The sequence below is a fragment of the Gossypium hirsutum genome, chromosome A12 (genome assembly GCF_007990345.1).
Source record: "Gossypium hirsutum isolate 1008001.06 chromosome A12, Gossypium_hirsutum_v2.1, whole genome shotgun sequence".
NCBI lineage: Eukaryota > Viridiplantae > Streptophyta > Magnoliopsida > Malvales > Malvaceae > Gossypium > Gossypium hirsutum.
The window spans coordinates 103,330,716-103,402,804 of record NC_053435.1 but is presented as its reverse complement, the minus strand read 5'-3'; the positions used below and the strand labels follow the sequence as shown (position 1 = coordinate 103,402,804).

At 32.2% G+C, this 72,089-nt stretch overlaps 5 protein-coding genes and 2 long non-coding RNA genes across 9 annotated transcripts; 1 reads left to right on the top strand and 6 right to left on the bottom strand.

The window, feature by feature from the left end:
• The first annotated feature begins 2,758 nt into the window (after positions 1-2,758).
• Positions 2,759-4,821, top strand: LOC107886058 (homeobox-leucine zipper protein HAT4). The gene is made up of 4 exons (XM_016809863.2): positions 2,759-3,210; positions 3,520-3,830; positions 3,958-4,037; positions 4,127-4,821. The coding sequence occupies exons 1-4, from the start codon at positions 3,036-3,038 to the stop codon at positions 4,464-4,466; spliced, it is 906 nt and encodes a 301-aa protein (XP_016665352.2). The 5' UTR covers positions 2,759-3,035; the 3' UTR covers positions 4,467-4,821.
• On the bottom strand, positions 2,950-3,622 carry LOC121211125 (uncharacterized). Its single transcript, XR_005906493.1, has 2 exons — positions 3,486-3,622; positions 2,950-3,385 (listed from the first exon to the last, which is right to left on the bottom strand). It is a non-coding gene; the product is annotated as an uncharacterized lncRNA (long non-coding RNA).
• A 33,303-nt stretch (positions 4,822-38,124) lies between the features above and the next one.
• On the bottom strand, positions 38,125-39,100 carry LOC107886057 (uncharacterized). Its single transcript, XR_001680632.2, has 2 exons — positions 38,712-39,100; positions 38,125-38,419 (listed from the first exon to the last, which is right to left on the bottom strand). It is a non-coding gene; the product is annotated as an uncharacterized lncRNA (long non-coding RNA).
• A 4,783-nt stretch (positions 39,101-43,883) lies between these two features.
• Positions 43,884-46,172, bottom strand: LOC107886056 (zinc finger CCCH domain-containing protein 18). Its single transcript, XM_016809861.2, has one exon. It carries the CDS (start codon positions 45,518-45,520, stop codon positions 44,144-44,146), a length of 1,377 nt encoding a protein of 458 aa, XP_016665350.1. The 5' UTR covers positions 45,521-46,172; the 3' UTR covers positions 43,884-44,143.
• A 1,942-nt stretch (positions 46,173-48,114) lies between these two features.
• LOC107886055 (palmitoyl-protein thioesterase 1) lies at positions 48,115-52,046 on the bottom strand. 2 transcript variants are annotated; one of them, XM_016809859.2, is made up of 12 exons: positions 51,662-52,046; positions 51,490-51,574; positions 51,354-51,405; positions 51,219-51,239; positions 51,065-51,118; positions 50,629-50,679; positions 50,427-50,489; positions 49,514-49,597; positions 49,344-49,382; positions 49,013-49,135; positions 48,775-48,867; positions 48,115-48,701 (listed from the first exon to the last, which is right to left on the bottom strand). In XM_016809859.2, the coding sequence occupies exons 1-12, from the start codon at positions 51,753-51,755 to the stop codon at positions 48,363-48,365; spliced, it is 1,098 nt and encodes a 365-aa protein (XP_016665348.2). In that variant the 5' UTR covers positions 51,756-52,046; the 3' UTR covers positions 48,115-48,362. The 2 variants fall into 2 exon arrangements, with proteins under 2 accessions (XP_016665348.2, XP_016665349.2); XM_016809860.2 differs by having other exon boundaries at positions 49,514-49,579; positions 51,662-52,026.
• A 1,368-nt stretch (positions 52,047-53,414) lies between these two features.
• Positions 53,415-55,918, bottom strand: LOC107886054 (deSI-like protein At4g17486). Of its 2 annotated transcripts, none has more exons than XM_016809857.2 (5): positions 55,652-55,918; positions 55,107-55,292; positions 54,545-54,832; positions 54,134-54,220; positions 53,415-53,885 (listed from the first exon to the last, which is right to left on the bottom strand). In XM_016809857.2, exons 2-5 carry the CDS (start codon positions 55,258-55,260, stop codon positions 53,725-53,727), a joined length of 690 nt encoding a protein of 229 aa, XP_016665346.1. In that variant the 5' UTR covers positions 55,261-55,292; positions 55,652-55,918; the 3' UTR covers positions 53,415-53,724. The 2 variants fall into 2 exon arrangements, with proteins under 2 accessions (XP_016665346.1, XP_016665347.1); XM_016809858.2 differs by having other exon boundaries at positions 54,134-54,214; positions 55,652-55,914.
• A 1,117-nt stretch (positions 55,919-57,035) lies between these two features.
• Positions 57,036-62,098, bottom strand: LOC107887566 (ATPase 11, plasma membrane-type). Its single transcript, XM_041083448.1, has 19 exons — positions 61,951-62,098; positions 61,577-61,696; positions 61,391-61,489; positions 61,038-61,310; positions 60,767-60,946; positions 60,353-60,679; positions 60,161-60,280; positions 59,942-60,064; positions 59,735-59,839; positions 59,504-59,648; positions 59,250-59,414; positions 58,931-59,169; positions 58,801-58,833; positions 58,630-58,711; positions 58,382-58,542; positions 58,058-58,270; positions 57,763-57,945; positions 57,495-57,673; positions 57,036-57,402 (listed from the first exon to the last, which is right to left on the bottom strand). The coding sequence occupies exons 1-19, from the start codon at positions 62,008-62,010 to the stop codon at positions 57,309-57,311; spliced, it is 2,901 nt and encodes a 966-aa protein (XP_040939382.1). The 5' UTR covers positions 62,011-62,098; the 3' UTR covers positions 57,036-57,308.
• Positions 62,099-72,089: the final 9,991 nt, after the last annotated feature.

Sequence of the window (72,089 nt, the reverse complement as noted above, 5' to 3'; positions counted from 1 at the left end):
ATCAACTGGTTAAATAGATTTTCTTTGATTGAACCGTTTTAAATTAAATTTTTTGTATATTTAAGTTTCACTATTATAAATATAATACACTCACGAATACAATACAAATATAAATATATGCTCAATTAATATAATGTAAAATTAAACTAATAAAAAAGCATAACAAATGAAAAATTAAGAAAAATTAAACGAAACTCGGTATATACACAATGATAAGATTTGAATTTAAATACTATAAAACATCGCTTTAACCAATAATCAAAGTCACCATTGACGAATTTGGTTTCATTTGATTATTTTTGTAATGAATTTTTCTGAGGTTTTTATTCTTAATAAATAAGAAAATACTAACAAAAAAAATGTGAAAAATGAAAGGAAAGTGGGACCAAATTCACGTGCCTATCACATTGTGGAATAAGCTTGGTAAGGGCAGAGGGCAAGACCAAAACAAAGTGGGGAAAAAGAGGGCCGTAAATCATTTTATGACTTAATTGTTATTTTTAAATTTTTTTAAAAAAAGGGATGGATAATGTCGGAGAGTGTACAGTAGAAGTATTATTGAAGAGGGTCCTAAGTAAATAGTAGACACGTGGGGACAGCTTTCACGCACTCTCGTGGGGGCACCCTCAATCATCACCCGACATGATGTCAAAGGACCCACCTTTTTTATTATTAGTTTTAATCTCTTTTATCACCCGTCCGATGCATTTGGATCCATCTGATTAAGGGTTTTGATTTATTGAATGCCATAGTTTCTCTACATTCCTTAAAAAACAATAGTTCTGAGTTCCGGGAAGGTCACGGATGTTTTTCCCATGTCTTCATTAATAATTCATTTTTTAAGGCAAATCTCTTTTTCATTCATGATTTAAAGCCTTACCTTACTTATTTTTGGTCCTTTTCCCATTTTCATTTTCATCCCACATTCTTCTTTCTCCATTTATACAACAATAATTTAAATATTTAATGATTTTTTAACCTCAATTGTAGCATAATTATAGGTAAAGGAATGATTTTGGGAATTCAAGGTGTAGGTGTAGGGGCCTAGTGCTAAGCTATTATAGTATGGACAATTATTATGTCTCTTAGTGAAACATGTACATGTAATAAATAAATAAGGAGATCATGTGGTTATTGTTGAAACCAAAGATAAAGGTGAAGGTTTTTTTTTTTTGAAAACGATATTTGACAATTGCCATTGATTACATAGACAACAATTGACCTCCTCCCTAAAAATCTGGTTAATTTGTCTTAAAATTATAAGTCAAAAAACAAATGATGACCCCATTTTACTAATTCAACCATGCCTAATGCCTTATCTTGTATAGTTTTTCGTTCTATTGAATATGGACCGTCTACCTTATTTTTCAACAACTTTCGCACAATATACTCATGAAAATTTATTTAATATAATTCACGGTTTATAAAATTTTAAAAAAAATCACACGTATTCTTTTAATTTTTATTTAATTTATAATTGTGTTTTAATTTTTAAATTCAATTAGTTATAATATGTGATTAAAAAGAGAGAGGATGAAATCGGAGCATCCTGATGATTAGACTAGTGTCTGGTTCCAATCATCACCATCTACTCATGATTTGATGGTTGTCCAAAGCATCAATGGCATCGATTCCCAATTATATACAGCACAAGATAACATGGCCCCACTATTGGGTTGATCATGATCGTTGATTAAGATAGGAAACGGGATCAAGGACGTTGGTTTAGAGGCAGGGAGGGCATGGAGAGTACGGTGTTCAGGTGGGTTATGACCCACTGGGTTTCAATGCAGAGTTATAACATTATTGCTATTGTCTCTGGTCCTTCTGGTTGGGATTCGGAAGACAAAACATGAGAGTATATCTCTGATTTTCCTTTTTTTTTTACATTTTTATATTTTTATTTCAAAAATAAATTTTAATATTTTAAAGAATTCAAATATTTTTATTTATACATTGTATATATTCAATAATAAATTTAAAATAAATTATGCAATAATCGCATTGTCTTTTTTTTCCCTAAAATTTCTAAAATTTACTATAGTCAAAGCTGTGAATGAATAATAATGCTATTGGAATCTTGCATGAAATGGAATCGAATATATTTTAGAAAATTATTCTATAACGAAAAAAAATATTTATCATTAAATTCCTTGCAAATTTCTGTTTCTCCTAATTAAGCTTAATAAACTGAATCAAGGTATATTTTGAGAATATAATTACAATTATACATTTACTAACGAAAATTAGGAATTTTTTTAAGTGTTACATTTAAGTGAATCAGGAGGTCAAATTCTCATATTAATTTTCCATTAATAACCTCCTTATCTGATGTCTTTTTAATTATTATTTTTAAAATTAATTGCAATTATAATATATTTAATATTAATGAATTTTACTTGTCTAAAGCATCGGAGAGAATCCAACAAAATCTTCAATCATTTATAGTTGGTGCATTAAATTTTATAATGTGACTCCAAAATATTCTGAAGCCTCAATATTTATTATTTAAAAAAATTTGAGTAAATTAGTTAATAATTTTTTAATCCAATGATAAAAATAGTATATTGTAAATACAAGAAATTAGATTCGACACAAGCACAATTATAAAAAAAAATTATGTACATAGCTTTTCTCTATGTATTAGATAATAATTTTAATTTAATAATTTAAAAAGATGAAAACATAAAATCTAAAATCTCATAATTGAAAAAGCTCAACCATTTACCACAGTAAAGGGATAAAAGTAATGAGGGAGAGAAAGAGTGGAGGTGGAAGACAAAGCAGCAGATTAAGGTATTATTTTGGGGAACAAAAGCCATGATTGAGATAATTGGCCTCCCGACAACCAGTCATGATTGAACTCTTACCATTCCTTCTCTTCTTTCTATATAATCTTCTATTTCCTTGCCCATCTTTCTTACATTACCTATCACTTTTCTCTCTCTCTTTCTCCTTTCTTCACACCCGACAATCTAAACTACATACAAGAAAAAAGTGTGTTTGGCAAAAGAGAAAAAAAAAAAAAATCAAAGATGGCGGAAAAAGAAGATCTGGGTTTGAGTCTGAGCTTGAGTTTCCCTCAGAATCACCACTCTTTACAGCGAAATCTTAGGCCTTCGCTTGTTCCTTCCTCTGCTAATTCTTGCTCTTCTCCTTCTACTTTAACCCTTAACAAACACTCATGGAATGATTCTTCTCCTCCTTCAGGTTTGTTTCTTCTCCTACTTTCTGTCTTTGCATGGGACATATATCACCTTTCAGATCTCTTCTTTTTTTCCCGAGAAACAAACGATGCTTCAGTATCATTTTCCCCTTATAAATGCTTTTGTATTGCTTTTTCAATGTTTGACGTAGCTTTTTTTGGCAATAGTTTTCACCTGCACTGTTCTCATTTCACATGCAAAAAAACAAAAGCCTCTAAATTTGCTACTTTTTTTTCTTATCTAGATCTCTTCCATGGAAAAAAAAGAACAATCTCTAACCTTTATTTATATGAAATGGTTTTTTTGCACGCAGATCATAACTTGGAATCATTCCGGGCGGAGATGGGGTCAATTTTTAGAGGAATCGACATGAACATATTGCCATCGACGGCAGATTGTGAAGAAGAAGCTGGGGTTTCATCTCCGAACAGCACGATATCGAGCGTGAGTGGAAAAAGGAGCGAAAGAGAAGGCAACGGAGACGAGCTTGAGATCGAAAAATCGTCATCTCGTGGAATCAGCGACGAAGAAGATGGCGACACTTCGAGAAAAAAGCTTAGACTTTCTAAAGATCAGTCTGCTATTCTCGAGGAAAACTTTAAAGAACACAACACTCTCAACCCCGTAAGTAAATTCAAATAGAAACTTTTCATATGAAAACTACTGTTTGGCTGCTAAGAAAAGTATACGAGAAGTTAAAAATGGAAAATTTAGTCTCTAATGGGTTGTTGAATTTTACTATCTTTTGCAGAAACAAAAGTTAGCATTGGCTAAGCAGCTGGGATTACGACCCAGACAAGTCGAAGTGTGGTTTCAAAACAGAAGGGCAAGGTAAGAGATTTCCTCCATTTTTGGGGGTAACTATGTAATTTCAGTTTTAAATTATGTACTAAATATGACTTTGAAAATTGTTTATGCAGGACCAAGCTGAAGCAAACGGAGGTTGACTGTGAGTTCCTTAAGAGATGCTGTGAGAATCTGACGGAGGAGAACCAACGGTTGCAGAAAGAAGTTCAGGAGCTGAGAGCGCTGAAACTTTCCTCCACCCAGTTCTACATGCAAATGACCCCACCCACTACCCTCACCATGTGCACATCATGTGAGAGGGTTGCGGTCCCACCCAACCCACCATCATCCACCACCGTTGATCCACGGTCCCATCATCAACTAGCCCAAACCCATCAGAGAGCTTTCCACATCAACCCTTGGGCTCCATCCGCCGCTCATAGACCGTTGGATGCTCTCCGTCCTCGATCGTAATTACAACCCATGAACAAGGGCATTCCTGTCAACGCAAAAGAAATCATGTGTGGAGTTTTAGTCTTTAGGGTCTAGAAGATATGGTGGTTAGAATGTGATTTTGGTGGGTCTTGATGTTTTGTATTATTGGACCCAAACCAAGCTTTTGACATATTTAACTAGTTTAATTTAATCTTTGGTGATGCTAATTACATCTTCCTCCTTCAATTTCAGTAGTGGGGTTGAAAGATCAAACCGTGTGTGTAAAGTAGAGTGCAAAATGTCTAGTTATTAAATTTTGACCAAAGCAATGCAAAAATCTTTTGTGTTACAGATTCCAATTTAAAGCTACAAGGAATCTGTTCTTTTTGTATTATTTTTTTTCCTTCGTAATTTAGAGCTTTGGGATTGTGTGGGGCCAATCAATTACGTATTTTATAATTATAAAACTTTGATCTATCATATTAGTATGATTATCATTATCAAACTTTTACTCGGATCGGTTTATTTTTCTTCCTATCTTTTGTCACGGATGTTGTTGTATTAGTGACAGGTTATATTCAATTCTTCCATGTTACATACATATGCCAGTAAATCTGTAGATTAAGCTATTCGCTTCTTTCATGTTGTATTGAATGCCCACTTTTAAGTGCACCCTTTTTACAAGTACACTAGATGTGACACAAATCCATTTGATGTTAAACGTGGACCTCTTTTGCAGTCACCCAATAACTTCAAAATTGAAAAGAAAACGGAAGCTATAGAGAAATGGTTTTGAAAATGTTAATATTGTATGGTTAGCTGTCAAATATTGGTGATACCGATTAAATATAATATAAAATCATTCTATTACATCAAATCACTTGGCAATTCTTATGTAAACATCTTAGATATTTCAATAATTTTTTTCATATCATTTATACATATTTTTTAACCTTAAACATTGAATCCAAATCTTAATCTTGAAGTCAAACCTTAAATTTGAACTAAGGTTCATTAAAGATTTGAGTCGAGTTTTAGGTTCAGGGTTTGAGATTAAGGTTAAAAAAATTACTAAAATTATGTATTAATGACATGAAAAAATTATTGAAATGTCATTAAATAATTGGAAATGGATACAAAATGACTTGACATCCCTGTTTCATACGATCTTTTCTCACTTTATATTGAAAGCTTTTAATAAACACCTATTTGACACGAGTTCAAATCACGTGATATCACCCTTGTAACAACTCGATTTTTTAGTGGTGTCGAAAATAGTGGTTTCGAGGCTACTAAATTCGGCGAGTAAGTTCGTACATATTATTATTTAATATTTACGAGTCAAATATGGTTTTAAAAAAATATTTTTGAATTAGTAATTTATGTTTTATAATGATTTTTTAGGTTCGAGTGGTAAGACCCTAGGTCAAGTGGTTTTAGAAAGTGAAGTATCTAGACCTTGTTTCTATAAACCGAGCCACAAATATTTTTATAAATATTTTTAGAGTGTCATTAAGGTGGTATTAAAGTTTCTTTGAAAAATTTTAACGTTTCAATAGATAATTAATTAAAAAAAGATTAAATTGAAAAATATGCAAAACTTGCTAATTATAATAATTAAGTGATTAAATTACTTGATTAATAAATAAGGAAGGACTTGAGTAATAAATATACCTAAATTAAAGTGATGATGCTACATATGAAGATAAAATAATAAAATAAAGTAATGGAGTGACAAAATGGTAATTTTGATGAAATTAAAACAATAATTTGAATTTTAAAGCTTTCTTTGCAATTCTAGGAGAGAGAGCTTTAAGCCGGTTTTTCATATTTTTGATTCATGTGAGTTCAATTCTTACCCGTTTCTTGTAATTTTTATGTTTTTGAGATTGTTACAGTTAGGTCCAACTAAACCGTACCTTCGTTTTTTATTTTATAAAAAAATTTGGAAGTTGAAATTGATAAATATTATATGTTTTTGAAATAACATGAATTTAGAGTTTTGATTGTGTTGTATGATGATTTTATAAAGTGATTTTGTTAAATATTGATTTTAGGATTAAATTGTAAAAATGTTAAAATATTAGGATTTGATAATGAATTTTGGGTTTATTAGGGACTCTATGAAGGCCTAAAATATTTGTATAGATTATTGATTGAGAAAATTAGTTAATTTGATAGATTAACTAATTAAGAGATTAAATTGCAAAAACTGTAAAAGTTTGGGGTAATTGCATAAATTCAAAAAATAAAGGGTATTAATTGTAAAATGAATTGGAAATGAGATATATGCTAATAAATGAGTAATTTTTATATTCTATATCAAGATCTCGTAGATACTCGTGAAAAAGGAAAAATATAGTGGAATAGTCCTTGAACTTCTGCAATTACTATAATTCAGTCCAGGTAAGCTCGTACGATTAAAATTTTCATTTGTATAAATTAATTATTGGTATTATATATATTATTGTTAGAAATAATTTATTGTTTTAATTATAATATTGAAATGGTTATTCGGTTTGAATTGAACACAAGATTTGAGTGCATTTGTGATTTGGTGTATGATGGTATTGGAGGGAGATATCGGGATTATTCCAATGTAAACCAAGGTTCAGCATTTTTTCGAATTCTCGTGTTTTCCTTTCTGTTTGGCATAATTGGATGGATCAGCTCTTACGAGCTTTTGTTTAGCTTTCGAGCTTCTATTGACTTATTTGGGAGAACCAGCTCTTATGAGCTTCTATTAACAATGTACTCTTATCCACAAGTCGTTTTTCGAATGGATAAATCTCAGTAAGGTGATTTATTTATAAAAATTGAAAGATATGTGATTTATTTTGTATTGATTTGAATACGAATGTATTTATCGATTGAAGTTGTAAATGATAGGAAATTGTCATGGATGATTATTAATACCTAAATTATTATTATAGTTAGTTCGGTAAGATTTTTATTTAACCCGTCGAACTTACTAAGCTTCAATAAGCTTATTTGTATTGTTTAATGTCTTTGTAGATTTTTCGGATGGTTAGGCAATCGAATCAATACTCAAGTCACACTATACAACTTATCTCGGTACGTAGTTTTTGAAACGTTAAATATGGTTTATATGACGTGTATAGGCTTTTGTACGGTCTTGATCAAAGTTTAATTTATGTAAATATTATAAATAATATTTTATTTATATAATTAACCTACATATTGGTAAGAGATTAAGGTATAATTGTGATGTTAGTATAAGTGAGATATGTATGTATGTATTTGATTATAGTGAACTTTGGCAACTTGGTTAGGTAAATTAGTTAGGTAAGTTTGAATATTTGGTGGACATAATTTTAAGTTGTCATTTGAGGTACCTATGGGTATATTAGTTGTATGTGGTAATAATACATGTTTAAGACTTGATTTTAGCTTATGTTGAATGCCTTGTTATGGCTTGTTGATGTATAAATTGTTGATGCTAGATTTGTGTCAATTTAGGTGAGAAATGTGGCTTAGAAAATTGCCTATTTTTGTCCACACTGGTAGAGATACGGGCACGTGTCTCAGCTGTGTCCCCTGTATCTTCTTAATGCAAGTCAGTATGCTCACACGGTTGTGTGACTTGACCATGTGACCCAAGTCAGAGAGTTACACAGGTACGGACACGGGCTAGACACGGCCGTGTGTCCCTATTTCGATTGCCCACAGTGCTTGAGACACAAACGTGTTTGTAATAGTCGACTTTCAATGATGTCGAAAATAGTGGTTTGAGACCACTAAATTCAGTAAATAAGTTCGAAATTTATTTATTTAATAATTACAAACCAAATGTTATTTTTGAGAGATTTTTTGAATTAGTAATTTTATGTTTTATAAAGATTTATTAAGTTAAGAAATTGAGGAAAAGAGGTATCGAGACCTCAATGTTATAAATCAAGCCACAAATATTTTTGTAAATATTTACGGAGTGTCAATAAGATAGTATTAAAATTTGGTCAGAAAATTTTGATGTTTGGGTGGTTAATTAAATAAAAAGGACGAAATTGAAAAAAGGTGTAAAACTTGCTAAAAGGATTAAATAGCTCAATTGTCAAATGAAGAATGACCTAAAGTGAAAATAAGCCTAAAGGAGATATTTTGGGCTACAATAGCTGAGAAAAATCGGGAAATGGGTGAAATAAGGGCAAAATTAGAAAATTACCAAAATTAACTAAATAAAAATGAGACCAAATTGGAATATCTAGAATTCTCTTCATTTTTTTCATTTTCTTCAGCTGAAAAACAGCCACAGAAGAGGATTAAATCTGGTTTTCATTCTCTAGTTTCATGTCAGTTTAATTCTTGCTTTCTCCTTAAAATTTCTAATATTTTGGACTTTTACAATTGGGTCCAACTTACTATGGCATTAGTTTTTGATTTCATGGCTAATTTTTAAAGTTTCTATGGATGAGTTCTGGAAGCATATGATGCATAAACATAGATTTGAAGCTTTAATTTTGATATATGATGATTTTATTAAGTAAAATTGGTGAAAATTGATTTTAGGACCTAATGGTGAAAAAGTTTAGAATTATAGTTTAGTGATAAAATTCTAATCTCTAAGATTATAAAGTAGTTTAAAGTAATAGAATAAAGTATTAATTGAGTAAATTAGCTCAATTGAGAGGTTAATTGAGCAGGGATGAAATTGTCACTTATTAAAAGCTTAGAGGCAAAATGGTAGTTAACATCTTACATAAAATAATTTTGGACAGCAGCAGTTGTATGAAGTTGAAAAATCACCAAAAATTGTATAAATCGAATTAGAGGATGACTAAAACATGAAATTAAAGCTTACTGAGTCTAGTTTCTTATAGAAGAAATGATGTTAGCATGGAATTGTAAATCATGAGATATAATAAATTTTGTCAGACAATGTTAGTATGATTTTGGGTTCCTCTGTTCTGACTTTGGAAAATCATAAAAAATTGAAGAAAAATAATTAGGGGCTTAAATTTATATGTTTAGAACCCTGAATGAGTCTATTTCCAAGAGAAATAAACATAAAGATCATTCGAACCCTGTACAAGGATATGATTAATTTTTAGTGTAGAAGGGTCAGAAATTTGAGATAGGAGAACGTGGGTGACTTTAAAGAATAAACTGTACTTATTGGCGAAACCAAAAATTTTAAAAATTTTATGGTAAGAAGATATATGCGTCTAGTTTCAGGGAAAATTAGCTAAACTTAATTTGGAGTTCTGTGGTTCAAGATAGAAATAATTTAGTGACTATGACATAAATGAACAACTAGAATATTCATATAAGTAAATAGTAAAAATTATAGATAATGTTACTTACAAGTGTGTTATTTATACTAAGGATGTGGATGGAGAAGAGGAGGAGGAAAAATATATGAACAACTTGTGTATAAATTGATAACAGGCTTGATTATAGTTGATAAACGTTGAATTAGAAATGATATAATGTTTTATTTGTATTTCTATAATTCGATCTTAATATTTAATTGTTGAAATTATTATCTAATATGTACAGTAAGTGCATTGAGATGATTATTTGAATTGGAGTGAACATTGGTTGAAAATGAAAAGTGAATTTAATTATTAATTGTTGTATTTTGATTAAATGTTATAGTAAATAATTTAGGTGAGAATTATTTGTATTGTGTTTTACAATTGAAATGGATTGATTTGGTATGTGATAAATTTACTGAAATTATATGGATATATGTGATTGATGTGGAAATTGAATATTGAATGTATGTTATATTGAAAATTAAATTGATTGGGAATGTGATGAAATAAATATGCATTTGTGATATTTGTGGAATTCGAATGCATGTTAATAAAAAGTAAATTGAATTGTATTGAATTATTAACTTATGTGATTAAATTGAAATGGGTATTGATTGAAAATTGAAAATTGATTAAAGCCCTATTAACAGTATCGAAATATAGTTGGCATGCCATAGGATTGGAAGTGTTTAGGGATATTTCAACCTTGAGTCGATGAAGCATTATAAGTGTCGTACTGTTACTTCGACTTTGAGTCGATGAGGCACCTTGTGTGTCATACTGCTACTGTTACATCGGCTTAATCCGATGAGGTACTGAGTACCGTATTGTTACTGTTTACTTCGGCAAAGCCGATGAGGCACTGAGTGTCGTACTGGTGTATTGGTTGGATTCGTGTATCCATCTATGTCTGAGTGATATTAATAGGGGTAAATAAAAGTACTGAATGACTGATTTCTATAATGATTGATTGTTACTGAATAATAAAGATCAATTGATTGTTACCGAAAAATACTGACTGTTATTGAAATGGATAAGTGCAGAATACTGATTGAGAAGTGAATAGTTGAATACTATTTATTGATATTGAACAGTGAAGTGAAGTATGACTGAGACATATGAATTATGTATCTCTGAACTAGATATGAATGGAAAATATTATTGTTCAAATGAAATGTGAAGTAAAGTGATAGTATTTAAGTAGTTAACAATATTGAGTTCACTTATATAAATTTGTTAGTCGAGATTGTGATCGACAAGAAAAGATAGCGAATTATATGACTAACAATATGTTGAAGACATGTGTTAGAGCTCGTGATCAATTTGAATGTTTAAGCTTTGCAAATTTATATTAAACATAGAGAAACGTTGTAACACCTCTGACTTACCTCTTACATTCTTATGCATATAACTTAACACTCATCATATTAAAATATTATCACAATTATACAATTTGCTTCAAGCAACTTAACATGCACATTCATAATACAATGACTTCATGATCATCTTATGCAAATTAGTGCACTTATACATGCATTCATAAATCTCGAGTAAAATTACTCATAGCATTCACTTAACTTCTCCAGTTATACATATAGCATCATACAAATGCCAATTTAACATGAACACTTATCTAAATATAATCTTTCCTTTCATCTTATCTCATCTTTCACATTTCCTGAACAATTCTTATTCACAATTTATTCATTATCACATAAACATCATGAACCATTATCACAATTTATTCATTATCACATAAACATCATGAACCATTATTCTTACATTTTATGAGCCTCAACTCATCATAAACATATTGTCTGTACTATCAAACTTAGCTCAGTTGGGGTGCGCATCTGTCTGAAAAAACATTTTATATCTGGGTCGGGAGTCGTCACACTATCATAGTTCAATATGGCATGTATAGCTAGACTCTTACTCATACTGAACATTCCGAAAACCGATTAAACCTTTGCCTTGATTCAAATAAATGAAACACCCCTTACCCGAGATGTAATGGCCCATTTTCAGTAAAAAAATCAGAATAGTGGTTTCGTGACCACGAATCCGATCTAGAAAGAAAAATTATTTTAATATTGTGGCATAGTCTATATTACGATAGGAATACTGCATGAAAATTTTGATAGGAAAATTTTATTGATTATATAGTTAAATTGTTAAAAAGAAAAAAAAATGCATTCTCGAGACTCCGTTCCGATAAATCGGATTCGTAAATATTTATTACAAATATTTACGAAGTTAGTTGTGTGTCTAATTAGGTTTTGATTAGGTGAATTTGACTTAATTAGAAGTAATTAGGAAAAAGGATTAGATTGAAATAAGTGTGAAAGTTTAATTATAGATTAAAGAAAATAAAAAGGACTAAATAGATAAATATGCCCTTATTATTAAATGAGTCGGTTTAATGTTGAAAGAAAAAAAAATCTAAGATATTTTTTATATAAAATATATATTATATATTATATTAACTTAATATTTAAGTATTAATATATAATATATTATATTATTATATATAATATAATATAATATAATATATAAAACATAAGAAAAGTAAAGAAACAGAATAGAAAAAAAGAAACAAACAGAATCGCAGGGACGAAATAGAGAAAAAGGGAGAAAGAAAAAAGAACAAAAGAAAATTTGAGATTTCAAGGGTTCAAATTCAATTTGGTAAGTCAATTTAATTCATTTTTTTGTAATTATTGAGTTTTTATGATCCTAGAACAAAATACTATTAAGTATATGTTGAAATTTTGAGAGTTATTAGATTTTTTTTATATATAGTTGTTGTTGAATTTATGGATAAATTAGAGATTGAACTTATGAAAAATTCAAATTAGAATTGAGAAAAAAGAGAGAGATTGAATTGTGAAATAGATTGCAATAAGGAGTAAATTATAAGAAGTTTGAAATTGGGGTTTATTAGTGAAAATTTGGGAGTTAAACTAAGTTATAAGTAGAATTTAAATAAAAATAAAGCATAGATTATAATAGAAATAGAAATATTTTTAGTTATGGAATAAATTGAAATGAAAGTTAATGTAAGAAATGATAAATTTATTATATCATACATGTTTATTTTTTTTAATAGCATAGGACGTATGCCATTCGAGCCAGAAAAGATGCTTCTGCTCCAGACGTCATTACTGGTACATTTTCTTTACTCGATACTGATGTTATCGCTTTGATTGATCCTGGTTCTACACATTCATACATATGTACAAAGTTGGCGTCTGTTAAAAATTTACCTGTTGAATACACTGGATTTGCGGTTAAAGTTTCAAATCCCCTGGGCCAACATGTTATAGTGGATAAAATTTGTAAAAATTGCCCACTGATGGTAAAGGGTTATTGTTTTCTAGTTGACTTAATGCTATTGCCTTTTGACGAATTTGATGTGATTTTGGGAATGGATTGGCTAACTCAACATGATGTAGTAGTGAATTGTAAACAGAAGTACATTGTAATAAAATGTCAGAATGGTGAATTGCTCCGGGTTGAATCTGATGAATTAAATAAGTTGCCTGATGTAATTTCAGTTATGACAGCATTGAGGTATGTCAGAAAGGGTGTAATGCATATCTTGCTTATGTATTGGACACTAAAGTATCTGAGTCAAAAGTTCAATCAGTGCCGATTGTATGTGAATTTCCTGATGTGTTTCCAGAAGAATTACTCGGGTTACCACCAGAAAGGAAGGTAGAATTTTCTATAGATTTAGTTCCAGGAACCACTCCAATCTCTATAGCACTTTATAGAATGGCTCCTACCGAGTTGAAAGAGTTGAAAGCACAGTTGCAAGAGCTTACTGATAGGGGTTTTGCTCGACCTAGTCATTCACCTTGGGGTGCTCCGGTTTTGTTTGTGAAAAAGAAAGACGGGTCTTTGAGACTATGTATCGATTACAGGCAGCTCAATAAAGTTACTGTGACAGCCCTAATTCGACCCTAGTCGGAATGTGGTTTCGGGACCACAAAACCGAGTCATAAAATTTAGTTAAAATTTTATTTGCATATCTTATATGTGTGATAGTACTTGTACAAAAATTTGATGTTTTAATTTTATATTAGGAATGTGAATTTTGCTTGAAAGGATCTAGTTGAAAGACTTGGAAAATTATGATAGGTAAATAAGTAAGGACCAAATAGTATTGAAGTGGGAAAGTGTTGTCCTTGCATGTCAAATTAGCCAAACTAAAGCATAGTGGCCGGCCATGCTATGGGTGGAAACATGTCTCCAACATGTTATGCTAGTGATGTATGTTAAGAAAAATAAAATAATGAGCATGGTGATTAAATAATGAAAGGAAGGGTGATGAAAAAAAAAATATGGTCTCATCCATACCCCCTTGTTGCCGTGAATTGAAGAAAGAAAACAAAAAAAAAAGTGTTCATTCTTGAACATCTTTGGCCGAATAGAGGAAAGAAAGGAAGGGGAAAAGCTTGAGAAAATCGGCTATGGTGGTTTGCTAGACTAAGGTATGTTTGATGTTGTCCTTGAGATGCATGCATGTTTTAGTAATTGACTTGAGTTCTAAATAGCCCATGTTTAAATCTTGAATCTTGTTGGTAACATGAGCAATCGGTCATGAGAAAGTGTTCAAGAAATGATTGTTGTTCATGTTATTTGGATGAGAAATGCTGAGTTTTGTTGTTTCATGTTAAAGTTAGGTGAATGATGATAGAGGAGTGTTTGAACTATAAAAAGAATCGGCTACCTTGTTATGAGCTAGGGCCGAATGTGAGTTTGGTTGTGTTTGAATATTACATGCTTGGTAGAATGGTGGATGAAGGTGCCGAATGTATGTTGGATTGATAGAGTCTCCAAATTGATTTTATGTGTGTATGCATGACCGAATATACGTGGTCACATGAGTAAGGAAATGAGTTATTTGATATGTTGTAAAAGTTAAGTACTAAATCGAAGGTTGCTAAAATTGCCATTTCTTTAGCCGAATATGTGTTTGATCAATGAAGGAATTGTTGAAGAATATAGGTGAACTTGGTGAGAGTATTCGGCTTAGTGTATAAATGATATAAAGATTTTAGGAAATTGTTTTGGTTAGGTATATGTATGATTAAGTATATTCGGCAATATACTTAAAGTGGGTACATGATATTACATTATAATTATTGAGCTTAAGTATATGGATATGTGTATATGTGGTCATATAATGACATTTTGGTTTGAAAATTTAATGATATGTGATTGCCGAATGTGATAAATAAATTCATGTTATTGGGTTAAATATTGAATACTCTTATTTGTATTATTTAAGCTCAAGAACCTAAAGGAGAGGCGTCCAACAAGGGGAAATCGAAGGTCATCGAGTAGCCGACTCGGAATTATTTTACCCAACATAAAGTAAGTCATTAAGCATATAGTTGGTATTAATTCAAATGGTTATAACGTCTATGTAATGATGCTGAATGGAATGAATAAATATATATATATGCATGTACGTATGTGATGATGAAAGTGTTGAATGAAAAGAAAAGAGGTGAGATGTATTGTGTTGTTGATCTCGGCACTAAATGTGCGGGTATAAACAAGTATGACCATGAGATTGGCGCTAAGAGTGCGGGTTTAAATTGTGCAGCACTAAGTGTGCGAATTGACTATGTAGCACTAAGTGTGCGAGTTTGATTATGTAGCACTAAGTGTGCGAGTTTGACTATGTAGCACTAAGTGTGCGAGTTTGACTATGTAGCACTAAGTGTGCGAGTTTGACTATGTAGCACTAAGTGTGCGAGTTTGACTATGTAGCACTAAGTGTGCGAGTTTGATTATGTAGCACTAGGTGTGCGAGCTGATTATATAGCACTGAGTGTGCGGACTTAATATGTTCTTGAATCATTATGGACACTAAGTGTGCGACACTATTGAGTCGATCACGGACAGCGGATCGGGTAAGTATCTTGAGCTCATGGCTAATAGGTGCTATGTCTATGTTTGGAGTTGAGCTTGGTAAGTTTGAACCCATGTGACGAATATACTTGAAGTCACGTACATAAGATTTATCGTGGAATGGGTGAAAGGCCGTTTAGTTGTATGATTGTAACGAAAATAAAATGATTTATGAAAATGCCTCGAATATCCTATTGATGTGTATATGGAATGTGAATGCATGATTTGGTATGAGATTGAACCGATAGGTCGGAGGAACTATGGTATGGTTCGGTATGGATGGAGTAACTAGCCTCGTTCCATTTTGTTTCCTCTTGTGATAATGTTATTAATGGATGGTAGTGTATTGCTTATGACTTACTGAGTTATAAACTCACTCGGTGTTTCCTTGTCACCCATACTAGGTTTCTTGGACTCGTCTCTTTTTGCGTGGTCGGGCCGTCATCGAAGTCATCACACCGGATAGCAAGTTTTGGTACATTCTTCTTAGTTGGCTTAGGAGAACATTTCGGCATGTATAGGCTATTATGTTGTGTTTGAACTTTGGTGTGTAATCTTTTAGCCATGCGAAAATGGCATAAATGTTCGGTTGGGTTTGGATTCATACGTTAGGTCGCAAATCTTGATAATTCGACCTTTTTATGCCATACGTCATGGTTGATTATTTTGGTGTTAAAATTCATGATATGGCGATAGTGTAGTAGAGGGAAGTTTGACAATGATTAGCCTTTGGCATGGTTAGTCATGATCATAATTTGTGATATGCATGATGAATTATTAGTTAGATCAAGGAGTAAACACGAAGTGGGCATAGTTGTTTCGTAACAGATGCTGGCAGCAGCAGTGACATGAGATTGAAAAATCACTAAAAATAGTAGGAGTGGAATTAATTGATGAATAAATTATGTAATCGAATTTCGATGAGTCTATTTTCATATAGAAGTAACGAAAAGATCATATGGACAGTATGTTAAGAGATAATCAGGTTCCCGTGGGACAGGGCCAGAACGGTTTCTGGATTCCCTGCTCCGACTTTGGAAATTCATTATAAATTAACCAGAGATAATTAGGAGTCATACCATATATGTATAGATTCCTCTCTGAGTCTAGTTTCTATAGAAACAAACGGCATCAGCATGGAAGTTCTGTACAGGGAGATATCCAGGTCGTAATGCGCAAAGGTCAGTGTAGTCGACCCCAGTAACATGGGAGATTATTACTAATAAACTGTACTAATTGGCCCGACCAAAAATTATAGAAAAAAATATGTAGATGGGAATATGAGTCTAGTTTCAGGAAAAATTCACGGAACTGGATTTCGAGCTCCAGAGCTCAAGATATGATTTTTAAAGCGACTAGTACGCAGACTGACAGCTTGTCTGGAAAAATTTTAATAAGTGGTTTGAAGTCTGTTAACACCTCGTGTTCGACTCCGGCGACGGTCTCGGGTTTGGGGTGTTACAGTTACAGTAAATAATAAGTATCCATTGCCTCGGATTGAAGACTTGTTTGATCAACTGAAGGGTGCCGCTGTATTTTCAAAGATTGATCTTCGATTGGGTTACTATCAGTTACGAGTAAAGGAGTCTGATGTATCGAAGACTGCTTTTAGAACCAGGTATGGGCACTATGAGTTCCTCGTGATGCCGTTTGGATTGACAAATGCACCTGCTGTATTCATGGACCTGATGAATAGAATATTCAGATCGTACTTAGACAGATTTGTGGTAGTACTTATTGATGATATTCTGATTTATTCTCGAGATGAAAATGAGCATGCAGATCATTTAAGAATTGTACTACAAACTTTGCGTGAAAAGCGGTGGTATGCTAAATTTAGTAAATGTGATTTTTGGTTTCGGGAAGTTGAGTTTCTTGGACATATTGTATCTGCTGAAGGCATCAGGGTAGACCCGAGTAAGATTTCAGCTATCGTCAATTGGAATCCGCCGAAGAATGTGTCTGAAGTTAGAAGTTTCCTGGGATTAGCTGGATATTATAGGAGATTTGTACAGGGATTTTTTACGATAGCTTCTCCGATGACACGTCTATTGCAGAAAGATGTAAAGTTCGAGTGGACTGAAGAATGCCAGCAGAGTTTTGACAGATTGAAAAATCTATTGACGAAAGCACCTGTTTTAGTACTGCCTGAACTGGGTAAGGAATTTATTATTTATAGTGATGCTTCATTAAATGGTTTGGGTTGTATTTTAATGCAAGAAGGTAAAGTAATAGCCTATGCTTCAAGACAACTAAAACCACATGAAAAGAATTACCCGGTACATGATCTTGAATTAGCAGCCATTGTGTTTGCATTGAAAATATGGCGTCATTACTTGTATGGTGAAAAATGTCATATCTATACCGATCATAAAAGTTTAAAGTATTTGATGACACAGAAAGATTTGAATTTGCGACAGCGTAGGTGGCTTGAGTTGCTAAAGGATTATGATTTAGTTATTGACTATCATCCGAGTAAAGCTAATATAGTTGCTAATGCTTTGAGCCGAAAATCTCTATTTGCTTTACGAGCTATGAATACTCAGTTGTCATTGTCTGATGATGGTACACTTATAGCTGAACTGAAAGCTAAACCAATGTTTCTACAGGAAATTTGGGAAGCTCAAAAAAATGATAATGAATTACAAGCTAAACGGGTGCAGTGTGAATCGGGTACTGATTCGGAATTTTAGATCAGATCTGATGGTTGTTTACTATTGAGAGGCAGGGTATGTGTACCAAAGAATTCAGAGCTTACACAAAAGATTTTGCACGAAGCTCACAGTGGTATTATGTCTATACGGGAGTAATAAAATATATAATGATCTAAAAAAGATGTATTGGTGGCCGGGGATGAAACGTGATATTTCTGAGTTTGTATCGAGATGTTTGATATGTCAACAGGTTAAAGCTGAACATTAGGTACCTTCTGTAATTTTACCATTACTGAAAAAGTGTATTTTCGGGTCTCCGTTTCTGAAAAATGGATTCGTAAATATTTATTAAAAATATTTACGAAGTCAATTGAGTGGTTAATTAGACTTCAATTAAGTAAAATTAGCTTAATTAAGAGTAATTAGTGGAAAGGATTATATTGAATGAAGTGTGAAAGTTTAACTATAAATTAAAGAAAAGTTAAAGGGACCAAATAGGTAAATATACCAAGTCCCATAAATGAGGCGGCAAATGTGGATAAAAATCTTAGATTTTTTTCATGAATGTATTATTTAATAAGACTATATTATTATTTTATTATATTGTAATTTATATTAATGATATTATAATATTATTTTAACAATTGTATGGTAATTATAAATACATGTGTAAGAAATTAAATACATACACTTGTAATACAACTAAATAATTACTTAAAATATAAGAAATTGTTATTATATGATATTATTATTATATTATAGTATATTATATTATATATTATATTATATAAATAAGTAAAGAAACATAAGAAACAGAATGAAAGCAAATGAAACAGAGAAGAACAGGGGAGAAAGAAAGGGAAGAAAGAAAGAAAGGGAGAAAAGGGAAAATTAATGTTTTGAAGCTTTAAAGTTTAATTGGTAAGTTAATTTAGCCCTTTTTACTTAATTTTGATGTTTTAGAAGTTTTAGAACAAAGTTTTGATGAAATTAAGTTGATATTTTGATAGTTATTAGATTTTTAGATATTGTCCATGTTAAATAAAATGATGAATTAAGGGCTAAATTGATAGAAATTCAAGTTAAAAATGATACAAGGATTGAATTGTAAAGTGATTCATAAGTTTTATGCTTTAAGGACTAAATTGAAAGAATTTCGAAATTATGGTTTTATGATGAAAAATAGATAATTATGTCTAAGTTTGGTTAAAAATTGAGTAGAAATAAAGTATGAATTAAGATAGAAAAGTAAGTGAATTTAGTTAGAATTAAATTGAAATTAAAGTAAATCAACATTTTTTACTAAGACTATTTTGGACAGCAGCAGTAGTCTAAGTTTGGAAAATCACCAAAAATTGAAGAAAAAAAATTAGAGGCTTAAAGTTATATGTTTAGAATCCCTAATGAGTCTATTTTCATGAGAAATCAACGAGAATGTTATCTGAGTTCTGTACTGTGAGATAATTAATTTTTAGTGAAGAAGGGACGAAACTATCAGACAACAGAATAGGGGTGAATTTAAAGAATAAACTGTACTTAATGGCTAAACCAAAAATTCTGAAAATTTTATTGTAGGAAGATTTGTGAGTCTAGTTTCAGGAAAAAATAGCGGATCTTAATTTAGAATTCTGTAACTCAATATATGAATTAGTAATGTATTAATGATTATGAATTGTATTAATTTCGTAGTCAATGTGGTACCAGAAATCTCAGCTAAGAAAGGACAAGACAAAGTCAACGGGAGTTAGCTCGAAAATTACGGTTTGTATTTCTATAATCCGAACTTAGTCATTATTTATTAAATTTATATACATATGGAAATTGTTAGTGATTGAATTATGATGTTTTACAATTGAAATAGATTGATTTTAGTATGCGATGAATTTATTGAATTTATATTGATTGAAATTATTTTGATTGAAATTATATTGATTGAATTATATAATATATATGACTTATGTAGAAATTTTAATATTAAATGAATGTTATATTGAAAAATATATTGATTGGAAATATGAGGAAATTGATATGAATATATGAGATTGTGATAATTGAATATTTGGTATTGAAAATTGAATTGAATTGTATTGAATTATGAATTAATGTTCATAATTGAAATATATTTGTTAAATTGAATGAAATTGTATGAATTGTGAAAATGGGTAAATATGTGTAATTATCGGAATGAGATATTGATGAAAGAATTATTAAATTGAGAAAGTGAATGAAATACCCTATTAACTAGTCGGGCTGGGTCGGATATAGTTGGCATGCCATAGGATCTGGAAGTGTACGGGATTTGCCGACTTTATCGATCAGGCACTTTATGTGTCGTATTTCAGGCACCTAGTGTGTCGTATCAGGCACCTCGTGTGTCGTTTTAGGCACTTTATGTGTCGTATACTGATCAGGTACTATGTATCGTTTTAGGCACAATGTGCCGTACTGGTGTGTTTGGGTTGGAATCCGTGTATCCGTCAAAGTCCGGGTTTGTTAATAGGGGTAAATAAGTGAAAGATAAATCGAATAAATTTGATTGATCAAGCTATTGAAATGAAACGAGAAATTGAATTGAGAATAGAAAATTTAGATATGGAATTGAAAATATGAACCAAAGGTTCATGAAATGATTGGAGTTCGAATTGATGATATATGATGCTACTTGATGAATTGAAATGTGATTTGAGATATATGAATCGTATGTATATACTGAAAGCTATCAGGGATAATAAGTTGATATGATATAAATGAAATTGACCGTTATTGAAATGAATTAAAATGGAATATGATTGATAAGTGTATAGTTGAATATAGTTTAATGATATTGAATTGTGAATAAATTAAGGAAAGCTATACCGAATAGTAAGTGAAAGAATGGAGTAAATTATAATGGATTTAGTTAAGAATTGAACAATTGTGTTATTGTGTTTATTTATATGATTTGTATGAAATTTATATGGTAAGTAGTTGAAATTTATCTATGAATAAATAATTGCATAATTGTAATTGTCATTATGATGTTAAGTATTTGTTATATTATTAAATGTTCGGATTTTAGAAATACCACTGAGTATACCAGACTCAGCGTACGGTTTGTTTCCGTGCACAGGTTAAGTAAAGATAGTACGTTGAATCAACATCCCAGGACGATCCCGAATTCATTAAGGCAAAGTATGTTGAGTATTGATAGTGGCATGTACCCAGGATGTTTAAGGAGAGTCATTTAGGTTGTAGAAGTATTGATGAAATGAGTAAATTGTGGTTGGCAACCGTATGTAGTATGAATTTTGAAATTTACTGTTCATATTGGACCGCGAGGGCCCATTAAAGGGACGACATCTTAAAACTAGGATGTGTGTGAATATTTATGTAATACCCCTACCCGTATTCATTGCCGGAATAGGGTACGAGGCATTACCGGAGTTTACGAATTAATTTTTATTTTCAATTCGACATATTTTCATGATAGATTCATGCATTTATATAAGATAACATCATCACATATCTATAACCAGGTTTGTTAACCATACTAATGGCTAACTTTACATTCATTTCACGTTAACATTTACTTTGTTAGCTTATACATGCCATTGATTTCCAAAATAAAGTTTCTTTATATACCGAAATCTTGAGGTTGATAGTGTGATGTGTCTCCGACCAAAATCCGACCTCCGAGCTCTTAACACTACAAACAGGGAAAAATGAAATGGGGTAAGCACTTTGTGCTTAGTAAGCTCATGTAACAAGAATTATACTTACCTAAATTTTCAATACAATATAATAAACATTCATATATCCATTCAATGCATTATTACCCTAACATGCACAAACTCAACATTCAAGTTAGTACAATAATTTCCATGTATCAATAATATATATATACCATGATTGATGTACTCATCAATACCATGATTTTCATTCCCTTATTATTTTTCATATTTATCCCGTTGAATTTATCGAAATTTCGATGGATTTTCAGAGGTACACTTTTAGTGTACAATTCCGGGTCCGTCAATTCATATTCATGTGCGCACATTTCCATTTCAGAGAGCACACTCCCGCGGACCTCAACCTTGCAGCGGGATTACCAATCCAGGCTAAATCCACTGCAATATAAACTCATAGAGTATTGTCGGGATTACCAGTCCAGGCTAAATCCCCTGCAACGACAATTACTCTAATGAGCTTGGATCTAAATTACCAGTCCAGGCTAAATTCAGACCCTAATTCGGATTACCCGTCCGGGCTAAATCCATTTTACACATATTCTTCGGGAGGGCTATATCAGGATAGGATCACCCGTCCGGGCTAGATCCTTTTTACCGTCAATTCCGTTTCAGAGATCCATCGAATTTTCCTTTCATTCAACCGGGATTTCTTCCCATTTTATCAAATATATCAATGTTTCATTAATTTTCATACAATGAACATTCAAATCATATTCACATCAATAACATACAATCTCAAGCATTTAAGAATATAATTCAAGTTACACGAACTTACCTTGATACTTGTTTGTAAACAGTAAAAATCTATTAATCCCGAACTTTTTCCTTTCCTCAATCTAGCTTCGTATTTGAATCTTCTGGATTTAAATAAATAAATTTAATTATCAATTTAATACATTTCATGTTCATATGCAACATTCTCTATAATTCAACTATTATTTATAGTTCATTCAAAGCTGTCTACTTGACTCATAGTCACTAAATTATTTATAAATTGAGCTACGGAACTCCAAATTAAGATCCGTTAATTTTCCCTGAAACTAGACTCATATATATTTTTTACCATAAAATTTTCAGGATTTTTGGTTTAGCCAATCAGTACAGTTTATTCTTCAAAGTCACTCCTGTTCTGTTGTCTAACAGTTCTGACCCTTCTTCACTAAAAATAAATTATCTCTTTATACAGAATTCAAATGATGTTCTTGTTTGTTTCTATTAAAAATAGACTCATTCAGAATTATAGAAATATAAATTTAAGTCCCTAATTATTTTTATTCAATTTTTTTATAATTTTTCAAAGTCAGAACAGGGGAACCCGAATTCATTCTGACCTTGTCTCACAAAATTCATTATATCTCAAAATTTACAAATCCATTGCTTACAATATTTCTTCTATGAGAAACTAGACTCAATAAGCTTTAATTCCATATTTTGTTTATCTTCTAATTCGATTCCTAAAATTTTTGGTGATTTTTAAAAATTAGTCTACTGCTGCTGTCCAAACTGTTTTAGTGCAAGCTGTTTATTACCATTTTTCCCCTGAGCTTTTAATAAATGATAATTTCGTCCCTACTCAATTAGCCTCTCAATTGAGCTAATTTTTCTCAATTAACATTTTATTATATCACCTTAAACTAGTTTACAACCTTTAGGAATCATAATTTCAGCAATAGACTTTAATTCCAAACATTTTCACAATTAGGTCCCAAAATTCAATTTCCATTGAAATTGCCTAATAAAATCATCTCATAAACAAATTAAAGCTTTAATTTCATTCTATTGCACCATAAACTTACAGCACTCATCCATGGTGACTTTAAATTTCATCCATGAAATCAAAAACTAATGAATTTAATAGTAGGATCTAGTTGTAAAAGTATTAGAAACACAAAAATTACAAGAAAAAGGCAAGGATTAAGTCACTTGGTGCAAAAATTATGAAATACCAGCTTAGAGAACCCTCATATGGCGTTTTTAGCTGCTGAAATTGAAGAGAAATGAAGAGAAATCTAGATATTTCCTATTTAGTCCTAGTTTTATTTAGTTAATTTTGCAATATTCCAATTTTACCCTTAATTTATCAATTTTTCTGCTGATTTCATACCCTTGCCGTCCAGACCAAATAAATTTTGGGTCTAATTGCCTTTTATATCCTTTCTCATTAGACTAATAAGCTATTTAATCACTCTAGCAACTTTTAAACCTATTACAATTCAGTCCTTTTCATTTAATTGAGTACCCAAACATTAAAATTTCCTAACGAAATTTTAATACCACATTAATAACATTTCATAAATATTTATAAAATTATTTTTGACTCGGTTTTACGAGATAGAGGTCCCGATACCTTATTTTACCCAATTTCTTCAATAATTTCTTTTACTAACTAATCACTAAATTGATAAAATTTTCCTATCAATATTTTCATACGATTATCCTATCATATAAATTTTCAAGCAAAAATATTAAAATAAATTTCTCTTTAAATCGGATTTGTGGTTACGAAACCACTGTTCCGATAACATTGAATTTACGCCGTTACAACTCTCCCCCCATTTTAAGGATTTTCGTCCTCGAAAATCTTACCAGTAAAGAGGTTTGGGTATTATTTCCTCATTGCCTTTTCCGGTTTCCAAGTTGCTTCCTCAATCCCGTGCTTTTGCCATAATACCTTCACCAAATTTATCTTTTTATTTCTAAGCTCTTTTGTCTCTCGTGCCAATATATTGACCGGTTCTTCACTGTAAGTCATATCCGGTTGAATCTTTACTTCTGTCGGAGAAATAACATGTGAAGGATCTGATCGATATCATCGTAACATAGATACATGAAAAACATTATGGATTCTATCAAGTTCCGGTGGTAATGCCAATTGATAAGCGGCCGGTCCAATTCTTTCTATGATTTCATAGGGCCCGATAAATCTTGGACTCAATTTACCCTTTCGACCGAATCGAAGAACTTTCTTCCAAGGAGACACTTTCAGAAATACCTTGTCACCGACTTGAAATTTAATCTCTTTTCGCTTAAGGTCGGCATATGATTTTTGACGATCGGAAGCTGCTTTTAGACTATCTCGAATAACCTTTACTTTTTCTTCTGTTTCCCGGATCAAATCAACCCCATGTATCTTCCTTTCACTGAGCTCTGTCCAATATAACGGTGTTCTACATTTTCTACCATACAAAGCTTCATACGGAGCCATTTTAATACTAGACTGATAACTGTTATTGTAAGCAAATTCAATCAAAGGTAGATACCTCTCCCAATTACCTTCAAACTCTAGTATACAATATCGGAGCATATCTTCCAATACTTGAATTACACGCTCAGATTGACCATCTGTCTGAGGATGAAATGCAGTGCTGAAATACAACTGAGTACCCAAGGCTTCTTGCAATTTGTCCCAGAAACGAGACGTAAATCGGGGATCTCTATCTGATATAATGGAGACAGGTACTCCATGTAACCTGACAATCTCAGATATGTACAGTTCAGCTAGTTTATCTAAAGAATAATCCATACGTACTGGAATAAAGTGAGCTGACTTTGTCAATCGGTCAACAATCACCCAAATAACATCTTTTTTCCTCGGAGACAAAGGTAGCCCCGATACAAAATCCATAGTGATTCTTTCCCATTTCCATTCCGGTATAGTAATTGGCTGAAGTAACCCCGAAGGTACCTGATGTTTAGCTTTAACTTGTTGACATATTAAACACCTTGATACAAACTCAGATATATCACGTTTCATTCCCGACCACCAGTACATCTTTTTCAGATCATTATACACTTTATTACTCCCCGGATGTACAGACATAGTACTACTGTGGGCCTCGCGTAGAATCTTCTGTATGAGCTCTGAATTCTGAGGTACACATACCCTACCTCTGAATAATAAACAATCATCAGAACCAATCTGAAATTCAGAATCATTACCTGACTCACATTGTGCCCGTTTAACCTTTAACTTCTCATCATTCTTCTGAGCTTCAATTATTTGCTGTAAAAATGTCAGTTTAGCTCTCAATTCAGCTAGGATTGAACCATCATCAGTCAATGATAATCGAGTATTCATAGCTCGTAAAGCAAACAGAGATTTCCGGCTCAAAGCATCAGCTACAACATTAGCCTTACCCGGATGGTAATCAATAATCAAATCATAGTCCTTTATCAGTTCAAGCCACCTGCGCTGTCTCAAATTCAAATCTTTCTGTGTCATCAAATATTTCAAGCTTTTATGATCAGTATAAATATGACATTTCTCACCGTACAAGTAATGCCGCCATATCTTCAGCGCAAATACAATAAGAGCTAATTCAAGATCATGTACTGGGTAATTTCTTTCATGTGGTTTAAGTTGTCATGAAGCATAGGCTATTACTTTACCTTCTTGCATCAAAACACAACCTAAACCATTTAATGAGGCATCACTGTAAAAAACAAATTCCTTACCCGGTTCAGGCTGCACTAATACAGGTGCTTTCGTTAATAGGTCTTTCAATCGGTTGAAACTTTCTTGACATTCATCAGTCCACTCGAACTTTACATCTTTCTGCAATAATCGAGTCATTGGAGAAGCTATCATAGAGAATCCCTGTACAAATCTCCGATAATAACCAGCTAAACCCAAGAAACTTCTAACTTCAGATACATTCTTCGGTGGACTCCAATTGACAATAGCTGAGATTTTACTTGGATCTACCCTGATGCCTTCGGCAGATACAATGTGTCCAAGAAAACTCACTTCTAAAAGCCAAAATTCACATTTACTGAATTTAGCATACAACTGCTTCTCTCGTAGAATTTGCAACACAATTCTCAAATGTTCTGCATGTTCTTCTTCATCCCGAGAATAAACCAAAATATCATCAATGAATACTACTACAAATCTGTCTAAGTACGGTCTAAATATCCGGTTAATCAAATCCATGAATACTGCAGGTGCATTAGATAGCCCAAACGGCATAACTAGAAACTCATAATGCCCGTACCTGGTTCTAAAGGCTGTTTTTGGCACATCTGACTCCTTTACCCGTAACTGATAATAACCTGATCGAGGATCAATCTTTGAAAACATAGTAGCACCTTTCAGCTGATCAAATAAATCATCAATCCGGGGTAACAGGTACTTATTCTTTATGGTTACTTTATTAAGCTGCCGGTAGTCGATACACAATCTCAAAGACCCATCTTTCTTTTTCACAAACAGAACCGGAGCACCCCAAGGTTAATGACTCGGTCGAACAAAACCCCTGTCAACAAGCTCTTGCAATTGTGTCTTTAACTCTTTTAATTCTATAGGAGCCATCCGGTACGGAGCTATGGAGATCGGAGTAGTTCCCGGAATCAAATCTATAGAAAATTCCACTTCTCTTTCTGGTGGCAATCCTGGTAATTCTTCTGGAAACACATCAGAAAATTCACATACCACTGGAACTGCCTGTATCTTTGACTCAGATACCTTGGTGTCGAGTACATAAGCCAAGTAAGTATCATACCCCTTTTTGACATACCTCTTTGCTGCAATTACTGAAATCATATTAGATAACCCCTCTGTCTGATCAGATTTAACCCGGAGCAACTCACCATTCTGACATTTTAACACAATATATTTTTGTTTACAATTTACTACCGCATCATGCTGGGTTAACCAATCCATACCCAATATCACGTCAAATTCAACAAACAGCAGTAACATCAAATCAGCCGGGAAACAATAACCTCTTACCATCAGTGGACAATTTTTAGAAATTTTATCCACTAACACAGACTGGCCCAGGGGGTTCGAGACTTTAACCACAAATTCAGTAGGTTCAACAGATAAATTTTTAACAATTGCAAGTTTAACACATATATATGAATGCGTAGAACCAGGATCAATCAATGTAGTAATATCAGTATCAAGTAAAGAAATGTACCAGTAATAACATCGGGTGCTGAAGCATCTTCTCTGGCACGAATGGCATATGTCCTAGCAGGTGCTCGTACCTCAGGCCTACCTATAGTATCTTTTGTAGCTCCTCGACTACCACTGACATTACCGAATGGTCGAGGTGGTCTGCCCCTCGAAACTAGATTACTCAGCTTCGATACATGTTCAACTTCTTTTTCAACCCTTTCTGGACAATCTCTGAGGAAATGGTCAAAAGAACCACATCGGTAACAAGCCCCACTCTTATATCGGCATTCACCAAAATGAGCTTTATTACAGTACTGGCATCTCGATTTAGGAGTGCCAACACTGCCAACACTGGTCACTGATGGAGTAGAAGGCCTTGGATTAGTGTGTTGAGAACCTCGTTCTTTACCCGAATACCCAATGGCTGAAGTAGAACGATCCTGATATTTCTTCAATTTCTTTGAAGCAGAAAACTGGGATTTTCCCATCGGTCTTTTACTAAAAATTCGAGCTTCCCTCTCAGCCTGTTTCTTTTCTTTGCTCAATTCTTCTGCTTTATAAGCTCTCTCTGCCAATGTAGCAAACTCTCAAATTTCAAGAATTCCAATCAGTAACTTAATGTCTTCATTCAACCCTTCTTCGAATCGTTTGCACATTTCAACTTTTGACTGTACCCATTCTCGAGCATATTTACTTAATCGAACAAATTCTCTTTCATATTCAGATACTGATCTATTGCCCTATTTTAGCTCAAGAAATTCTTTTCTTTTCTGGTCGAGGAACCTCTGGCTGATATATTTTTTTCTGAACTCGGTCTGAAAGAATTCCCATGTAATTTCTTCTTTCGGAACAACTGAAGCTTTAGTATTCCACCAATGGTAAGCTGTATCTTTTAGCAGTGAGACGGCACATTTCAGACATTCTTCTGGTGTACAAGATAATTCTTCCAGAACCCGAGTAGTATTTTCTAACCAGAATTCAGCCCGTTCGGAATCATCATCAACTGCTGCTCGAAATTCTTCGGCCCCATATTTTCGAATTTTATCTACCGGAGCTTTCCCTTTTCTGACAGATTCAGTACCTGTACCTTGTGGGATCTCGGGAACCGGTGAAGGAGCAGGAGGGGGAGCTTGAACTTGCTGCACTACAGGGTTAGTTCTTAAGTATTGATTAAACCATTCATTCATCATTTGAAAGAAGACTGTTTTTGCCTCCTCCCCTCGACCCTCTGTCTCGGGCCTTCTACTGCTAGTTTCTTCTCTTTGTACTGAAGCCGGAGCATGACTCCCAGCTTCCTCAGATTGAGCTCGGTCGGAAGACATTACTATAAGAAAAACACATTTTAAATGGTCAGGAGATATCACACTATCAATAATAATTTAAATGGCATGTATAGCTAATCCCGTATTTGCTACGTCGGTCTTAGAACCGGCTAAACCGTAGCTCTGATACCAATAAATGTAATACCCCTACCCGTATTCATTGCCGGAATAGGGTACGAGGCATTACCGGAGTTTACGAATTAAATTTTTTTTTTTCAATTCAACATATTTTCATGATATATTCATGCATTTATATAAGATAACGTCATCACATATCTATAATCAGGTTTGTTAACCATACTAATGGCTAACTTTACATTCATTTCACGTTAACATTTACTTTGTTAGCTTATACATGCCATTGATTTCCAAAATAAAGTTTCTTTATATACCGAAATCCTGAGGTTGACAGTGTGATGTGTCTCCGACCAAATCCGACCTCCGAGCTCTTAACACTACAAACAGGGAAAAAGGAAACGGGGTAAGCACTTTGTGCTTAGTAAGCTCATGTAACAAGAATTATACTTACCTAAATTTTCAATACAATATAATAAACATTCATATATCCATTCAATGCATTATTACCCTAACATGCACAAACTCAACATTCAAGTTAGTACAATAATTTCCATGTATCAATAATATATATATACCATGATTGATGTACTCATCAATACCATGATTTTCATTCCCTTATTATTTTTCATATTTATCCCGTTGAATTTATCGAAATTTCGATGGATTTTCAGAGGTACACTTTTAGTGTACAATTCCGGGTCCGTCAATTCATATTCATGTGCGCACATTTCCATTTCAGAGAGCACACTCCTGCGAACCTCAACCTTGCAGCGGGATTACCAGTCCAGGCTAAATCCCCTGCAATATAAACTCATAGAGTATTGTCGGGATTACCAGTCCAGGCTAAATCCCCTGCAACGATAATTACTCTACTGAGCTTGGATCTGAATTACCAGTCCAGGCTAAATTCAGACCATAATTCGGATTACCCGTCCGGGCTAAATCCATTTTACACATATTCTTCGGGAGGGCTATATCAGGATAGGATCACCCGTCCGGGCTAGATCCTTTTTACCGTCAATTCCTTTTCAGAGATCCATCAAATTTTTCCTTTCATTCAACCGGGATTTCTTCCCATTTTATCAAATATATCAATCTTTCATTAATTTTCATACAATGAACATTCAAATCATATTCACATCAATAATATACAATCTCAAGCATTTAAGAATATAATTCAAGTTACACGAACTTACCTTGATACTTGTTTGTAAACAGTAAAAATCTATTAATCCCGAACTTTTTCCTTTCCTCGATCTAGCTTCGTATTTGAATCTTCTGGATTTAAATAAATAAATTTAATTATCAATTTAATACATTTCATGTTCATATGCAACATTCTCTATAATTCAACTATTATTTATAGTTCATTCAAAGCTGTCTACTTGAGTCATAGTCACTAAATTATTTATAACTTGAGGTACGGAACTCCAAATTAAGATCCGTTAATTTTTCCTGAAACTAGACTCATATATATTTTAACATAAAATTTTCAAGATTTTTGGTTTAGCCAATCAGTACAGTTTATTATTCAAAGTCACCCCTGTTCTGTTGTCTAACAGTTCTGACCCTTCTTCACTAAAAATAAATTATCTCTTTATACAGAATTCAAATGATGTTCTTGTTTGTTTCTATTAAAAATAGACTCATTCAGAATTATAGAAATATAAATTTAAGTCCCTAATTATTTTTATTCAATTTTTTATAATTTTTCAAAGTCAGAACAGGGGAACCCGAATTCATTCTGACCTTGTCTCACAAAATTCATTATATCTCAAAATTTAAAAATCCATTGCTTACAATATTTCTTCTATGAGAAACTATACTCAATAAGCTTTAATTCCATATTTTTTTCATCTTCTAATTCGATTCCTACAATTTTTGGTGATTTTTCAAAGTTAGTCTACTGCTGCTGTCCAAACTGTTTTAGTGCAAGCTGTTTATTACCATTTTTCCCCTAAGCTTTTAATAAATGATAATTTCGTCCCTACTCAATTAGCCTCCCAATTGAGCTGATTTTTCTCAATTAACATTTTATTCTATCACCTTAAACTAGTTTACAACCTTTAGGAATCATAATTTCAGCAATAGACTTTAATTCCAAACATTTTCACAATTAGGTCCCAAAAATCAATTTCCATTGAAATTGCCTAATAAAAACATCTCATAAACAAATTAAAGCTTTAATTTCATTCTATTGCATCATAAACTTACAGCACTCAACCATGGTGACTTTAAATTTCATCCATGAAATCAAAAACTAATGAATTTAATAGTAGGATCTAGTTGTAAAAGTATTAGAAACACAAAAATTACAAGAAAAAGGCAAGGATTAACTCACTTGGTGCAAAAATTATGAAATACCAGCTTAGAGAACCCTCCTATGGCGTTTTTAGCTGCTGGAATTGAAAAAAAATGAAGAGAAATCTAGATATTTCCTATTTAGTCCTAGTTTTATTTAATTAATTTTGCAATATTCCAACTTTACCCTTAATTTATCAATTTTTCTGCTGATTTCATACCCTTGCCGTCCAGCCCAAATAACTTTTGGGTCTAATTGCCTTTTATATCCTTTTTCATTAGACTAATAAGCTATTTAATCACTCTAGCAACTTTTACACCTATTACAATTCAGTCCTTTTCATTTAATTGACTACCCAAACATTAAAATTTCCTAACGAAATTTTAATACCACATTAATAACATTTCATAAATATTTATAAAATTATTTTTGACTCGGTTTTATGAGATAGAGGTCCCAATACCTTATTTTACCCAATTTCTTCAATAATTTCTTTTTCTAACTAATCACTAAATTGATAAAATTTTCCTATCAATATTTTTATACGATTTTCCTATCATATAAATTTTCAAGCAAAAATATTAAAATAAATCTCTCTTTAAATCGGATTTGTGGTTACGAAACCACTGTTCCGATAACATTGAATTTACGCCATTACAATATATTTTAATTAATGACCGAAATTGGACTGTACTGACTGGTAATGTCTCGTAACCCTGTTCCGGTGACGGTATAGGGTTAGGGGACGTTACACCTTCGAGATTACTACAGCCAATTACGATACCGGAATGGAAATGGGAAAGGATCACAATGAACTTTGTGTCGGGATTACCTTTGTCTTCGAAAAAGAAAGATGCTATTTGGGTAATCGTTGACCGGTTCACACTTTATACCGGTACGTATGGATTTTTCTTTAGATAAGTTGGCTGAATTATATGTATCTGAGATTGTCAAATTACATGGGGTACCAGTCTCTATTATTTCAGATAGAGATCCTCGGTTCACGTCTCGTTTCTGGGACAAGTTGCAAAAAGCATTACGGACTCAGTTGCATTTCAGTACTGCATTTCGTCCTCAGACAGATGGCCAATCCGAACGTGTAATTCAGGTATTAGAGGACATGCTTCGATGTTGTGTACTAGAGTTTGAAGGTAGTTGGGAAAGGTATTTGCCTTTGATTGAGTTTGCCTACAACAATAGTTATCAGTCTAGTATTAAAATGGCACCGTATGAAGCTTTGTATGGTCGGAAATGTAAAACACCATTATATTGGACTGAACTGAGTGAGAAAAAGATACATGGAGTTGATTTGATTCGGGAAACCGAAGAGAAAGTAAAGGTGATCTGAGATAGCTTGAAAGCAGCTTCTGATCGACAAAAGTCATATGCCGATCTTAAAAGGAAAGAGATAGAATTTCAGGTCGGCGACAAGGTATTCTTGAAAGTATCACCTTGGAAAAGGTCCTTCGATTCGATCGTAAAGGTAAATTGAGTCCACGTTTATTGGGCCATATGAGGTTACTGAACGAATCGGACCTGTTGCATACCAGTTAGCTTTGCCTCTTGAACTTGGTAGAATTCATAATATTTTTCATGTGTCTATGTTACGGCGGTATCGGTCAGATCCTTCACATGTTATTTTTCCGACAGAAATTGAGATTCAACCTGATATGACTTATGGTGAAGAGCCAGTCAAAATTTTGGCACGGGAGAGAAAAGAATTAAGAAACAAAAAGATAGATCTGGTGAAAGTTCTTTGGCAACGACACGGAATTGAAGAGGCTACCTGGGAACCAGAGGAGGCAATGAGGAAACAATACCCAAATCTCTTTATTGGTAAGATTTTCGAGGACGAAAATCCTTAAGGGGGGAAGAGTTGTAATGACCCATTTTCAGTAAAAAAATCAGAATAGTGGTTTCGTGACCACAAATCCGATCTAGAAAGAAAAATTATTTTAATATTGTGGCATAGTCTATATTACGATAGGAATACTGCATGAAAATTTTGATAGGAAAATTTTATTGATTATATAGTTAAATTGTTAAAACGAAAAAAAAATGCATTCTCGAGACTCCGTTCCTATAAATCGGATTCGTAAATATTTATTACAAATATTTACGAAGTTAGTTGTGTGTCTAATTAGGTTTTGATTAGGTGAATTTGACTTAATTAGAATTAATTAGGAAAAAGGATTAGATTGAAATAAGTGTGAAAGTTTAATTATAGATTAAAGAAAATAAAAAGGACTAAATAGGTAAATATGCCCTTATTATTAAATGAGTCGGTTTAATGTTGAAAGAAAAAAAATCTAAGATATTTTTTATATAAAAATATATATTATATATTATATTAACTTAATATTTAAGTATTAATATATAATATATTATATTATTATATATAATATAATATAATATAATATATAAAACATAAGAAAAGTGAAGAAACAGAATAGAAAAAAAGAAAGAAACAGAATCGCAGGGACGAAATAGAGAAAAAGGGAGAAAGAAAAAAAGAAAATTTGAGATTTCAGGGGTTCAAATTAAGTCAATTTAATTCATTTTCTTGTAATTATTGAGTTTTTATGATCCTAGAACAAAATATTATTAGGTATATGTTGAAATTTTGAGAGTTATTAGATTTTTTTTATATATAGTTATTGTTGAATTTATGGATAAATTAGAGATTGAACTTATGAAAAATTCAAATTAGAATTGAGAAAAAAAAGAGAGATTGAATTGTGAAATAGATTGCAATAAGGAGTAAATTATAAGAAGTTTGAAATTGGGGTTTATTAGTGAAAATTTGGGAGTTAAACTAAGTTATAAGTAGAATTTAAATAAAAATAAAGCATAGATTATAATAGAAATGGAAATAATTTTAGTTATGGAATAAATTGAAATGTAAGTTAATGTAAGAAATGATAAATTTATTATATCATACATGTTTATTTTTTTTAATAGCATAGGAAAGTCATTTAATTATTTTCTCTAACATATAAATATTATATGTTTTATATGAAATTGAAGAGAAAGAAAAGAAATGAGAGGACCTAATTGAAGAAAAAGGAAAAGGGAAGGCTAAGGAGTGAAGGAAGACATCATCTCAATCTTTTTGTTGTAAGTACTACAAGATTTTTTTTAAAATTAATTTTATTTAGATGTTTATATTGTAGTATAGAATTATTTAGAAATAAAATGTAATATATATGTATATATTTAAATTTATAAGTAAATAAATAATAATAATAATAGATTATGGAATTATGAAATTTGAAGAGAAAATTATAATTGGAGAATATAAGAAATTATATTGTTTGAACATTAAGTAATAATGTTGTGACAAAAGTATATGTGTGAAAAAGATGTGATATTTGTGAATTGTGTAATATGTACTAAATTGTAATGATGAAGAAATGAAAATCTTTTTCGAGATATTTATGTAAAGTATTTAAATGTATGAAATTCAGTTTTAATGCCCAAGTTGATGAATCTAGAACTACTTGGATATTAGTGGCATGCCATTAAGGAACTCTAGCGCGCTCTCTGATTATTAGCACAATAGTGCTCTCTGTACTATTATTAGCACGTTAAGTGCTCTCTGTTTAGCACATCTGTGCTCTCTGTATAGCACTTTAGTGCTCTCTGTTCGTTTGTGCATAATAATGCACTTCTGTATTTGTTCCGTATATCCAGTGTGTTCTATTAAGTCTACTTTGGGCTAAAGTTATAAGTTGTGCATCAAAGCGAATTATCAATGTACTAAGGTAAGTTTTATAACTTATTAATAATAAATTAAATTTTGTTATTATAAGATACAACTAAAGAAACTTATATGCATATAAATATATATTGATCAAAATGGATTATAATATTTTAAATGGGATTTATTTGCCTATTTATTCTTGTAGTGCTTACTAAGCCTTCACCGGCTTAACGCGTTTAATTTTAACGCGTAGGTACAGTTAGACTCGAAGAGGTAGCGTCGACTAGAAGATCTCTCATCTCGTCACTTCCTCAAGAGCTTCATAAGTAGGTACCATATTTTGAATTAAAAGTGGCATGTACAAAGGTGTTATTTTGATCACATCAGAACGTTACAAGACTTTTGTTGTAAAAAAAAATGGTAATTAGTATTTTTAATGTTTATACTAATGAAATGGTTCAGAAGTTTATATAGTATATATGGTATTGGTTGTTTTTGGTTTGAACTTGCAGGGGGTTTTATACAAAATAAGCAGAAATGCTGCCGAAATTTTGAAAAAAAAAAATTGTTCCACTCCTAATACGTATTTTGGGCCTCGATGGTCTATTATAAAGACTTAAAAGTTAAACTATGCTATGAATGTTATTTATTTATGAATTATTTCTAAGTTGTCCAATATGTCCGATAATGCTCCGTAACCTTGATCTGGTGATGGTTTAGGGTTAAGGGGTGTTACACGAGACCGTCGTCGGAGTCGAGCACGAGGCGTTACCTGACTTCACTTACTAATTCGGGGCATAAAATTTGCTTTTAAAATTAATTTATTTACATTCATTCAATATGTCCCTAAAAAGGGCCCTCGAGACCCTAAAACATGCAATTGAAACGGTTCGGGACCAAACCGGGAATATTAAAATTATTATATTTTATGACACGCTGAACATTTTTCCCTTGTATGGCAACATCAAATTCTCACTCTATCATGTACTTATGAATATTATGTATTTTTACCGATTATGTCGTTTTACTCGTTTTCACTTAAAATCGCTTAGCAAAATTTGTTTAACATAATTTCAAGCTTCATATTCTACCATAAAACATAAAAATAAACACATTTAACCTATGGGTATTTTTCCAAATATGAACCCTAGCATGAATTATTGCTAGAATAAGCTAAATCAAGTTATCGGGACTCCAAAAACGTAAAGAACAATAAAAACGAGGCTAGAACGGACTTACTATTGAGCTTGAAAAGCTTGGAAACCCTAACCATGGCTTCTCCCATGCTATATTCGGCCTCCATGAAGAAGATATTTTGGCTTTATTCTACATTTTTAATTCTTTTAATTACTAAATGACCAAAATGCACTTAAAGGCTTTTCTTTCAAATTTATCCTATTCTTGCCCATTTATGTCCAAACTTAAATATAATGGTCTAATTCTAAATAAGGACCTCCACTTTAAGAACCCATTTCAATTAAATCCCCTTTATTATCTAGAACACACATTTTGCTAATTTTACAATTTAGTCCTAATCTCAAATTAGGCACTTATACATAAAATTTCTTACGAAATTTTCACACAATTATTCAATCAGTGAATAAACCTTAAAATTTAATCGGAATAAATTTTTTTGACCTCAGATTCGTGGTTTCAGAACCACTATTCTGTTTAGGCCCTATTTCGAGTTGTTACAAACGTTATTCGGAAGCTCGTTGGATTAGAAGCATTGATGGAGATCGATCTCTATAGGTATATTCAACATATTTATATATATGTGTTTGATAAATCACTAGATTTATAATGGCATGTATAGGTTTATTAACCAATGCTAAATTGTAACTTGATATGCAAGTATCTAGCCACTAATATGGCTTGTATTTGATATATTTGAAACATACATTTATATGGTCTTAACATGCTAATGGAATGAGAGTGTGAGCAATAAAATAGTGATAAACATATAGAATAATTAAAATGAGATAATAAAATTGATATATATAAAGCCTATATAAATAAAGTGGATGAAATAAGTAACCTTGCATATACAAGTATAGAAGAAGATATGATAAGCATAAAACTTGATTTGGACTTAGTTAAATATCTTGAGTTAATTCTTTAATGTGTTTAAGTGTTGGTGTAGGTAAAAAATCAATTAGGAGATAAATAAGGCTTGGAAAATAGCCTAAACAATATTCACATGGGATAGACACGGGCGTGTGCCTTGGTCGTGTGAGGCTCATGGCCTGAAGACATGGCCGTATGATATGACTATGTGAAACCTGTACTTAATTTTAAAAATTAAAAATAACCACATAGCCTAACAATACGGGCGTGTACTAAGGCTGTGTGACCCAAGTTTCTTCATAGATGTAAGTCAAAGAGTTACATGCCCCAGAGACACGGCCATATGGGCCACACGATCACGCCTCGCGGGTGTGTAGCCCTTATATGTGAGAAAAATTTTAAAAGTTGCGAAAAGTTTTCCTAAGGATCCGGTTTAGTCCCAACCCGATCTTAATGCATGGTTTGAACTTCGAGGATTCGTTAAATGAATGTTTATAATCAATTTCTATATTTGAACAATAAATGACTTAAATTATCTCTAAGTAGAGATGTGCATGGGTCGGGCTACCTAGCCCGTCCTGAAGGCCCGCTTGAAAAATAAGAGGGATCGGGTAAAAATATAAGCCCAAAATATGGATTTGGGCAAAAAAATGAGGCCTATTTAGAAAATGGGCCGAGCCTGGGCAAAATTTTTTTGACCCGGGCCCGGCCTGGCCCGAATTACATACTAAATATATATATTTTTATTTTTAATCATGTTAACATTTTATTTTCAATTTTAATATAATCATTGTACACCCAATTTTTAGCCCGGGCCCATACATATACAAAAATGAAATGAAAACAGGCCTAATTTATGGATCTAAAATACAAGGGCCCGATAGACCCAAAGTTTAGGGGTTTTAGAAACCCTAAGCTACCCTAAGCGCCGCAGCCAGGGTAGTCTCCAAGCGCCGCACGTCGCGCGTCTCTCAGCACCACCTCCGCAACGTGCGCCACTCCACCTCCACGACAGAGTCTACACCCACCACGAACCTGCAAAAGAGCGAAAGAGGTTGTAAATATCGGCTATAAAGCCAAATCAAATGAAATGTAAAAGGGATTTTTTTTTTTACGAATACGATAGAAGAGAATATACAAAAGTCAATAGTAAATCGAAAATTGGAGCTAAGGTTCGAAAGGTTATTTTCCATTCTTTTTTTGGAATTTTTTTTCCCTTTTGATTTGTATTTCCTTTATACTTTCTTTTTTTCCTTTTTTTTTCATTATTTTTCAAACGGTTTTAATAGCACGAGAGAGAGAGAGAGAGAGAGAGAGAGAGACTTACCAGGGTCGGGCTTGCCTCGTCAGCGGCTTGGGCACGCCGGATCTCCGATGAAGGTGGCGCTGGTTGAAAAGGGAAGGAGATATGGGGGCTTTTTTTAGATAAAATGAAGAGAAAGATGTTTTAAAATTTAGGGTTTCTAAAAGGTTTTAACGATTTAAAAAAAGAAGACATAAAATAGAAGTTCAATTATTTTTTTTTTCCTTTTAAAAAGTAGAGCCATTATGGGGGGTAGCTAGCGCGTTGATCCAGTCCAAGGCTGGATCTGCGCATTTTCCCCTTAAATGGGAAATTTGCACATCCAATTCTTTATATTTTGCGCCATTTTCAATTCGACTTGTTATGCTTTTTCAATTTCTCCAAAAAGTCTGCGATATTTCAATTCAGTCCGCGTTTGTGCAGTGCGTTTTGTGAGTTGGAACATTTTCATTTTCAATCCCTATGTATTTGCGTGCATTGCGATGTAGCCCCCAGTTTTGTTGTGATGTTTTATTCTATCCATTTTTGTTCAATTCTATATCAATTAAGTTCGTTTTTCCATTTCAATGGTTAATCTTTTATTTTATTTTATTTTATTTTTAAAATTTACTTAATATTCGTTTCTTTTAAAATTATTCTGGGTTATTCTAATTATTTTTACCTTATTTCAACTTGGTATTTTACTGATATCTATAGTTTTTTTTTAAAATTATATAGTTATTATTTTAAAAAAGATTCCTTTGTGTCATATTGTTTTGAAGTTATGTGTAATATTTAATTTAATCACCCTTATGTTATTCGTATATATATAGTCTATGTTAAAATTTGTTTTGTTCTATGTACATTATCATTTTCATATTATTTCTTGTAAATATTTTCTTTTATATTTGCGATATATGTTACATATATTTTTCCCTTAGGTTTATTATATATATATATATATATATATTTCCCTCTTTTTAAATTCATTAATGCATATTCTCTTTTAAGGATCTTTTTTTGATTGTATATTTTGATTATCTTACTTTCATATAGTAATCTCTTTGTATATACCTTATTTATATTATTTCTTCATTTGCGTATATATATCGTTAGACAAATTAATTGGCTTTTATTTGAAGTTATGTTATGTGCTATTTATGTCAAATTGTTTCTTGCATATTATATAATTTAATAACTGTTTATATATTATCAATATTATGTACATATAAGGTATTTCGAATTCTAGAACGTGTTATTCTTTTGAGAAACATTTTCATATAGGTTTTAAATCGTTTTGCGTTATGTCGATTCCAAATTTTCATATTGCTTTACGTATTATGTGTCATTTCTGATTTTCATATTATGGCAACCTACTATTGTTTCATGCAAGTAATTATGCTTGTATTTCTTGCTAATGCATCATGATTATGATTATCGTATTCTTGACTCGGTTTTCGTAATTGTAAACTTGAACCCTCTCGACATAAGGAAATATTTCGTGTTTGGGAATTCGAGGGGTCGTGCCCAATCGTGCTGGGTTTCGATTTTTCGTTCAGCTAAAATACGGAATATCCTTTGGAAATTTCGTCCATGTTTTTTTTAAAATTAAAATGAGGCAATATTTCGTATTTGGGGAGTTTGAGAGATCGTGCCCAATCGTGCTGGGTTTCATTTTTTTCATTCGACTAAGATATGGAATATCCTTTTTTTGAAATTTCATCCACGTGTTCTTAAAATAAAACGAGGCAATATTTCGTGTTTGGAAGTTTGGGAAGTCGTGCCCAATCGTGCTGGGCTTCAATTTTCCATTCGGCTAAAATATGAAATATCCTTTTTTGAAATTTCATCCATATTTTCTTAAAATAAAATGAGGCAATATTTCGTGTTTGGAAGTTTGGGAAGTCATGCCCAATCGTGTGGGCTTCAATTTTCCATTCGACTAAAATACAAAATATCCTTTTGAAATTTCATCCATGTTTTCTCAAATTAAAATGAGGCAATGTTTCGTATTTGGAAATTCGATAAATCGTGCCCAATCGTGTTGGGTTTCGATTTATCGTTTGGGCCGAATAGCCAAATATCTTTTTTAAAGGTTTTAAGTGCATGTATTTTGGGAAGCATGGGATAATCTTGTATTAAGAGTTTGAAATGTTGTGTCCTATCGTGCTGGATATGATATTTTAGTCTTTTTGAACGAGAGAATCTCAATATCCAATTCAAGATTTCCAAACGTTTGTAAAGATTGTATTTTAAAATCTTTTCAAACTTTTCAACATTAGGACGTTAATCGATCAATACGGTACCAATTTTGGGCATTGCGAGGGTGCTAATCCTTCTTCGCGCGTAACCGACTCCCAAATCCGTCTTCTAATTTTTCGTAGACCAAAAATGTTGTTTTAATAAACTAAAATGTTTTATTAAAATGATCGACCATAGGGTGACCCGATCACACCTAAACAAAAAGGATTGGTGGCGACTCCATACCTTGTTTAAAAGTCGATCCCCGTTTTTCAAAATAAAAATGGTTTCGACAATCACTTTTTATTATATTTTCAATTTGTGTATTGTTTTAAGAATTGTTTTAATATCATTTTTTATTTGATTTATTATATTTTAAAAAGTTTTTTATTTAATGAAATAAGCTAAAAAAATTAATATGGGCTAGGCCGGGTAGGGCTCGGGCTTAACAATTTTATTTCGAGCTTGGATTGGACAAATTTTTAGGCCCATATTTCGGGCCGGGCCCGTCCCGGCCGGGCCTAGAAAACAGACCTAAAATTTTGTCTGGGCCCAGCCCGAGCCTGACCCCGACCCGGCCCGGCCCATGCACACCTCTATCTGTAAGTGTTCTGTACTCCTTAGTAATGCCTCGTAACCCTGTTCTGGCGACGGATACGGGTTAGGGGTGTTATAGTGTCTCCTGACTGTGTGAGTCAAATGGCCTAGCCACACGGCCGTGTTACCTTTGCAACTTTAAAAACTTGCAATATTTTCTAAAAAAAAAGAAATTCTTTGAGTACCCGATTTAGTCTTGACTTGTTTCTAATGCGTATTTTGGGCCCTGATGGCTCGTATAAGGGACAATATGTTTGATTTCGATTAGTTTCTGATATGAATGTTATATTATATGAAATGTCCGTTTATTTGATTTATAAATTCCAGTAATGCTCCGTAATTCCTCCAAGAAAAGGAATCTCTAAGGGTAATTCCTACTCTAAAACTGTAGAAAAAAATAAAGGTGGACTTAAGGGTAATTCCTCCAAGAAAGGGAATCTCTTTTTGGTCTTCATCTTATTTACTAGTTGAAACTTCTCTTAAAAAATAGCATACATTTAAACATTGGATAAGGTTGGTGAACCCAAAATATGATATATCCCAAGCTTATTTCATCTCAATGTGATCCATAAAAAAAATTACTGAACAGAAACAAGAAGCCTGTAGGCCCTAGTTCCCATCCCTCCCCAAAGCTCAAAAGCTGAGGACTAACTGTTGAATACATAGAAGTAATTTTTGGAATTGTGGAAAAAAAGGGAGATCCTCCATTTGAATGTACTTCTTTAACATATTGGTCATTAAAGCCCTGTTGAAAAGAGAATCTTATTGGACATTGGCATTGGTATTTCTCGTTTTTACTATAAGAAATCATATATTCTTCTGATTAACAAGATCTGTTGGGCCCTGCAGTGGGATTGGCTTCAAATAAGCACCTCTCCACTACTCCATTCTCTATTTTATCTTTTGCGGATATAATGTGTGTGCTTCCCCCATGAGTAGACTGTGGGCTCGCGACGCTTCCATTCGCCTGCAATAGGGTCGTCATTCATGGGCCTTGATTCTTAAATCTGCAGCACAGTGCAGTAGATAGTGTCTGGGTGTTTTGATGGTCTCCTCCATTCAAATCAAAAGAGATTTTAGATGCCTAAAGTTGAATTGCTTAGTCATCAACTAAATGATGCTGCACAATATGCCTTAGAACAGGGTTTTATGGGAATAGGAGTTGAAGAAAAACAAAGTTGGAAACAACCATTGTTGGTGTTTTTATGTATGTTTCCCCCCATTTCCTACCAGTGAGGTGATAAATTTGGAGTGAGCTATGGTCCTTTAGGGTTTTACCAATGTTTTATAGATTTTAGATTGGTTATCTAGGGTTTTACACGCCCATTATAAAATAAGGAAATTCATTCACTTAGCCCTAGATTATATTTGTTCCCTAAAAATTATTTTTTGAAAATATTTTTATTATACATGGAAAATCATTTGGTCAATAAAAGAACAGAATATTTTCAGAAAAGAACTCTTCATAAGTAATTAATATGATTTTTTATTTAAAAAAATTTAATGTGAATCACATCAAGTATTATTGTACTAACAATAAATTGTTAATTTTATTTTTTAAAATATTTAGAAATATTAAATTGATATCACATATATATTTTAAAATTATTAAACATGCATATTTATATTTTAATAATATATAATATATATAATATATATAATATAAATATTATTATTTTAATAATAAACATTAATTATTAACATAACTAATACTGTTATTTAATAAAATTATTATTAAAAATAAGAGATTTTATTGCTAATTATTTTAAGTTTTAAATAGTATTTTGAAAAATGTTTTATATTAATAATAAATTTATAGATTATAATTTTATAGTATAAAAAATGAATAATTTAATTGTATAAAAGGTTAACAAAAACAATCTCTTAGTTATTATAATATTTAAGATTTTTAAAACATTAATATTAATAACGTAACATGAATTTAATAAATTAATTATTATTATATTTTAAATTTAATATTATTCACAAAATTAATGTTGGTGTAAAAATATAATAATTTTATATTTTAAAAAATATGGAGCTTCCAGAAAATAACCCAACAATATACAACTGCAAATGAGGTTGTGAAAGTGACTACCAAATTTACCACTGCAACTGCAGAAAGATTCCCGAATAATCATATTAAGGGCTGTAAGCTTCGAATTTTTTGCTTCACCTTTGAAAGAATATATCCTTTGCTTACACTCGAAACAAGTTCGGTAAAATTATAATGGAAAACAGACCACAAAATTCTTCCAAGTGTCAAGCATTATCCTATACAAGAACTTTTTCAAAGGTTGCTGTTCCAAAATTTTATGTAAATGTTGCAAATTCTCCATAGAATATGTTCAGTGATCATCAGCAGCTGGAAAGGTCCAATGCATTAAAAACCAATACTATTTTTCCTCTTCAATTACAGGAGACACAGTAACCAACATGTTGAAGAACAAAAACAATTTCTTCAATACAGTTGGTGGTGACATTAAAAGTAGAAATCCTAGACTATCTTTGTATACCCATGACCTTTTAAATTCAACAAGGCCATTAAACCAAGTAAAGATAGATAGAACCAGAAGAAAATGAAAAAAAAAAAAAAACACTAAAGTGTTAAAGCTGTAAAGCTTCATGTGTCTCGGACTTTACCTTGTACTGCTTCTCTTAAACTGGCCACTGGATCTCTTAATAGAATCAATCCTCTGAAGCCTGATTTGCTCTCTTACTTTGGCTATGAATTCATCTGCCTTCTTATCCACATCCGACCCTCCATCAATGCACCCACTGCTTTGATTAGCTTCCTCATTGATTGCCCTTGTTTCTGTGCTGGAAACAATGGGAGGAGTTTCACCCTCACTCTCTGAATCATCATCACTGGTTTCTACCACAAACTTCCCGGCATTTTCTTGCTGGGGAAATTCCATGAAAGTTGGGTTTTGCATAACCAGTTTCTCAGTCCTCGATGATGTTTGATCGAACCTCACTGCCTTGCCATTGATCCCATTTCGGATTTCACCATTACGTGTCAAGGGAGAAACTGGTTTCAATGATGATGGTTTGTGGATCATTGGGGGAGGTGGAGGAGGTGGGGGAGGAGACCTGTATATGCTTTTTTTCTTCACGAAATCCTCTGCACTCTTGGCTTGTGCTTCCGTTGATGGAGGAAGAGGAGATGCTGATTTCTTTGGTGAAGAAGACATGGAATTGGACCGACTCAAACGATTACTTTGGGACCTCTTAAATGACCGAGATTCAATATCTTCTTTCATTTCCATTCTTGCAGACCTTGATCGCCACGGGATTGGTGAAGGAAGAACAACGTTGTTATCACTCCATTTCTCCACCAAAGTTTCTTGGTCCGATCCTCTCAGTTCCCCATTTGTACCTTTAGTTGAAAACCTTTTGGTACTTAAACCAGAATTAGACCTACTTAGAGAGTTAGAATTTGCACTGTTTCCCCTACCTGTCTCATTCAAAACACGCGACCTCAAGCTCCTAACAGGCAAAAGCAAAGGCTTTTCAGGGTTTCTAGGACTAGAACTTGTGTTGTCATCAAGAACAGCATGTTCTTTAGCAACAATAACAGGGGATTCATTCCTATGGTAAAGGCTACTCCAAGTCTGGACCTTGGTTTCATCAGACCCAGATAAGGTTTCAGCTTCATCATCGAAAACTGATGACACTTGAAGGAATCTAGACACGAAAGACTGTACACTATCAAATTTGGATTGGTTGTTGTAGTTGTTATTATGTTCTTTCTCAGTTTCATCATTTCGCCGGCTAAAAAGACCATAAGAGACAGCTATGCCAACAAATAGAAGGTGAAGAAGCTCCCAGCTTCTGGCGAGTAGGGATTGGTTGATGAATTCAGGTGCTTGTGAGGGAAAAAGTGGAATTATAACCAAGAAAATTATGACTACGAAGGCTTTGTAAAGGTAATTCGTATGACACTTACTTGGGTTTGCTTGGTTATGTTCTTTTACTAGTTGCTGTCCTTTGGTGTAGGTGTCTACATCTGCCATTGAAGAACAGGGGAAACCAAAACAAAAAACAAAGAGAAGGCAAGGCGATGAAAAGAAGACTTAGGGGCGAAGGTAAAAGTGGAGAGAGAGTTTCGCAGGGGAAGCGAGCATACGTATTTAAAGTTGTTGTTAATGGTTCTTTACTCTTGGTGTTTCTCTTTTCTTTTGCTTTTTTTTTTATATATAAGAAATATTATCTTGAAGGTATAGCCTTTTTCATGAATCACTAGATTCTTCTGGTGCGTTGCTTTTTAGGTAAAGCCGGTTGGGTTAATGGAGATGGGCAGCTAAAAAGGAAAGAAAATTAAGTTGCCTTACATATCAGACCAATGAGTAGAGCCATTGCAATGAGATCTTACAGGGTCTACTGGTTTTAAAGATGTGCTATAAAGGTAATGTTTGGTCAGCAATTGAGGATCTTATTATATGCTTTTGTTTTCTGACATTTTGGACGCAAAAAGTTCAAAACTAAAAGATTGAGTTGGTTGCCGAGCTGACTTGGGTTGGTGAGTCATGATTCAAAATTTGATACATTTATCCACCTTTTTTAAAACTTCACTATATCAGCATTGGGCAAACAAGTTGGGAAATGATTGTTGTCTATGTGGTACAGTAACAGCTGGTTCAATAAAAAATATAACTTGTTGAAGTTTCTTCAAATTAATGCTTTGTTAATAGTGATGTAATTAAGCAAATAATGGGAAAAGATAAAAAGAGAAAGAGGAGTTAGCCATATGTATTGGGGAATATGCAAAGTTAGAGGGGGAAAACAAAGAACAAAGAATCTGAGAATGGTTTGCGTTGCGTCTAGTTGGACAGAAAGGATTCTTCTTTGGACTGCCTACGCTAACTTTCTTTTTTAATAATCTCTATTATGCTTGTACTTAGTCGACCATACTTTATTAATACTTGACAATATAACATGACAACATTTACTCTTTTAAGGGGGCACGAAGTGGCTTTATATATATAGTTGTAACCTTATTTAAATTAAATGAAAAAGTCCCTTATCTAGTCATTGCTTCATCATCGGTTCAACAGCATACTTGGACTTCAAAAACCTTTTTTTTTATGGACCTCCAAAGTTATAAATCATATATAAAATTCAAAAAATAAAAAATTATAAAAAAATTCTTGAAATAGATATGTGCGTCATTTATTAATTATTTAATATAATTTTAAATTTTTTCCACGTTATTATCATATCATTTAGATAAAAATTTTAATCTAACCCTTAAACTTTGGATATTAAATCCTAAACTTTATCCAAGGTCTAGGGTCTATGATTCAGATTAAAAGAATTACCAAAATAATAAGTTAATAATATGAGAAAAATACTAAAATAACATTAAATAATTAGTAAATGATATAAGATGATGTGTCCCTATTTTATACAATACTTCTCTTTATAATTTTTATACATGTAATGACCAAATTTTAATTTTTTAATTTAAGTGATAAATTTTTTATATATCCAATAAAAATAATACATTGAATGTAAATATGCTACGGAAAGAATCTTAATGTGAGACTGCACAAATATTCATTACAATCACATCTATATCATTTATGGATACATTTGTAACAATCATGAGCAAAATTCCATGACCGATTAACAATGAAGAAAAGGGTTGGTTGAGTCATGCACCGCCTTTTTAACGTGCTTGAATGAGTTTGAACACCGTAACGAGGAGCAACCCATGTGAAGGTGCTGCCCAGTCCCATGTTAATGGCAGGTTTACTTAAATTAAGATAATGATAAGGCCTAATTAAACTGAAGATGGGTGATAAGGTATCCTCCTTTTCTCCAATTTGTGGCCGAAAGTTAAAGGCTTTGGAAATGTTTGTAGACAATGAATCGGATTCCCCCTTTGCCTTTTTGGTCACAAAATACAGTTTTTCTATTCACAAAAACCAATACCAATTCTTTCTCTCACTTCATCTACAACCATTCAAAGTTTTCACTTTATGCACTCATTTACAAAAAGAAGAATGTAAAGAAAACCCTAGCTTTAGTTGATGCCAATATCAACTCTAATTGTGTTTTTAAAGTGTTTGAAAGGTGCTCATTTGGTAAATTTTCAAAAAGGGGTGTGATGTTTTTAATGTTTTTAAATGTTATTACATCTTACAAGGTGCAAAAAGTGTTTTGTTAACTCTAAAATATTTTAAGGTTGTCTTGAATTTGGTTTAAAGCCTATCAGGAATAAAATTTATTTTAGTTTTATTAAAAATTGTTTTAGATTATTCTTTGTACATTATAAATTTATTCAAATTTTATCCTTTGCATTCAACCACACGATAGTTAAACAATATATGAATTTTTCTAGGACTAAAATGAACTTTATATGGTAGTATAGGGCTCCAATATACTTTGACCCTTGAATTTGTGTAGCGAATATATGGATCACTAGTGAGACTTTATTGATATTTCACAAAAGAGAATATTGTTTGGTTAACCCGTTTGATTAAATCAAGTCAAATCAATTGAAAAAGAAATTGAATTGATAAAGATCAATTTTTCAACAAAATTCAATATAAATTTTTTACAAATTGAATTTTCAAAATAAAATAAGATAAATAAGAAGATAATATGCTTCAGGTTCTCCAACCCAGGTATTGAGTTTGCAGACACCGTATGATTATATATAACACAATTTTCATCTAATGATGCTGATAATTCGGGTTTATGCTTACAACTGCAGTTTTCATATATCGTAGTTCAGATTTCCACCACAAAATGATATATGAACTCCCACGTGTAGATGATCTTTAATGACCACCATTGAATTTATAATTCAATTCGAATATACACTGTAAATAAACAAATAAAAAGATATGGCTAAGCTTCAGCGAGTCCAAGTAATTCGTTAAAGAAGCTTTGGACAGACGGGGGCCAATGGTAGGATGATGATCCATCAAGTATGAGTTGGGATGATTCTTTTTCCTGCAACAAAGGCAGTTCTTGATTTCTCTTGCGGTTTAGCTTCACCTTGCGATGAGATCCATGGGTTTCGATGCTATCCGCCATTGGTGCTTCATCCTTCAAGAAAGGTACAACATGCTTTTTCATGTCTTCTTTGGAGATTCCAAGGTGACCTCCTGACACATTAACGTAGTGTACCTTTCCAGCATCATCTAAGGTTTTTAAACCAATCCAATCCTCGCTGTAAAGCTTTGTCTGCACCAACAACAAATAATTTAGTTTCAAACATGATTAAAAGAACGAACTTTTGCAGGGGCAAATACCATACCTCTTGAGGCCGAACGACGGGCTTGAAGGCCCCGTTGGGGTAATATCCAAACCAAGAGGTTTCCTTTGGTATCAAAACAGTGTCATGCTCAAACTGTTTGAGTAGAAGATGAGCCAGATTAGCAGATAACTTTCATGCTCAAACTGTTCGGAGACCCTTTGAGAATTAAATGAGAAAAAGAAGCTAATGGTCCGAACTGGGTTTGAAAAGCAAAAACGTGTTCTTTTTTCCAGCTTACCATGATAAGTACCAAGTTTTGCAAGCGAATGAACCTCTCCTTATAAGTGGAATTCCTTTCATGGGGTAGTTCGTTGTTAAGCTTCGGAAGAAATCTACATTTTTCCAAATAATGAGGTATATCCTGGATATTAAAAAGATGAATTGAATCTTAGTCGTGACTGTATAAATTTTAATCACTTAAAACAATATGTAACAGCAATTATTAAACACATAAGAGATTTTCGCATTATGAAGAATTGGATTCTTATATGATTCAAAGAGTTCATAGTCGTACAACCAGTGCAAGCAGTACAAAGGCCTCAAACATTCCATTAGTGTATGCTACTCACATTTGGTAATTTTAGATAACCACTTGGAGCCAGATGAGCCTGCAAAATGGCAATCAGAAATAAGTAAATGTAACAAGGTATCTGGAAACTGTTGAAAGTTGCATGGTTCCTCAAAATCATGAAGAAAGATGAGTGTACGAGTTAACAAGCCTCGGGGAAAAGATGTATACTTGGACATAGTCGCTGTATATCTCTGACTTGATTAGCTTGTCTGCAATCAGGCACAGAAAACCAGACTGCAATACCAAAATAATCTGCTTCAACAACAGACAAAAACAATACAGCTCCTGATAGGATTAAAGGAGTTTTGAATAGGCTAGAATAGTCATCTACCATGTCATTTTATCAATAATACCAGTACATACTTTTAGTTTAAGATAGATTAATGTTGAGAAATAAATGCTTAATGGTTTCCTAATGCATAGATAACAGAGGAAAGCGTCCGAACGAGAGTTAGAAAGTAAGCATTGAAAACACAGTCAACCAACTCAGATCATTTAGTTTGATTCTGTTAGGATGCAAGATCCTTAGTATCCCTAGATCTTAATGATGGGTCTTGATAACCAGCTCCTCAAGTCTTGTAATTTATATGTGAAAGACTTAATTTCAATTAAATAATAAAATTAATAATTAAGTCATACTAAACTAAAGTCCCATAAGACTGTTAAAAGTGAACATGCAGCATTTCATGGGCTAAAGAGAGCATGATTATGGTATGCGCCTTGGCGTAGGATCTAGTCACAGGTCTAAACGGGAAAGAATTCTTGCTTCGACCTATGGTTACTCAAAAGGCAGATTCGTCCTTGACTGAACCCCCTCTCAAAATAACGTTTCTTTTGATAGAATAATTGCTTACCTCTTTATTTCATATTGGCAGCCTTTTATAGACTGTTAATAACAAAGGAAAGAGTCCTAATTGACATAAAATAGAATTCCTAACTTAGAGTTTATGAAGGAAACAAAAACCTAATATAGTAAAACTAAAACTCTTAGTAAAACCTGATATAATAAATAAATAAAACTAAATACTCCTATTGCAATTAAAGCGTCCATATCAGATTCAAAGAGTCGCAGGGCACTTACACCACAAAGAGGAACAGAAGCAGTACCAGCATGAGGCCCTCCTAAAGAGATGAAATTCTTCACCTGTTTCATCATTTCCAAGGCAGAAAATCATTTGTAAAGATTCAATAAATACGAGAGCAACAAGTTAATCTTCCATTTTCCCTCAACCAACATGCTGATCTTCTGAGAAAGAGAAGCTTAAGGGAAAGCCGGCTCGTACCTGAGGTGCACCATCACAAAACTCGACAACAGCCCGTCCTATCAAGTTACCCTGTTAAACCAAAGTCAATTTTTAAGAATTACAGTACATGTATGAAAGTTGCCTTCACAGCAATGATCAAACTAAAAACACAACCGAAAAGACTGATACAAATTCAGATGCATTTCTTCTATATATTAGTAAATTTTTCCTAGTCTTGTAACGGATAAGGTTAGTAGCATTAACATGTAAGCTCTAAGTTTCTTCTACAAATTTCACTACTCAATGCAACGATATAATGCATAAAAGGAGGACACAACAATATGTAAATCCTACCAAAAGCTATCCTCTTAAATGGAATATCAGTGAAGAAATTAAGTAGTTGTCCATCAATTAGTGAAATGAACCTCAATTCTTTTACATGAAAGCAATCACAATAAATGTAAATAAGAAATACCTGGGAGAGACCAACTATGTTGTAACCCTTACTGAGTTCTTTCATTTGCTTAACCTGTTGACAAGATGCTGGAGTTTTATCAAAGGAAACATAAACTCCAAAACCCAGACCCACAAAGAAAAACCAAGGAATTGGCCGTAATGATTTATGTCACCTTCTTACAAACGAAATTTGCCTGTAAACAACAAGCAACAAAATTTGTTATTATAAAAGAAACCAGAAAATAATAAATGTTTCAGCCAAAATGACAGTTAATGGAATCCTTTTTTCATGTTGTAAGAAGTTATACCTGTTCTTCCAGAGGCATAAACCAGGAATCCCATGTCCCACCTCCAATTTCTCTGCATGTTCGAAAAGGAAAATCAAATTCGCAATTGTGAAAAAAGGAAAGGAAAAGAAAGAAAGCTGAAGAAGCATATACATACAAGCAATATCCTTTAGACCCAGAAAAGTTAGTGAGAAGTTCAGTGAACTGTTTGACTCCACGATTGGCACACTGATCTCCAATCCCTGTAACCAAAGAAAGAAAAACCCTGAAAAGTTTAAGCTTGATACGGTAAAAAAGATGATAGTAGATGAAAAAAGAAAACAATTTACCATGGATGACAATGAAGGGGATGGAATGAGAAAATGGGGTGATTACAAATACAAGAAAGGGAATAAAGGCAAGGAATTTAGAGGGAAAATCCATGAAATATTGTTTATTTCTGAGGTATTCTTTCTCTATATATATTAACTTTTTCTTCTGAATTAAATTGGGGTTTGGTTGCAGGCAGGAGCTATGAGAGGAAGTTGGTGGTTGGAAGTTTGAAGAAAGGGTGAAGGATGGAGGGTTGTGATTGGTGAAAATAAGGCGAAAAACACGGAATCTGAAATCCGATAGGATGTATTTATTTCACACACGTTCAGATTATTGCTTTGCTAAGCTATGGTAGCTTGTCGACTTAAATCTCCTGTGAACTGAACCACTTTAACAGTCCCCTGTGGACTAATAAATCTCGTTACTGTTGTATCTATTTTCTTCGACACTAAATTTTAAATTTAAAAAAAAAATAGGCTATTGAAATTTAATGAGTAAAATAATAATGATGTTAGAAAATATATAAAAAAATGCCACATGAATATTATTATATTTGTAAAAAAATATTTTTAATAATATAAAATATAAAAATATATTTAAAAATCATTTTTTGAAGTTTAATATGTTTTTTTTAATAATAGATCCATGCATATTAAATAAATAAGATTATGAGTAATTTTGAAAAAATAGCTCTTTAGATGAAACTTGAATGGCTTAAAATCTCTTTACAAAATTTGATTTTTTGTTTGAAATTTTAATAAAATTCCTCTGAACAAGTGAAAGTTATTATTGCATTAAAAGAGGGTGATAAAGTGAAGTGAAAGAAGTATCCAAGTTATTAGCTTGAAGCATCAAACTTTGTATGCCGTGAAGAGTTTGGATCATAAATAGAATCCGAAAAGAAACCCATCCTTTTCATATGAATATATTTGTGTTGTTGCTGTTGCTTCCGCCGTTAATTATCTCAATAACTTTTATCAGTTCTATATTTATTTTGGGTGCATGTATCCGTTCAACATCATTACCTTCTAATTTTCCTGTTACTGCTTTCACTTAGTCTACTTCCGTAATGCCTCTCACTCTAACCTAAGCTTTGAAAGAGTCGATTCAATTGCAGAAATCTTCTATTCTTTACCATCAAGGATTCTTTGATCTATATAATCAGCTTTTAATGAGGGGACATTGATGAAATGAGTGGTTGATCTGTGGTGGAGCTTCGGTTATGCAATGATTTGTGGCCGTAAAAGCTGCATTTCTTGCGAATATAAGCAGAACCGAAGCAACTACTTTTAGCATCTCAACAAGCTTCAATGAATGCCTATGGGTGAAATGTTGAATCAGATGAACATCAAGATCGAGCGAAGCTTGCAATCATCACAACCGGCACGGTGTGCGAATATGTGAACAAAATAAGAGGGCATGGGAGGAAGAAATGATTGACCTTTTACAGAACAGTCACCATGCAAGTGTTACGAAAGAAAGAGTTGCAGAATTGGCAACCATTGATTGACCCAAAGCAGAGGTTTTTGCATATGGCACAGCCAACTCTATCTGCCATGTTTAGATCTACAGGTCTCAATGGTTGTCGATGCGTGAAATGTAGAATAGTTAAGTCATCCTCGTAATCTTCAGACTCCATGGGAGACTTGAGGGAGCAATGCTCATGCATTTGGAAATTAAATTTGTGTTTGCAAATGTAGTGGAAGCTGCTGCCCCGATTGAACATCCATAACAGTAGTAGCCATCGACTGCTTCATGCATTCACAACAATAACACAAAATTCAATCTTTCAGCTTCAATTAATCTTAAAGCATATAGAAATCATATATAATAGATTTTTTACAAAGAGATGAAGAAAATACAACATATAATGGTACAGACTCGGACCACCCATGTCATTAAGGGTAGTAAATGAATATGTTCGGGCACGGCAGAACATTTTAGAATAAAAATGAAGCCCATAGCATCATCACCGAACCTTGAAGATATCTGAATCTGATACACTCTCATGCATTTGGGAATGTATGCTACAAGAACGAATAAAGACCCACAAAAGAAACAATTACAGTCCAGGGGGAAATCATAGTTCTCTGGTAAGCCACACTGTCTTTTCTTTGAGAAATGCAACATTGCTATTTGGTATAGTCAGCAGATGATGATCTGTGACTCCATCCTCTTCCTCTTCCTCTTCCTCACTCTCTGCTGTTAACGACATTGCAGCAGAATCTAATCTCTCATCATCTGTATTGGAAAAATATCTTGATAAATACGAGTATATATATGCACATGCGCGTGCACACACAAGTATACACAATCTTGATCGTATAACAAAATTTGAACATAAGTATGCATATAGCTCCAGTGAAAAACTGCTTTTAGATCCATCACTGGCGATTCGCTACAGCAGTGTGGACTAATGAGCATAAATTTGGTAAAAACTTTAAAAGAAAATGATGAACTACGAGACATGGTGGCCAGAAGAAGCTTACCAGAATATGCTGGATTGTCAGGAAGATGTCGAACCGCAGTAACCTGAATGCTTTCCGGAAGTAGACAGTTACAAAATGAACCTGAAACTTCAAAAACTGCATTGATCAAATAAAATAATTGCATAGAGCCATGGACTACACATACCACAGTTACATATCCTAGAACCCCTGGATGCTATATTTCATCCAATCGTTCAAATATAGACATTCAAATAATGATTCTAACGTTCCAACTTCCATGCTGGACAATCTGAACCTAGAACTAAGGCAATTATCTAACAACGAGAGATACTTTCTAACCATGTTGTATGAATATGCAATCTACTGCAACTAGAAGCCATCTCGAAAAATACTTAGGGATCACAAATCTTATTGGATGACAAGAACGTGAAAAACCGGCTGTTTTCTCACCTAGTCTAGCCAGCCTATTTACCCACCCAGGAATAGGCTTTCCAGTTAGCTGCAGGCATACTTCATCGGTGAAATGGTTACAATTCTTAGTGATCAAATGATACGTGTCCCCATGGTACTTTTGCGAAAGCTGTTCAATAAATAACTGAAATTCTGAACGAGACATGCTAGTGCTGCCCAATAATACTGAACGTCTGAAGATGAAACCAGGACAACTTCTCGGTTCCAATTCAAACACTCCACTTGTAGGGTCCTCGTGTGCTCCATAGCCATACTCCAAACCATAAACTGATTAGCAATCAAAACACAATAGGTTAATAGCTAAGAAAATTAGAACATAAAATAGCATGAAAAGAAAGAAAAGGAAAAATAAAATTAGCAATTTTCTTTTAATAAATTACCGAACATCATAAGATATAGACCATGGATGAACTTTATTAAATTGTAGATAACAGCAATCAGAGACTAAATAATGCCACAAATGTAAATACTTAATATAAATTGGAATTAACTTGCATGATTTGTTTATTAAATTGGAATGAACATAAAGGAGAGATGCTACCTTCGATACCGGAGTGGAAAATCCCAAGCCCGAACCAGAAAAGATAGTTATTCATAGGTGTGAGATCATAGACATTGAGATACAACAAAGCACCATTGCTTCCCCCATTACTCTGCCTCTTTTTCACACTCGAATTTGATGGAAACAACCGCATTGTGCCTTAAAATCTAACCTTGATTCTTCAATCTATATCATAAGCTCCTCATTCTTAGCATTAAACCATGAAAACTAATATATGATGGGTTGAACCAGTAAGGAATCAAAGTTCATTTAGTATACAATTTATTCTCTACTACTTAGCATAATATCATAAAACTTGAATGAAGCATATAAACCCAGAAAGAAGAAATCCCCAATGACCAAACTTGGTTACAAAGCAATATAAACTAAAAATGTTGGGATTTTTTCCAATTTGGGTAAAATTAAGTTTCCAAATAAAATAAACATAGTGAAAATAGCAATATACCATCCAAATCGCAAACAAGAAAGAAAACATAAAAACAAATTAGGGGAAAAAAAAAGGAAATTGAGGCTTTTAAACTTACCTAAGAAGAGGAGCCGAAGAGAGATTAAAGGTGACAACTTTTGGAGCAGAGATCAAAAAAGAATGGTTTTTTTTTTTTCCCAGACAACTTAATTCAAGCAACTTTGTTGTTTGTATTTAGAATCTGCATGGATCAATGAAGGGTTTTCACAGATAAAGTGAAGTTCAAGATCACTTCGTCTAGCATAAAAAGTAAAATAATTTAGAAATTAGAATTATGGTCTCGTTTTAATTTAATCTAAAAATCTTTCTTTGCCTTTTTGGTCTTTTTTTAGTTTGCCTATAGGTTTTCAAAGATTTTAGTCAACATTTTGACGTTTTAGTGTTACGTCAAGGTCTAAAGTCTACTCTACTTGAGAATTCAATTTTGTTACACCGATGATTAAATTATTAAATTATTAATAAATTTATATTTATATTATTTAATTTTAATTATAAAATTATAAAATAATCATTAAATTATTTAAAATTTTTTATTTAAGATAATAAACTATTTGAATTTTTTTTAAAGTCAAGGGCTTTTAAGAGGTTTTTTTTTTAAAGTCTAATTAAGGAGTTCCAAATGACAGGACGATTGTTATGGTAGATCAATACCCATTATCGATTAAAAGAATATATCTTAGATCCAAGTTGATCTAGTGGTCAATGTTGGAGATTGTAGAAGAAAGTCATTTTAATTTTAATTTATAAGTTTGTAATATTCAAAACTATTTTATGAAAAAAAATTAAATTGAAGAAGAGAAGAGAAAGAAGGGCTTCCAATTGGACATACAACAGAGTAGTGACTTAAATGAATTTTTTTAAATAGTTTAACAGAATAGTGACTTAAATGAATTTTTTTAAATAGTTTAATGACTCTTTTGTAATTTTTTAAAGTTGAGTAATTAAAACGTAAATTTATTAATAGCTTAATCACCTTAAATATTGTTTACCCAAATAAAACCACAGTCACTCAAAACAGTATAATTCTTTTTGCCTAAGACTAAAATTGAAGTGTTCATAGAAATAATTTGGATTCGTAAATAAATAAAAAAACATATTGATTAAATTTTTTGAACAACTTTAACTTGTTTAAAAAAAAACTTAATTAATTCTTGAAGTATTTTTATTTTTTCATTTTCATACTTAAATTTTGTTCCAATTTGATCCTTAAAATATAATTTTTTTTTAATTTTGTCTATTTTGTAATTGATGTTAAATCGGAAACTTTGACCAATAAAAAAAATGCTATGTAGTGCTTTGTGACGGCCTATAAGAATTTTTTTTAAAGCCATATTTGAAGCACCAAATTGAAAAGTGAGTATACTTTAAGTACTAAATTGAAAAAAAAAATTAGGTATATAAAAAACTTTTTAAAAAAATAACTTTATTTTTTAAGTGTGGAAAGACAATTACAGGAAGAACAATGAAATAAGGCAAACTCTCGTTTTTGAGTAAATGATGATATTAGCATTGAAGGCTCTTATTGATAGTACATACAGAATCATTGAGCAACATCAGTTACGTTTCCGGGTATCAATGGGCAGAAAATTACAGCTCGAAATGGGTTTTAAGAGCCAGCAATACATGAATACAACAACAATTCAAGCAAAAAAAAGGAAAGCGAGAAATGGAAGTGGAAGTGTAGACTTTGAAAAGATTACCCCCTTCTCATCAAATCAAACCGTGTAATGTGGGTTCACATCAATCTCCAATCCTCTCAACTTGGCAAAAGACTCCACTTTGCCTTTCAGTGTATGAATTTCTCTCAATCTGCACATCACATCAATGATTAAAATATTAGAATTAGTTTCATTTGCTGTGTTACTCCAACTCGGATTATTTAGAATGGAAGACTAAGGTACCTTGCAATCTCTGCACGCCTTCTTGCCTCTTCTGCCATGACACTTATGTCTCTAAAATTGTGCTTTTCAGTGATCTTGGCGTCCGAGGTTGACTGTAGGCCATGGAGTGTTCTCTGTTCAGCAGCCCATGCTGCCTCACGAGCCTCTTTCCCGAAGTCCTTTTGGGTGCTGAATGCCGTCTGTGGATACATACACAAATCCCACACTTAGAAAACAATGCCAAGATTCAATGGAATATTAGTGAGGCAAGTGTTTTTTAGTATTTTACTCTTTGGTTAAGCACAAGATCCCAGGCTTTCCCACTCAGTGCATATCGAACTGCAAACTTGATGGGATCAAGTAGAAAATAGGTTAAAATGTTGTAAATCCAAATAACACCACACCATCCCCACCCAACTGCTCTGATTCCAGCAAAACTCCATGTTGCTTGAGCTGAAATAACAGTCGCCACCTGCAATTATACATGAAAGCTTCATTTGTTTATCAACTGAACTAGAGTACTCGACTCTATATGTTGTCATGTTCATAAGAAAAAACAAAACTTGGGTTTTGAGCTAGCTTACGAGTTGAGCAATGATGAAAGCAGTAACGAGGAGGAGACCGGGTCGTTCTGTGAATGACCATCCTCGAGAGCGAGTCACGAATATGAGAGCCTGGCTGATGGTGCTAACTTGGAGGTACACTGCAGACGATAAAAGTGCATTCACCTTGCGTCTTTCACTCTCTTGTTTAAGATCAAAGCTCTTTTTGCTCAAGCTTCTTACGCCGAATTTATCCTGAGGTACAAAGGAGAGAATAAAGAGTTCATACATAACATTCCCTAGATGAACCAGAATGACATCTTGACTGTGCTTTTATTAGAGATCGAACTAGTAATTCGCATTTACCGGAAAGAAATCAGTTTCATATGCTGCCCAGAAGAATATGACAGTCATTAAGGCCAAGTAGCTGCCCAAGACAATGCCAGTAGCAAAGATTTCTTTGAGTTTCCAAGAGTCAGGAACCGGTGATGGCTTGACACGGTCTTTCGATATTGTCATAATGGTACCTTGAAAGAACGAAAACCATCTAACCGTAACTAGCGAAAGAAGAAAGGGGAGAATCCAACAAGAAGAGTGTTACGGTAATCACTTACCATCATTAAGAATGGCAATGATTAGGACCATAAATGGTGGGAAATTCAACCTCCAGATTAAAGTGAGCAGCATGAATCCCAACTGCAACATGAACATCAAAACTTAAACATTGTTTGTTTTTTCTTTCCTTATCGAATGGGAAAATGGCGAAAAAAGTAATGAAAACTCACCACTATACGTATTGTGATAGATACTGCATATATCTGGAAGAAAAAAGAGAACGCAGAATGAGAAACTTGATGGTAATGATGGCAATTTCACTTTCCTCTGCATATATAATGAAATTCTCTTTTTCTTTACCGTGTAATTCTTCATCCTTTGAAAGATTGCACGGCTTGTTAAAACAGCACTAATGATCACACTCAGACCAGGTTCTGTCAAAACAATATCAGAAGCACTTCGAGCTGCGTCGGTTGAATCTGCAACTGCAATCCCGATGTCTGCTTTCTTCAATGCAGGGGCATCATTTACACCGTCACCCGTCATTCCGACTATGTGTTTCTTAGCTTGCAGTCTTTTCACAATCTCAAACTTGTGCTCTACATTAAATATGGAATTCAGATACATTAGTAGAAAAGCATAATTGTAAGATATGATAGCAAGTATATATATATATTACCAGGAAAAACTCCAGCAAATCCATCAGCATTCTCAATAAGTTCATCAATTGAAAAAGCTCCAATTTCTTCATTCTTATGGTCACCAAGCAGAGATGATGAAGGATACATGTTAGTGCCCATTCCAAGCCTTCTGCCTGTCTCCTTACCGATTGCGAGTTGGTCACCTGCAACAACATCCCCAACAGTCAAACATTTTGATGCCAATATCCACATTTCACCCCAAAGAAAAAGCTTAATCAGACATATTGTATACCTGTTATCATCTTAACACTGACACCGAGATCCAGGGCTCTTCGAATGGTCTCGGCACTGTCATGGCGGGGTGGATCAAATAGAGGCAGAAGACCAACAAATTCCCATGGTCCTCCAGGACTATCTTTAGTACCAGCAGGAACCTCCTATATAAAATTATTACATTTTTTTTCCTTTAGCTCAATGGAGTGATATATAAAGATATTAAGAATGATGTGTAAAGCTTTAATACCTGTCGAGCAACTGCAAGGGATCGAAGTCCACGTTCAGCATATTTATCGATTATGGAGTGAACTTTCTTTCCAATTTCTGATTTATTATAGGCCAGATTGAGTATCTGCAAGTTGCATATGAAGAGGCCAATAGCTTATTAGCTTGAGACAACCTTACATGATACCATGAATGAAAATAGAAACTTATTGATTGGCAATATCTATACCTGCTCTGGTGCACCTTTGCTGACTCTATGCATCTTACCAGCTTCATCAATGTATGTAAGGGCCGTTCTCTTGTCGGTTGGATTAAAGGGAAGGAAGTGAACCTCTGTGATTCCAGCTCGCGCCTTTTGATAATCAACAGAATGAACTCAATATAAGAAATTGTAAAGAAATTAAAAGTTTCACCATAAAAATTCCATAACCAACATGAGGTATTTTACTTCTTTAGGATCAGCCAACATTGCAACAATTGCAGTATCTATAGCATCTTGATTCTCCAATCTTGAAGCTCTAGCCGCCATTAAAATGACCGTATCCTTGTCGACATTGTTGACAAAAACCTATGATGAAGATAGTTCATTTTAAGTGTCAGTTCTTTGAAGAATTAAAATAAAAGTGATCAAAGCTCTTACCTCAATCAAATTTTTGTCCACTGTAAGCTTGTTAAGTGTTAGTGTGCCTGTTTTATCACTGCAAAGCACATCCATCCCTGCCATTTCCTCAATGGCTGTCATTCTCTTGGTTATGGCACCTTGTTGTGATAAACGATGAGAGCCAATTGCCATAGTGACAGAAAGCACGGTCGGCATAGCAATTGGGATACCACCAATAAGTATAACCAGCAAGTTATCAATACCAGTTCGATAAGACCTTCGTTGAGCTCCATATATAACAATGAGTTCAGCCAGCATACCAATGGCAATGGAGCATATGCAGAAGTTACCAATCGAAGTTAAGACCTGAAATTAATTACTATCAGTCAGTATGGTGCCTCGTTGTCACATTAGAAACTATTATTTGTATGCTAAGAGTTTTGCAAGATGAACCTGTTGGAAATGTCCAACATGTGTTGTGCTTTCCACAAGATGAGCTGCCTTCCCGAAGAAAGTGTGCACACCGGTTGCAATAACCACGGCTTCGATTTCACCTTGTTTGCATGTTGAGCCCGAGTAAACTCCGTCCCCGGGATGTTTAGTCACTGGGAGAGACTCTCCTGTAAGAGCTGACTGCAAAAGAAGATAAAAAGGAAATACACATCACTTAAACCATTGGTTAGAGTCTTAAAATTACAAACTAAAAAGGCAGAGGATTGTAAACCTGATCGATTTTTAAAGGATCTCCTTGAAGTAAACGAGCATCAGCAGGAATGATGTCACCAAGTTTGATACTGATAATATCTCCAGGAACCAACACCGAAGCATCTTCCTCGTTCCATTTCCCATCACGTAAAACCTTAGCTTTCGGAGCCAATCGAGCCATAAGGGATGCAGCAGCATTTCCAGCATTGTTTTCCTCTATGAAACTGATTGTTGAGTTGATAAGCAGCAGTGCCAGAATACCAACAAAATCATGGTAATCTGTTTCCTTTTTCTGCAAAACAAAAGAGGCCAAAATCAAATGTCTGATCAGGTCTCCAGTCTCAAATGGCACACTTACTTCATGGGACTTACCCCTCCGTGTGCAAGAGCGATAGCCATAACAGCAGCTGCTTCCATAACCCATGACAGAGGATTCCACATAAATCCCAAGAACTTAAGTATTTTGTTTTCCTGAAAGAAATGCAGACCACAAAACTCAGTTTGATTGTATTATAATTAGGCCAAGATTTACAACAAACGGAACGAAGACTAAGTTACCTTTTTCTCTTCAAGCTTATTGTAACCAAAAAGCTCAAGCCTCTGCTGGACTTCATCAGTGGTTAAACCTTCTTTTGTGCATTTCAGCTTCTCGAGAACCTCTTCAATAGGGATGTTTTCCTGAATGAAACAGTTCCCAGATTAGCATCATAGTTAGAAAACCTAAATACATGATATTGATATACAGTTATACACACACACACACTTATTCTAACTTCATCATGCATCAATCTAAGATCAGTCGTTAACTGTCTTACACTATAGATTTCTGACAGAGCTGTCAACAAATATGTAAGCTTGTACTAGTTCAGTTAAAACTCTACAAACATGACCTGTTTCTATGGAAAACGATCATATATACGAAAAACATGTACCAGATCAACAATCTCCTTGTTAATGGCTTCAAGTGCAACAGCTTTTTTTTCGGTGTCCATTGCAATTGTATGTGTGTGTTTATTTTTTCAGCTTCCGACCCTCAACTCAAAATATAGGCAACCTGCAAACTAAATAACATTCCATATCATCATTAGAAACTTGAATATTTGCAAAAATAAACATGTTTTTAGATAATAGCGAAAGTGATTCATCAGCAGTATAAAGAAAGGCTTAACAAAGAAACTAGTACCTAATAAGGTTACATAAAAGCAAGGAAAAATGGAAGGTAGAGAAATGTGAGAGAGAGAATGATGTTTGACAAGCAAGAAATGCGACGGGTATATATAGATTTTAACACCAAAGAAACAAGATACGGTGGAATCGAATGGAGAAAAAGGGAAGGTAAATAAGCCAAAAGGTGAAGACAAAAGCATAGCTTCTGAAACTCCGTCACCAGCATTTGCATACCAAAGTAAACTAGTTGTTTCCAATGACACGAGGGACGGTGATGAGTTTTAGATAATCATTTTTTGTGAATACATATGTGGAATTAAAAAGTGTACTCAAAAATGATTTTATATTCCTCTCAAGGAATTAATTCCACATACTCATTTGCTAAATAATTAAGAAAATTATTTAAAATATATAAAAAAATCTATAAAAAAATAAATTAGGCCGAAAATAAATCTACAGATGTTTTTAACATAATTTTTTTTATAAATTTATTTTTACATAAACTTTTTTTTATTGGCATCGAGGATATGAGTTCAAGGGTGTTAAACGCATTATTTTTCTATTTAAAGGTTAAGGAGAGATTATGGGTAGTTCTAGACCTTATATAAAAAAACTGAAAATAAAAAAAAAAACTTTATCCTCAAAAAAGAAAAACAAATCATACCATTTTATCAAAATTGTTTAAAAATAATGATTAAATAAAATGAGGTGAAGATAGATGTTAAAAAATGTCTTTTTATTATTGTTTTTAATTTAAATCATAGACCACGTAGTATATTAGTAGAAAATGATATAAGATGGTAACAACGTCTCCTTACGCCATTTGGCATTGGAATTTTCATTTCTCATTATTATTTTCCATTGAGATGAGATTCTGAGATTTTCCAGAATTGAATGAAATACATAACCAAGAAACAAGCAGATTATATTCGGCAGATTTGGGTTAATTCACAAAGCTACATTTGTCATTGGACACAAGGCTCTTGTTTGGCTTCTAGGAAAATGTCTGGGCCTAGTATAACTTTAACATGCCATCCTCTTTTCGCTGCTTACAAGAAGAATCTGACATAAAACAAAATTACTACGTGTTTAGCAATTGTTGAGCTGTATTTAATGCAAAAAATGATGAGCTTACTTATTTCTTTTAGCTGTGAATTGTATAATAAAAGGACGTCTAAACAATAATACAAAAGTTGGGGAAGTATAAGTACACATACATTGTACCTTTTTATTATATTTAATCAGTTTATTTCTGTACTTTCTAACTAGAGAGGTCCTTCCACATTAAAACATGTTTGGTTTATACAAGAATTTTTTATGCATTACAAAAAAGTCCCATTCAAATATTCTTCTTGTATTTAGGAAAGCTCTTCCATCTAATTAGGGCTAGTTAAGTATTATTTTTAATAAATATTTTTAAAAATTTTAGTTTAAAATTTAAGTGTTTAGTATTGTTGTCAAAAAAATACTTTTGACAAATAAAATGTTCGTTTTAGACATAGTGTTATAAAGTAACAAATAAATATTTAAATAATGTTTAAATTTGTTAATATTATGATATTTTAATAAGAATATAGAAAATAATATATTATAATTTGTTGTTACTATTTTAATATATGAAAAATAAATTTTAAATACTTTTTAAGCAGATAACCAAAGAAATAAAAGTACAATGTGTTGGAGGGGTGATAACGTAATTAAATTGTCAAAAGTATTTTGGGAGAGAAAAACTAAAAATTTAACTTCTCCATTCATGAAAAAATATTTTGAAAAGCTAAAAATTTCCTTCAAAAGTTGCTTGTTAGAATTTATTTTGCTTCAAAAGTACTACTAAACATAGCCTTGACGCTTCAGTTGGGTCAAGATTTTGGCTGGCGATGGTAGAGGGAGATGCGAGAACAATAGTGAGGAAGCTTCAATTGAACCTTGAGGACAGATCAGAGATTTCGGCCTATATCAAATATGCAAAATGACTTAGCAATGGCTTTCGGCGATGCCTTTTCAGACATGCAGTCAGATTGGCAAACGGTATCACTCACAGGTTAGTAAAAGAAGGTATGATAAGAAATGAGCTAACTTATCTACTTAAATTCTTGAAGATGTGCCCCGTTACTCGTTTGCTATGATGGAGTTGGATCAGCGGTTAGACAAATCCGCTTGACTGATTATTTCTCCATAAAACTCTGTTTATGTCTTCAAACACGAGGTTTTATTTGTTTTCATAGATATTTGGAGTAACTAGCGTCCTTTAAGCTGACTTTCTTTATTGCCATTTAATGTAACAGTTTACTTGCCCAATACTTTTGTTTTTAAAAAGGTGTAGAGGTATGATGCGAAAATGTCCATATGCTTCAAAATGGGTTCTATGTAAAAATTGGATTTATTTTGGATGAAATTTAGTTTACAATAAAGGAAGCCCAAAACATGATTAAATTCATCTATGTTTCTTAAAAGCCCAAATGATAGGTGGCAGGCTTGGTAGAGATGACACGTGACTGACGCCATCCGAAAGCCAAAATAACAGTCAAACTATAAACAATAAAAAATTTGTAATAAAACTATAAAGTATAAACCCCCTGAAGATCCCGACACGACATTAAAATAATATTACTATTGTCTTTTATATTTTTCTTTCCTAGTAAAATAAAAGTCGGATAAAAGAGTTTGACTTTTCCCTTTAAACAATAGGTGGTTACATCATCGCCCTCTCCTTCAGCAATTCCATTCATTCATTCAACCTTCAAACATCTTTTTAATACATTCAACATAATTACAATTATAAATAATATATTTAATTATTAAAATATATTTTCAGCACGATTGTATATAAAGAGATTTTAATTAAAATAGATTTGAAGTGAAACTCAAATCTGAATATCAAAATAGGGACGATATTTAAAGGAAAGGGAATAGTTTTAATCTCCTAAAATATATTCTTTAAAAATAATAAATTTATAGATTAATATAATAATATTTCATTTTAACTTGCTAATATTTTGTAATTCTATTTTAGCTCTTTTAAAAAATTTTAGTTATAATATACGTTGATAAGAATATGCAAATTTCACATAGAAAATTTTTTCGAAAAAAAATTACTGACAAAAAAAGAGAAATTTATTAATGTTGAAAACAACAATACAAGAGGTTTTCAACTATCTCTATTTTAAAGGGTTAAACAACCTATTTATAATCAACTTCTAATAGAAGAAGTAAATCCTCTGCCCCACAGATCCCTGATTTTGCCGCTCTATCTTATTTATTTAACAACTGAGTTGAACTTTAAACTTTTCAAATTAGATTAATCAGAATTTGAATCACACTTTAACAATTTTTAACTTTACCCTTATCTGAAAGTTACTATTCATATCATTAAAAAGTCTCATTAGCACTTGGTTTAATTTTCAATACTGATATTGTTTGTTTGTGCCAGTTTCGTTTCAAGTTTTTATTAAAATTATTCATGAATTGGGTCAAATACTCAAATCACATCAAAGTTTAAATAAATAGAATTTATCACTCTGAGTAAGTTACAAATTTAATTAATATATTTAATTTTAAATAATATAATTCTTAAATTCTTAAATTTTAATTTTAAATTAAATAATAAGTAAATTTGTTAAGTCAAATTATATTATTAATTTATATTATATGTAAGTTAAATCAAGATTAAAATTTTAAATTCACATATTACAAAGATGGTAACTTAAAAGGTTCAAATAATATTGAAGTGAGATCGAATTGTCTGGAACTCGTAATTGTATTAAATTCTCGATAATCCTTTCTTTTGAATTTGGACTACGGCTTAATGATTGTTTTTTGCTGGGACGTCAGTTTCAACACTTGTCCATTCGGTGGACAAATAAGGTGGCTCATCATCTTGCTCGGGTAGCCTTATCCACTGCAAACCGCTCTCATTTTGTTTCTTGTCTTTTTCTATTTCCCATATTCTCATTCTGAGATCAATGCTTGTCGTACCGTCGGAGTCAAGGGATGTTAAGATCGACTGCATGGGACAAGCCTATTGGCTTTTTTTGGTTTTAATAAAATTGGATGGTTTACGTTAGCATGTAGCTCTATTCCAAGGGACTATGAAGTCAAGAAGTTTGAATCTAAAGTATAAAGAGTTAGCACATGTGAAAAATATTAATTAAATCTTTATTATATATCATAATCTTTGACCTAACAAAATAAAAATAAAAATACTTATATAGCCAGTAATAACATAATATTTTATGCAAACCCAAATTTTTTCAAAGCCGGTTATCACTCCAATTATACTACTTTTTTCCATTTCGAATTTTAAAACCATATTTGTATTAGAAAAGGACGGACCAAGAGATTTTGTTCAATAAAGTTGGAGTCTGATTCCAATTTATATAATAAATGTCGAGTAAAAAATAATAATTAACGTGGAATTTAAATATAAATTACAATTTGTCTTTGTTATTGAAAAACTCTCAAAATCTTATTTGGTCTGCTACTACACAAATCTTCATTTCTTCTACATCATTGTCTTTTGTGCTTATTAGAAATATATTTAAATAAAATTATAAATTATCATTTTTTTAATTTTGTAATATGAATATTATTTAAATTTTTTATTCAAAATAAAATAAAATGAAAATTGAGTGACAATGACTGTAGTTGTAAATATGAGTGATATTAAGAATGATTTAAACATTAGAAAGAGGTGTTATGAAGTCAATGAATAGTGGAAATCAGAGTTTTGATTGATTTTGTCATGCATTGAAATATTTAAAGTGAATGTAAATTAAACGGTCAAAATCCATCAACTCTACTTATATTTGATTTCAAATAAAATAGCCCATCATTCAAACTCCAAATCTTTTAACTATTAATTTTTATTTCCCAAATCCATATAATATGGTTTTAGAATATTATTTCATAAATGGTCAACTCAAGGGCTGTTCAAATTTCAACCTTTTAAATAACCAAATTTTGGTAGGTTAAAACATTAGTAATCAATTAAAGTATGAATGACCAAAATCAAACAACTTCGTTGAGTTAACTCAAATGTGCTATCTGTTGATCCAAGTAAGTTAACACGTAGTATGTTTGAAATTTGATTTTTTTTTGTGTGTTCAAATTAAAAACTATATGTTATAAATGTTAATGGATCGCATTAAAGTAAAAAGCATAATAAAAAAAACTACAACCATAACTAGAATTACCTCTTTCATTTAAAATACTACCCAATGAAAAAGGTTTTTTTTTCTTCATTTAAATCCAATTATGAAAAAAAAAATCATTAGTAACATAAAAATACTATTTTAATATTGTTGAAGAAGAGGTGGTGATTCACACTACGGGTATGAGTGATTGCGCATAGTTTTTAGCAAAGTTTTAACTCAAGAAAGAGAGACTTCTAATGGTATAAGCAAAGCGGTGATCAACCTTCTTCTAAGCCATGACATGTGTCCATCGTGATCAAATCTTGATATGATCAACTTTTTTATTAAACTAATCCAAAAAAATAAATAAATTATTAAAATAACCTAACTTTTTTAATAAAATATAAATAACCCGTTTCTATAGTAAAAAGTGGTAAAGTCATATGATATGGCGCCACCACAGTGCCATGTCAGCAACGGCTATTAAAAAATTATTTTTTCGTGGAGCCATATTGAATGGCACCACTAGTATAAAATACTAAGAAATACTTAAAATTCTGAAAAAACAGGGGACTTAAAAAAAATACTATTTTCGGGTGGAGCCATTCTAAATGGCGCCACCACTTTCCTACTTGAGACTTTTTTTTTCATATTTCTTTTGTTTTTTTGTCCTTTTATTTTTCATATTTCTTTTTTTTTACTTTTTTATTTTATTTCTTAATAAATTGTCTTTTTATTTTTTTTACCTTTTTGATTTTTTTCTTATTTTATTTTGTTTATTTTTTATTATTAACTTTAAAAAAATTGTAATGTATATTTTAAAATTTTAATTATTATTTTAAAAATATTCTTTAATTTTATAATATATTTTTTTACAATTTAAATATTATTTTAAATTCTTTTTTTAACTTTAGATACATATTTAAATTTTAAAGTATAAATTAAAATATATATATTATTATGACTAATCACATCATGTCAGTGATGTGACTATTAATAAATTTAAATAAAATATAAATATAAATATTAAAATATATATAAAATATAATTTTTTTTTCTTTATTGTTTTGTTTTAAAAAAAAAAGTGTTATATATATGGGTGGGGCTTGGGTCCCCCTTGTATAGATGAAGAGCTTGAACAAAGGTACGTATGTTAAACTTTTATTTTTTGTTTTATATTTTATAGTTAACGTAATATAAAAAATAATTGTATTGTATTTTTGTTTTTTATATTATACAGATTTTAAGATGTCTTTTGGAGCAAATACGGATCACATTTCATCGATGATCAACGAAACAGTAAATTTTATTATAAATTAAATAAAAAATCGGTTTAGTTTTCCATTTTTTTTTGCTAATCGCTACTCCGTTGAACATGTTTGACTGCTTTAAAATATTATCTCTAATTAGTTGTTATTTAACTTCTGTTGAACATTTTAGATTATTAATTTGATTATACTTTGTAATACTTTATTTTTGTTATAATTGATTTAGATATACATTATTTGTAATTGTATTTGTATACTTAAAAAAAAAGTTAGTATCACTCACCTCCAAACATCAAATTTAATCACACAAATTATAATAGAATAGATATATTATAAAAATAAATTAGGATATTTTCATTTTTTAAAATAACTACCCCTTAAAATTGACTTTCTTAAAACTTTACTCTATTTTACTAATTTCATACTTAATTTATTAGACGGTATCTAGGGATTAATACGGAAAACTATTACTTAACGAGCTCGATTTATGAAAAAAATTCTTTAATTTTAATATATATATTATTAAAACAATAATAATAAAAGTGAATATATTGATTATTACTAAAACAATAATAATAAAAGTGAATATATTTGATTATTACTAGTTAATATATAAATAACTAGAAAACATAAGTACTTGTTAAAAATTACTTTATGTTTTTAAAATTTATCATATAAAAAATATTAGTCTTCCTTGAAAAACATTTTTTTTTGCTATTACTCACTTTAAAATTTGAATAAGTTATCATAAAATTTTAAAATTAGAAATATATACGTATTGTAGCCATTGGTGTCAAATTGAACTTGCTTGAACCAATAATTTCAAAACTGTATTTAAAAAATTGTATGTAAAATTAATAAAATATTAAACATACATTTCAAATATTATAAAACTAATTTGAAAAATATATATTAAAATTTATAAAAAAATAATTTCACAAATATATATATCTAAAGTTAAAAAAATAATAATAAAATTTTAAAAAATTGTAAAATATTTAAATATACATTACAAATTTTTAAAATAATAATATAAATTAAATAAACAAAATAAATAAGGAAATAATATAAAACTTAAAAAAGAAAAAAAAATTAAGAAAAAGATAAAATTAATAAAAAAGTAAAAAAAAAAGTGGCAGAAACTGGTGGCACCATTTGAAATGGCTCCACCAAAAATTGAAAAATTATTATTCAGGTCCCCCATATTTTTAAAAATTAAAAAAGTTAAAAAATGTAAAAAATTAAAGAAATTGTATTACAAATTTTAAAAGTTTAAATGATTTATATTATTAAAAATATGATTAATATTTAAAAATTAATATTTAAAATTTTAAAAAAATTAATTTGAAAAATACATTTTTAAAATATATAAAAAATTAATTTCACAAATATATATCTAAATTAAAAAATATTTTAAAATAATAATTAAAATTTTAAAAATATACATTACAAATTTTTAAAGTTAATAATAAAAAATAAACAAAATAAAATAAGAAAAATCAAAAAGGTAAAAAAATAAAAAGACAATTTATTAAGAAATAAAATAAAAAAGTAAAAAAAAGAAATATGAAAATAAAAGGAAAAAAAAAGTAGGTAGGAAAGTGGTGGCGCCATTTAGAATGGCTCTACCCGAAAACGGTATATTTTTTTAAGTCCCTTGTTTTTCAGAACTTTAAGTATTTCCTAGTATTTTATACTGGTGGCGCCATTCAACATAGCTTCACCAAAAAATAATTTTTTAATAGCCGTTGCTGATGTGGCACTGTGATGGCGCCATATCATATGGCTCCACCACTTTTTACTGTAGAAAACGAATTATTTTTGTATTTATTAAAAAGTTGAGTTATTTTGATAATTTATTATTTTTTTGGTTAGTTAATAAAAAGGCTTATGCCCTTATGGAGCAAGAGAGGCTTCTAGCTACATAGTGATTAGATTGACATAGGGGCGAAGGCAAAGGGTGTTGGTAAGACCCCAATTCTTTTAAAATAAAAAATTTCACCTTTAGTTATTTATAATTTATAAAATTTTAAATTAGTACATAGTAAAATTATATTTTAGTGTTCCAAAAATGAAAATATGATTAAATCCTTTAAGTTTATAAAGATATAGACTATTAAAATGGTAAAATTAAATTTTACTATCGTAAAAATATACAACTTAATTCTAGTTCTCTCTTAAAAAAATTTCTAACTTCGCCCTGGATGATGTTTCCAACACCTAGGTGGCATTTGAACTGAATAGTCTTGACAAATTTACAAACTTGACATCTATCATGACAAGACTTAGAAAAAGACTCCACGTGTTGAGCACGTCATACACTAATAAAATCTATAATCCAACAAAGTATCTCATCGAACGAGGTAAATCTAAGCGCGACTGACGAGGCTCTTTTGAACGAAGAAGTATGAGAAATATATTCTAAATGGTAAATGTAGAAGCCCAAATTGCCGGGCCCATACCAACAAAATAACCCAAACAATAAACCCGAAGCCCAACTACCCCAGCCCATTAACCTAAGCTCAGCATTCAGAAACCCTAATCCCACTAACCCTAGCCACCTACCCCCCACTTGCCCACTTGCCCACTTGCGCCGAACACCACCATGCCACTGTCGGCCATGGCCACCTGCAAGAAGCCAAGTAGAAATAAACAAATAGAAAATAAACATTTGTAATCGGTTATAAAAACCGAAAATCTCACCATTGATAGGGAGGGGGATTTTTTATTTTTTGCTATGAAAACAAAGATTTTCTTTCAATATTAACAGATTCAATACAAGAACCATTCGAAAATATACTATCAGGGCTCTAACACCAAATCGGAGAATCAAATCTAAAACCTAAGGTGACTCTTTCTTTTTTTTCTTTACTGTTTTGAGTTTATTTTCTACATAAAAATACTAAAAATATTAAAACATAAAATATATGCATTATTAAGCAAAAAAAAGAAAAAAAATATTTTTTTACCTTTTCCGGCCACCGCACGCGGTGGCCGGCCGGCGCGGCGAGCCTCCGTGGCCGTCCGGACCGCCCCCTGGCCGATCCCCTTTCCCCCTCCCTTCTCTCTCCCTTCTCTCTTCCCTCTCTCTCTTCTTTTTATTCTTCCCTCTCCCCAAATAATTTTTTTGCTATTTTGGCCTTTATATAGCCTCCAAACGACGTCGTTTGGGGCTACACTTAAGCCTCAAACGACGTCGTTTGACCATTGCCGACCATCCGACCCGACCCGCTAGAGGATCCGCGTGTTTTCGTTTGAATGGGATATTTATGCGCGCAGTCCTTCCGCTTTTTCAAGGTTTTGCAATTAAGTCATTTTCTTGTTTCCAATTTGGCCCCATAATTTCTCGCGCTTTTCGATTTAGTCCCGCTAATGTGCTGTGTTTTAATGGAATGGAATAATTGTTGTTTCGGTCCCCTATGTTTTGTGCGCGCTCAAATAAGCCCATTTCTCTTTATTCCTTTCACATTTGCCCCACAACTTTGTTTTAATTCAATTTTAGTC

What these genes read in the sequence shown, in the direction of transcription:
- LOC107886058 (XM_016809863.2), top strand. Translation starts at nt 3,036, where the DNA reads ATGGCGGAAAAAGAAGATCTGGGTTTGAGTCTGAGCTTGAGTTTCCCT. An exon ending in TGATTCTTCTCCTCCTTCAG is followed by an intron (nt 3,211 to 3,519) that starts GTTTGTTTCTTC and finishes TTTTGCACGCAG; the next exon opens with ATCATAACTTGGAATCATTC. An exon ending in AACACAACACTCTCAACCCC is followed by an intron (nt 3,831 to 3,957) that starts GTAAGTAAATTC and finishes TATCTTTTGCAG; the next exon opens with AAACAAAAGTTAGCATTGGC.
- LOC107886056 (XM_016809861.2), bottom strand. Translation starts at nt 45,520, where the DNA reads ATGGCAGATGTAGACACCTACACCAAAGGACAGCAACTAGTAAAAGAA.
- LOC107886055 (XM_016809859.2), bottom strand. Translation starts at nt 51,755, where the DNA reads ATGGATTTTCCCTCTAAATTCCTTGCCTTTATTCCCTTTCTTGTATTT. An exon ending in TTTGTGATGGTGCACCTCAG is followed by an intron (nt 50,490 to 50,628) that starts GTACGAGCCGGC and finishes ATGATGAAACAG; the next exon opens with GTGAAGAATTTCATCTCTTT. An exon ending in GTTATCTAAAATTACCAAAT is followed by an intron (nt 49,136 to 49,343) that starts GTGAGTAGCATA and finishes TTTAATATCCAG; the next exon opens with GATATACCTCATTATTTGGA.
- LOC107886054 (XM_016809857.2), bottom strand. Translation starts at nt 55,260, where the DNA reads ATGCGGTTGTTTCCATCAAATTCGAGTGTGAAAAAGAGGCAGAGTAAT. An exon ending in TTTCCACTCCGGTATCGAAG is followed by an intron (nt 54,833 to 55,106) that starts GTAGCATCTCTC and finishes ATTGCTAATCAG; the next exon opens with TTTATGGTTTGGAGTATGGC. An exon ending in TGACAATCCAGCATATTCTG is followed by an intron (nt 53,886 to 54,133) that starts GTAAGCTTCTTC and finishes TTTCCAATACAG; the next exon opens with ATGATGAGAGATTAGATTCT.
- LOC107887566 (XM_041083448.1), bottom strand. Translation starts at nt 62,010, where the DNA reads ATGGACACCGAAAAAAAAGCTGTTGCACTTGAAGCCATTAACAAGGAG. An exon ending in ATCCTTTAAAAATCGATCAG is followed by an intron (nt 60,947 to 61,037) that starts GTTTACAATCCT and finishes CTTCTTTTGCAG; the next exon opens with TCAGCTCTTACAGGAGAGTC. An exon ending in CCCTTGCAGTTGCTCGACAG is followed by an intron (nt 59,649 to 59,734) that starts GTATTAAAGCTT and finishes AATTTTATATAG; the next exon opens with GAGGTTCCTGCTGGTACTAA.